At 44.3% G+C, this 58,227-nt stretch overlaps 5 protein-coding genes, 1 long non-coding RNA gene and 1 pseudogene across 10 annotated transcripts; 6 read left to right on the forward strand and 1 right to left on the reverse strand.

Moving 5' to 3' along the window:
* Window positions 1-1,620: 1,620 nt before the first annotated feature.
* Window positions 1,621-25,364, forward strand: ACKR1 (atypical chemokine receptor 1 (Duffy blood group)). Of its 3 annotated transcripts, none has more exons than XM_089483454.1 (2): window positions 1,621-1,641; window positions 23,842-25,364. In XM_089483454.1, exon 2 carries the CDS (start codon window positions 23,890-23,892, stop codon window positions 24,760-24,762), a length of 873 nt encoding a protein of 290 aa, XP_089339580.1. In that variant the 5' UTR covers window positions 1,621-1,641; window positions 23,842-23,889; the 3' UTR covers window positions 24,763-25,364. The 3 variants fall into 3 exon arrangements, with proteins under 3 accessions (XP_089339580.1, XP_089339577.1, XP_089339578.1); XM_089483451.1 differs by lacking the exon at window positions 1,621-1,641 and adding an exon at window positions 17,378-17,448; XM_089483452.1 differs by lacking the exon at window positions 1,621-1,641 and adding an exon at window positions 20,524-20,768.
* On the forward strand, window positions 17,388-46,373 carry LOC149302056 (mucosal pentraxin-like). The gene is made up of 3 exons (XM_089483455.1): window positions 17,388-17,448; window positions 43,075-43,216; window positions 44,882-46,373. The coding sequence occupies exons 1-3, from the start codon at window positions 17,428-17,430 to the stop codon at window positions 45,511-45,513; spliced, it is 795 nt and encodes a 264-aa protein (XP_089339581.1). The 5' UTR covers window positions 17,388-17,427; the 3' UTR covers window positions 45,514-46,373.
* LOC149302057 (serum amyloid P-component-like) lies at window positions 33,905-36,953 on the forward strand. Its single transcript, XM_089483459.1, has 2 exons — window positions 33,905-34,167; window positions 35,684-36,953. Exons 1-2 carry the CDS (start codon window positions 34,104-34,106, stop codon window positions 36,286-36,288), a joined length of 669 nt encoding a protein of 222 aa, XP_089339585.1. The 5' UTR covers window positions 33,905-34,103; the 3' UTR covers window positions 36,289-36,953.
* On the reverse strand, window positions 34,068-44,910 carry LOC149302058 (uncharacterized). 2 transcript variants are annotated; one of them, XR_016272157.1, is made up of 3 exons: window positions 44,821-44,910; window positions 43,093-43,233; window positions 34,068-34,155 (listed from the first exon to the last, which is right to left on the reverse strand). It is a non-coding gene; the product is annotated as an uncharacterized LOC149302058 (long non-coding RNA). The 2 variants fall into 2 exon arrangements; XR_016272156.1 differs by having other exon boundaries at window positions 44,710-44,909.
* Window positions 46,374-48,280: 1,907 nt separating the features above from the next.
* Window positions 48,281-48,905, forward strand: LOC149302059 (serum amyloid P-component pseudogene; annotated as a pseudogene).
* On the forward strand, window positions 48,547-50,963 carry LOC149302060 (mucosal pentraxin-like). 2 transcript variants are annotated; one of them, XM_089483456.1, is made up of 3 exons: window positions 48,547-48,564; window positions 49,578-49,663; window positions 50,164-50,963. In XM_089483456.1, exons 2-3 carry the CDS (start codon window positions 49,594-49,596, stop codon window positions 50,769-50,771), a joined length of 678 nt encoding a protein of 225 aa, XP_089339582.1. In that variant the 5' UTR covers window positions 48,547-48,564; window positions 49,578-49,593; the 3' UTR covers window positions 50,772-50,963. The 2 variants fall into 2 exon arrangements, with proteins under 2 accessions (XP_089339582.1, XP_089339583.1); XM_089483457.1 differs by lacking the exon at window positions 48,547-48,564 and adding an exon at window positions 49,140-49,246.
* A 1,938-nt stretch (window positions 50,964-52,901) lies between these two features.
* LOC149302061 (C-reactive protein-like) lies at window positions 52,902-56,168 on the forward strand. The gene is made up of 2 exons (XM_089483458.1): window positions 52,902-53,160; window positions 55,384-56,168. Exons 1-2 carry the CDS (start codon window positions 53,097-53,099, stop codon window positions 56,046-56,048), a joined length of 729 nt encoding a protein of 242 aa, XP_089339584.1. The 5' UTR covers window positions 52,902-53,096; the 3' UTR covers window positions 56,049-56,168.
* The last annotated feature ends 2,059 nt before the right edge of the window (window positions 56,169-58,227 follow it).

Genomic DNA, 58,227 nt, shown 5'->3' on the forward strand with positions numbered 1-58,227 from the left:
AAAGGTTTAGTTATTCATTTTCATATCACAATTTGTTCCTGACCTTTCTCCAAGGAACTCGGAAGCAGGGTTGGGGGGCTGGCGCATGCCAAACAGTCCTGGCCCCAGCACCATCTTGGCATCGGGTGCCACCTTTCTAGCGAAATGGGCTATCAATGCTTCCTGGTTGGAGTCAGACTCTCCCAACATTTACACGAAAGCCATATTTGTACTGAGTGAAACGTTACAACGCAAAACACATGCATAAGACGCACGTACACACGCACGCAAAAGAGGAAAACCTCTGGGTTGGCAGTGGGGACAAGAGAGGAAAGGCGGCCTTGGATTGTTGTGCTGTATTCTTGTATGTACATAAAACTTTCAGGGGTGTTGGGGGTAAAAACAAAACCGAAAAATTACAACGAAATGTCAATGTTACTTTATAACCTTTCTAAATATCCTGTGCTAATCTCAGAAGATAACCCTATAAATATATCTGGATTATACATGTTACTTTACTGGCGTCTTTCTTGCTTTCCCGGCTTCTGGGCGCACGAAAGGTTGGCTCTGTTTTGAAACGACGCGGAAACACAAGAAGGCAAAGGGACTCTTGTTGCAAGGCATGAAACTGGGAAGTTCTTGATCCAGAAGGTAAATCCATTGTGGATTAAAAAATGGATAAAACCAATGTGGACACAGTCCCTTACTTAATAGTGTCAGGATGCCGAGGCAAAACCCGAAGGCAAAATGAAAAATCCAGGTCTTCTTGCAAAGCCACCTTAATTTTATTCCCAGATTTAGAAAACACAAATAATAGTCTTTTCTCCTTGTTTCCAGGATTTGAGTCCATCAAGTTTAGAACCATCTGTGTCATCCTGAAGTCGAAGGCTTTCATGGCTGGCATCCATAGTTTTTTGTGGGTTTTGGGGGGCTATGTGGCCATGTTCTAGAAGAATTTGTTCCTGACATTTTGCCAGCATCTGTGGCTGGCATCATCAGAGAATGCTGGCATGGAAGAACGTGGGGTATATATACTGTGTGAGCCTTCCTCTCAACCCAGGGTCTTCCTCTCAACCAAGGGTCACACAGTATATATACCCCACTCTCTTCCATGCCAGCATTCTCTGAAGATGGGAGTGCGGAGATAGATAGACAGACAGACAGACAGACGGATGGACGGACAGATGGACAGACAGACAGACAGACTGTGTGACCCCCCACTCTCTTCCATGCCAGCATTCTCTGAAGATGCCAGCCACAGATACTGGCGAAACGTCAGGAATAAACTCTTCTAGAGCATGGCCACAGAGCCCGAAAAACCCACACAAGACTATGGATGCTGGCCACGAAAGCCTTCAAATTCTCACTAGACACTATTGGACTACAACATCAGTCAGCCCCAGCCAGCCACTAGTGAAGGATGCTGTGAGTTGCAGTCTAACATTTGGGAAGCCACAGTTGTCCACTTGTTCTCTTTTGACTCTACAATGCAGACAGCTAGGTTTGGTTTAATATTGTTTTAAGCATCCCAGTACACAAACTGCAGTGCACTTTGTCAATGGTGTCCCCCCAAATGCAAACTGTCCCAGATTCCCTGACATTATGCTAATATTTCAGGGGAAGAAAAAGAGGCGGAAAGAAGGTGCACCGTTTTGCCAAGAGGTAAGTCCGGCGTGGAAGGAACAACAAATCCCAATGTGCCAAGCCAGCCACCAAATGACACTTGTAGGCTATTATATTCAAAGAAAGAAGGAGAGACGATATCTCTCCGCCGCTGGATCGCACCTGGGAGTGTGCGTTTGTGTGTTGCGTCTGTGTGTATTTACTTCTGGGTCTCTCATTATAGTCCAAACTCTGACAGACTGGAAGCAGTTCAAAGACAGAAGGAAAAAAGAGAGATGGAGAACGGAAGGGGGGGGGGGGGACCCAGAAAAATAATAAGGAACCCAAAGGGACTGAGCTGCACAGAGAAGATTAAAAGGGCTAAATCTGGCTTAGCGGAGCGAAGGGAGCCAATGCTGGGAAAAGCTCTGAAACAGAGGACCAGTTCCAAACACTGGGAAAGCCACAGGCTAAACTGGGATTAAAGAGGAGAAACATTTGGAAGCTGAGGAAGAGAGAAAGAGGGGGAATTTGTGATTTAGGCTTCCCTTAAGGCAGAGCTGAAGGACCTTAAACCCTGCCGATATTTTTGGAATAGTATTCCCATAATCCCCCCAGAAATGGTTGCGCCAACGTCAACTGCATCACTAGGGTTGCCATTTTATATAAGGGGTACCATTTTACTATCTACTGTATTTAATGGGACCTGAGCATCTGTGGATTTGGGTACCTACGGCGGGTCCTGGAACCAAACCCTAGCGGATACCAAGGGCCCACTTAATGGATTACAACTCCTATCATTCTCAGATAGCATAACCGGAGATCATGGGGTTGTATTCCAGGACATTATATAGGGGAGACTGTTATAAATGGACAGGCATCCAAGGATAATCCCCTTAAAACATTGATGGTTATGCTAAAATGGTCAAAGGTGTGTCCATTTTCCCTCCAGTTCACTTACCTGCTTTTGGATCCATTCCTTAATCTCTTGAAGTCATGCTTTGGGTGACACCACTGACCCTGACACATGTCCCCTGGCTCTGATATATATATATATATATATATATATATATATATATATATATTCCTTTTGTGTTTGAATATCTGGCTCTGGTGGCGCCTAGCTTTGAGCGTGTGCATGCGCGCGTGTGAAAGGAGAGGAGGACTTCTTTGCAAAAGTAATTTCCCTCCGGGACCTTGAGGAACCTATTCGCAGCTGACAAAAGAGAAGCTGGGGTGCTCTATTAAACTCCAGACCTCTATCAATCTCCACCGCACGGCATTAGTGGCTGGCGTGCTCCGGCTGCGCTCTTGGCTCCGCTCGGCTGCTCAACATGAATTTCAATAGTGCCCATAATAAAACGCTGGCTCAGGGAAGCCTAGGCCAACGCGGAGGAGATGTGCTGGCGCTGCTGCCGATGTGGGGAAAGCCCCATGTTGCCAGGCAAGGGTGGGGAAACTCTTTCCGACACAAAAACATCGAGGATAGGGGAATATTTACCTCCTATGAAGAGCCATCAAGATGGAGGGAGTTACATCCAATAGTTGTTGGAGCTAGATCAGATGGTGAGCTGAACCAGAGACCAACGTAAGCCATGTTTGCATCCTTGGGTGGCATTCCCACTTACAAATCAATCGCTTTGCAATCGTTTCGGCAGCGGAGAGCATGGTTCGCACCACATTTGCCCCGAACGCATTTTCTCGCTGCAAAATAAAATAACCCACTTGTGGTTCATGTTGATGAATGAATCGATTCAAGATGAACCCACTCCGGCCGGCCGAAGGGCACATTTAAATCAATTTCGATACGCGTCTTGTTCACACTTGGCGTGGAATCGATTTATCCAAAAACATCGGCATCAAAAAGATGTGGGTTAAATGGGTCTAGCGCATGGCCCTCTTCTCCGAATTGCTTCAAGTATGAACCATGGTCATTTAAACCCCTTCAAACCGATTTGCGAACCAGTTTAAACCGTAGTGAGAACGAAGCCCCTGTATGATCACCTGCATTTTCTGAGGCTGCTGCCACATTACAGAATTAGTCCAGTTTGGCCCTGCTTTGTCAAGGCTCCATCATACAGAATCCTGGGTTTTGTTGCTTGTGCGCACACCAGAGCTATCTGACCAGAGGTTTCTGACGAACCTACAAAATCCCAGAATCCCATAGCAGTGAGCCATGGCAGTTAAAGTGGTGTCAAACCACATTCATTTTGCACTACAGATGCAGTCTGAGCCTCTGCAACTCCATCGCAGCTTTCTCTAACCCAAATTTGGTCCTTTGGGTATTTTGGAGTTCATCTGCCAGAATCCCCAGCTAACTTGGCCAACGTTCTGGAATTATGAGAGCTGATGTACAAAACATCTGGAAGACCAAAGTTTGGGAATCACTCCTCTAACTCATCCCAAATCACTGATCAGAGATAACAGAAGACACCGATCAGTGAGATGAAGATTTCTCTGGGCTGGAGGCACCTGGACAAAAGTAAGCGCATGCATGTTCCAGATTTTCCAGATATAGGCTGAGATGATGATCATCATCATCATCGTCATCATCATCATCATTCTCATCAATGTTTATTATGACCTTTTCAACAAAGGGCAGAAAATCAAAAAACAAATGAGAAAACCCAGCACTATAAAATACGAAAATGCTAAAATAATATACTGATAGACTAAAACCAAAATCCTCACAGTCATATCTCAGCCCCCTTAGGCACACTTAGAAACATACTCTGGTGAACTGAAGAGGAAGCTCTTCAACCTTTTACAAAAGTGGGTAAGGTCTTCTTCTAGCTGAGCTGCAAAGGAAGACTGTTCCATAAAAGATGCTCAGCAATGGTTCCACTTCTTCATCCTGGAGAGAAGTGACAGGAGAGGACAGGACAGGATAGACAAGGTAGGAAAAGACAAGATAAGACAGGATAGGATAGGATAGCATTAGAACTAGACATTCATGCTAAGGGACTACCAATAATAACAATAACAATAACAATAATAATAATAGTCCCACTATCCCCTCTCTCCTTTACCTTTAGTAGTGTATTATATGGCCCTTGGGGTCCCTTACCTATGCATCCCTGGAGCTTATGCCATGGCTTACTAAATCGATTTACTTCTATCCATCTTAAAGCTTAATCCGGGCAGCATCCCAATGTTATCAGAAGGCTTTTGCCACCTGAATACATGCCGGGTGCATCCCCGCTTCCTGACGGCAAATTCGGTGGCAAAAACCTTCTGCTAACATCAGGATGCCGCCCGGATTAAGCTTTTAGCTGGATAGAGGTAATTCAATTTAGTAAGCGATGCGATATAAGCTCCTCTGAATGGGGCTGCGAAACATCTGGAGGGCATTGCAATATTTGGAAAGTCGGTCCCCTTTATTTCTGAAGCCCAGGAACATGTCGGCTTGTTGGATATAGGCTTCAAATGAGCCTAGTCCAGGAATGCTCTGTCCTGGGCCCAGTGCTATTCAACAACTTTATCCATAACTTAGATGACAGAATTGGGGTCATACTTAACAAATTTGCAGATGACACCAAATTAGGAGGAGTAGCAAATACCCCAGAGGCCAGGATCAAAATTCAAAATGACCTGAATAGACTTGAAAGCTGGGCCAAAGCTAACAAAATGAATTTCAACACGGAGAAATGTAAGATACTGTACTTAGGCAGAAAAAAAGAAAAATGCACAGATATAGGATGATGGGGGACACCTGGCTGAATGAAAGTACATGTGAAAGGGATCTAGGAGTCCTAGTAGACCACAAGTTGAACATGAGTCAACAGTGTGATGCGGCAGCTAACAAGGCCAATGCGATTTTAGGCTGCATCAATAGAAGTATAGTGTCTAGATCAAGGGAATTAATAGTGCCTCACCTGGAACACTGTGTCCAGTTCTGGTACCACAATTTCAAGAAGGATGTTTAGAAACTGGAGCCATGTGTCCAAAGGAGGGCAACCAAAATGGTGAATGGTCTGGGAACTATGCCTTATGAGGAAAGACTTAGGGAGCTGGGTATGTTTAGCCTGGAGAAGAGATGCTTAAGAGGTGATAGGATAACCCTGTTTAAATGTTTGAAGGAGTGTCAAGTTGAGGATGGAGCAAGCTTGTTTTTCTCGGCTCCAGAGACTAAGACAAGGAGCAATGGATGCAAAGCACAGGAGAAGAGATTCCATCTAAACATTAGGAGCAGCTTCTGTTTGAGAGAGCAATGTGGAGCATGGTGGAGTCTCCTTCTTTGGAGGTTTTCAAACAGAGGCTGGATGGCCATCTGCAGGAGTGCTTTGATGGTGAATTCCTGCATGGCAGAATGGGGTTGGACTGGATGACCCTTGGGGGTCTCTTCCAACTCTATGCTTCTATGATACCTCTCAGACTTTAATGCCTCTTTCTTGGGCAGAACAGTTGGGTGCTACCTCTTAAGATGTGGCTGAATGGAGACATACATTATAATACTGTAATTGCTTGCCGGCAGAATGCAGCACATCTGCATACACACCCAAGAACGAAAATGACACAGAGAGATTGGATTAATTTTTTAAAGGGACAGACACTGCATGATGCCTAGGATAACTAATGCACTCACACAGGCCCATATATTTTCAGCTTATTGATATTTAGTGCGCCCGATCCAACCGGAAGAAATTGCCAAGTAAAAACAAAGAAGACCATAACAGTGAGGAAACGCCACCAGAGGAATTTTGCCGTCAGGAATGGACCGCGCATAAGAGATTCAGGACTACGTAATTGCTTCCTACATCTTCGTGAAGATAGCGGCAGTAAAGATGCTCCAACAGAAAACGCGCAGCAAGGATACTGCGTGCCAAAGGAGGCATCAACGTAACTGTCAGCGGTGGCAAGGAGGAAAGAAAGATGCTGGTGGTTGGACAGACGTCGCTCAGGGGTACGGAGGCACCCGTTTGCCATCTTGACAAGATAGATTGGGACATGCGCTGTCTTGCTGGTGCACAGATCCGGGATGTCGCTTGACAACTTGGCAAAACTCATGAAGGACACACAGATCAGCAGCCTTTCTCCTTATCCATGTGGGCACCACCAATGCTGCCAAGGACACCCTGGAGCAGATAACGTCAGACGATGAAGCTTCGGATGATGGAACTCTGGTGAAAGCTTCATCACTATCAGGAAGCCTTCACTAGACAGGAAAGGAGATTCCAGTTAAACATTAGGAAGAATTAGATTGTGAGTTCCTGCATGGCAGAATGGTGTTGGATTGGATGACCCTTGTCATTTGAGCCGCTTCAAATCAATTCATGATCCCATTTAAAAGATAGTGGGAACAAGGCCTATGTGACCAACACTGCTACCCCCGGCTACGCCTCCTTTGACAGAGAGGTTTTGGAGGGCCATGCGTACAGCCAGACATGGGGGCTGTTGCTTTGTGTGGCCTCTGCCCTTCCCTCCTGCATCCATCTCCTCCTTCCATCATCCGCTTCTTCTCCCACTCATGGACTCCATGCTGAGGAAACAGCCTTGCACCCGCTTGCTGTGTGATGCGGTTCTGAATGAGCCCCAAACCCGCCAGAAGCAGCCTTCCCTCCCTAAAAGCAGCTCTTTTGATCTCGCCTGAATTAGCACTCGCCTCCAAATGGGCTGCAATTGTTTTTTAATTAAGTTCCATTCCAACAGCTGCCACCGAAGCCGTTAGTATTCCGGGGGAGAAAAGCAAGCTGCAGCAACATTCTGGGATTATAAATCAGCCCCAGGGGTCCCTGATGCACCTCCTGACTGCAAACAGAGACCACATGCCACCCATGACTACGCCAATGTGGCACAGCGCACGTCTTTCCCCGGACTGAAGAAAGGAGGCGAGCAGATTTGCAAACGCCGCACCCAAGAGGCCTTGCCGAAGCAGGGTTTGGAAGGGTTGGATGCAATGGCATCCTTAGGGTTGGCGTCACCCGGTGCGGTCACTCATGTGGAAGTAAATCTGAAGCCCATTGACCCATTCTTTGGCAAATGTTTTCAGCTTCATCAAACACCTTCTTTTGTTCCCCCTCTCTAACAACTTCACTTGGCCTCCATGATACAAGTAGGTGGCCAGATCCTGACTGCAAATGATGTATTTTTGCTATATTGTCTGATTCTCCAAGTGTTCCTTCGAAATAGCTGGGATCCCCCATATGACTAATGCAAAATTAGATTCATTGCTAGCATAGCTGGAACTGCATTTGGTTTTGCTATGGTCTTGGTGACCCCTGTGAAAGGGTCGTTCGACCCCCAAAAGGGCCGGGACCCACAGGTTGGGAAGCGCTGGAATAGTAGTTTGGGTGTTGGACTACAACTCTGGAGTCGGTGTTGTTGTTGTGTGCCTTTGAACTGTTTCTGACGTATGGCGACCGTAAGGCAAACCTATCCTGGAATTTTCTTGGCAAGTATCTTCAGAGCGGGTTTGCCGTTGTCGTTCTCTGAGGCTGAGAGAGTGGGACTTGGTCACCCAGTGGGTTTCGTGGCCGAGCTGGGAATCGAATCCAGATCTCCAGAGTCTCAGTCCAAAGCTCAAACACTGCGCCACGTTGGCAACTCTGGAGACCAGGGTTCAAATCCCTGCTTAGCCATGAAACCCAGTGGGTGACTTTGGGCAAGTCTCAGTGGAAGCCAATGGCAAACCTCCTCTGAACAAACCTTGCCAAGAAACTCCATGGGTCGCCGTAAGACGGAAACAACTTGATGGCACGCAATGCACAACATGACCAGGGTTCAATTCCCCGCTTGGCCATGAGACCCATTGGGTAATCTTCTCAGCTTCAGAGGAAGGCACTGGCAAACCTCTTCTGAACTAATCTTGCAAGTAAACCCCATGATACCTTTGCCTTAGGGTTGCTATAAGTCGGAGATGACTTGAAAGCACAAACAACAATCATGCAAACTCCAAATCCCTTTATAGAAGAGCGTGACTGCATGGAGCTGACGGATAACTTTCCCCGTCCCCCGAAATAATATACACATCATCAACACACACACACACACACACACTCATCATCTTGGCAGCTCAAATATACACATATCAAATGAACTTCATTTTCGAGCCACAGGATAGGAAGCAATACAAAACAAAACCTATGGCTTCCAGTCCCCCAGAGGCGAGCCTGAACTTTCAAGAGGCACATAGGAATAACCTGTTGCATAAATCACAGCCAATATTTCAGACTCCGGCATACATGTTAAGACATATTGTCCCTTTGACTTTCATCCGGGATAAGGTCAGAGGGAGGACATATTTCTTGTAGATCGACGGCCTGGACACTGGGACATGACCGCGCATGCAGCGCCCTGCTAGATCGAACCAAACATCTATCTAGTCCAACGGAGGAGACTATCAGCAATACAACTATACACTCCTCCAAAACAGACATGTGTTCCCCAATAAGGGATATCCAGTGATGCCCAAACTTTGGTCCTCCAGATGTTTTGGACTACAGCTCCCAATATCTCTAAGTGTTGGCCAAGCTGGCTAAAGCTTCTGGGAGTTGAAGTCCAAAACACCTGGAGGACCAAAGTTTGGGAATCATTGATCTAGAGCAGTGGTTCCCAAACTCTGGGTCCCCCAACATCTTGGACTTCATCTCCAAGAATGCCTGACTTTTGACCAAACTGGCTAAGGTTTCTGGGAGTTGAGGTCCAAACCACCTGATAGACCAAAGTTTGGGAACCATTGATCTGGAGGAACAATCCTACTAGCAATGGAGCAAGTATATATCCACAGTGTTGAGTAGCGACTGATGGTTCATCCCCTTATGAACTGGTCTAGGTATGAGTTGGTCCATATATGATGGTTGGTCTATACATGATGGCCAACTAGTCCATATTCCTATTCCAACGTTCATGGGAAGATCTCCAACTTGAGGTCCATCATCATATCTCAATCCACCATTCCTCTATATGCACTGAGAAGGACGACTTGCTTTCCTTTGTCTTACATCTCCCAATGTTCATCTTCAGAAGATGGCATCTCTGGGTTGCTGTATGACGACAGAAGGAGAAAGGCTCCCTAGTCTCTTTCTCCACAATATGAATAATTATATACATATATATTATATACTTATATATAATTATAATTAAAGGATGATTAAAGTGGTGCCAAACTGGATTACTGATGCCGTACGGATGCAGCCTCAGATGGCTAGTGGTTGGGAATCCTTGGATTCATCTGCTGCTTATTTTGACTTCGTTCTATACTAGTTAGTATTATTTTAGAGATGTTTTAAACATGTAACATTGCTGTTTTGGATGCTATGCAAAGCCCTGTGCATACTTTACAGTGCTCTAGAAATAAACATTAATAATAATAATAATAATAATAATAAATGTTATTTATATGCTGCTCTCCCTTACATCAGATAAAATACAGTATAAAATACAATATATATATTAAGCATATAAAAGGAGGCATTGCTGGAGCATACTTTGGGGTTGTCAGCTTATTGGAGGAAGGAAAAGAAACCAGAGCCAAGATGCTGAGGTTAAAGCGGTGTCAAAGTGGATTATCTCCGCAGTGCAGATGCAACCTTTGTGGTTTGGTCCCATTCTGAAAGCTTGTCATGCAACCTGGTTCCTCATCACAGGTTTAATGTTTCCCAGGGAAGCATCCCTGGGAAGCGGAACGAACCCCTTGTTTTCCCATTATTGTTACTTTTTAAAACCATCATCATAAAGTCAACCCATAAACAGCCGCATCCCCACAGGTGATTCTGTGTTACCTGGAAGATTGATGCTCCCCCTTTGCTCCCTCTGGACCGCTGTGCGCAGTTACCCATCCGTCAATGCGCTCGAAATGCTTAGCGTTTCCCTGACCTGCAGGGGGGCCATCTGTCACTCTCCATAATAAAAGCGGGAACAAGAGTTTAATAAAGGAATAAATAGCAGCGGATCACCTGGTAAAGATGCCATAACTTTTATTTCTCCCCATAAAACCCAACCAAAGGAGGAAAGGGACTTAGGTAAACAAAGAAGGAGGCAGCCAAGGTGGCGTAGCAGTTTCAGCGTTCGACTCTGGAGACCAGGGTTCGAGTCTCAGCTCGGCTGTTAAACCCACTTGGGCAAGTCACACTCTCTCAGCCTCAAGGCAAAGCAACAACAAACCTCTCAAGAAACCCTGCCTTAGGGTCGCCATAAGTCAGGAATGACTTAAAGGCAAACAACACACACATGCGCGCACATTGCTTTGCAGTTTCTGGAATGAAAAAGCGGCCTATGAATTACACATAAATAAACAGTCACATAGGGACCCAAACATGCGCCACGCATTGCTTTGCAGTTTTTGCAGTGGCATATAAAAGTTTTTACCCTCGACTAATCCATGGGTCACATCAAAATCCATAATTTGGGCCCCAAAGCTTCCCCTCGACTTATACATGAGGTCGACTTATAGTTGGGTATTCGATTTGGGCGCTTTTTAATGCCGCAGTAATGCGCTTCATGCATCCGGATCACCCAGTTTTTGGATAATATACCAATAACACCCCGAAGGAGCAGTTTGCCTTGTGTTCTCATTCCAACATAGCAGTTTTTGGTCTGGAAATAAGTAAAGGTTTGGAAATGCATCTCCAGTGCCCAGGGAAGGAAAGGTAGGGTTGTATGTGTGCCAGGGCACTGTGGCACTGGATGAGCCAGACCAAACAGGAGAGTTTAACATAGTGTTTCGAATGCACCGACACATATCTTTGCACATTTTTATTTTTCTCGCTAGCTTTAAAAACAGAGGCAGAAAGACAAAGAAACTCCCTTCCTCCATATTTTCTGGGCATTAAGAAAATGGGAAGATGCTTCTAGGGAGTGCCTTTGCATGACTGCTGGCTCCGCAGTGCCATCTAGTGGCAGGTGCCCACTGTGCAATTTTGGTACTTGCTTGAGAATTTGGAAAGAGAAGCACATTATTCATGCAAAGCATGTATGCACTCTTTAAAATCTAGGACCATAGAAGCTTTTGCCTTTTGCAGAGCCGAACTAGGAGCTGGCATGTATGTATCGGCATACAGTGTGCAGTGGACCCTTGGTATCTGCTGGATACCAAAACCTATGGATGCTCCAGTCCCATTAAATACAATGACATAGTAAAATGGTGTCCCTTATATAAGATGGGCAGAAAGAGCCAAGACAGGTGGTATTCCTCCTTTATCGCCCGACCGCTTTGCTTTGCATGCTTTTTGTGTTTTCACAGCACGCTTAATTTTTTGGATCTCGTAATCGGTCTTAATAGCCGCTTGCAGAGGCGATAAAGCGGTGAATAATTTAGTGCGCGCATGTTTACAAATGTGCACGCACAAGACGCATACGCACATGCGCCAACCCTTCCCGGCTCTAATTAAAGAAGGTGAAACTTTGTTTGTCATCCCAAATTATTGCTGAATAATTCAGGCCCTCGGTAATTACTAAACAGGGCAGGAATCCTCCGGCGGAAAAGGCGCCCCTCCGGGGAACATTCGCCGCACGGGATTTGCGATGGAGCCAATTACCTCGCAACCGTGGCTGTGATTTAAGACCCGGTTAACCTGGGGATTTAAAAACAATTTCAGCTCAATATGTTTTTGGGGGGGAGGCGTTTTAATCAAATTATCTATTTCTCCTAATACATTGCAGTGAAATGATCTTAAGCGGATGGCTTGTGGACTATAGGATCATAGAGTTGGAAGAGACCCGAAAGGCCATCCAGTCCAACCCCATTCTGCCATGCAGGAACTCTCCATCAAAGCATCCCCTTTGACAGATGGCCATCCAGCCTCTGTTTAAAGACCTCCAAAGAAGGAGACTCCACTCCACTCCTAGGCCATATATTCCAATGTCCAAAAGCCCTTACTCTCAGGAGGTTCCTCCTAATGTTGAGCTGAAATCTCTTTTCCTGGATCTTGCATCCATTGCTCCGGGATTTTCTTAATATTGCAATGCCCTCCAGATGTTTCACAGCCCCATTCAGAGGAGCTTATATTGCAACCAATTCACCTCTATCCAGCTTAAAGCTTAATCCGGGCGGCATCCTGATGTTAGCAGAAGGTTTCTGCCACCGAATTTGCCGGCCAGAAGTGGGATGCACCTGGCATGTGTTCAGGCGGCAAAAACCTTCGGATAACATTGGGATGCTGCCCGGATTAAGCTTTAACACAGACAGAAGTAAATCAATTTAGTAAATCATGGCATAAGCTCCAGAGAGGCATAGGTAAGGCCAAGCGCCATATAATACACTACTAAAGGTAAAGGTGAGAGGGGATAGTGGGACTTATTTTATTATATTGTATGGATTTTAATTGTTGTAAGCCGCCTCAATCTTATTGCAGAGGTGGGGCAGAAATCAATATTATTATTATTATTATTATTATTATTATTATTATTATTATTATTATTACTGTCAGTAGTCCCTTGACATGAATGTCTAGTCATAATCCTATCCTATCCTGTCTTATCCAGTCCTGTCCTATCCTATTTTTGGAAAGCCCACTGGCCACTGCTGCTTCTTATCCTTCTTTCCCCTTGGGAACCCAAAGGGCTCTTCTGGAACTACAACTCCCAAACTACAACTCCTAGAATCCACAGATTCGAGCACCATGGGCCCAAAAGTATCCCCAAAACTATAAATCCCAAAAAGCAAACTTTTATTTATTTATTGCCATTTCATATAAAGGGACATCACACTCTGCCATTGTGTTTCATGGGACTTGAGCCTCCATGGATTTTGGGGCCCATGGAGGGAGAGTCCTGGAACCAAACCCCAGCAGACACCAAGGTCCTCTGGAACTGGAAGGGACTTTCTCAAGCTCTCTTCTCCAATGACAACCAATCAATCAATGAAGTAAGATGCCAGGGATTCCTCCATCGGGAAAGGAGATAGCCTCTGGAGCCCCTTTGCCCACTTTGCAGCCTTCCTAGGGAACCTGGGTCCCAGAGACCCCTTTCTGCCCATGGAAGTGCCAACCGCAGAGGCATCCCTCGCTTGGCAAAGCCAAGGGCCATTTCTTTCCTCCTCCTCTGTCCAGCTGCAAGGCTTTCTAGCAGTATTGGCATCAATGGAGGATGGAGAGACCCTGGGAAAGCCAAGGGCCATCTCTTTCCTCCTCCTCCGTCCAGCTGTAAGGCTTTCTAGCAGCATTGGCATCAATGGAGGATGGAGGCACCCTGGGAAAGAGTCGCTGTCTGAAGCAATGGACTTTCTGGGAGCCTCCTTTTGTCAAGCCCACTGACCACTGCTTCTTGGGAACTCAGAGGCAGAAGTCCACATTGCTCTTGAATGTTTTCCCAATAATAATAATAATAATAATAATAATAATAAATCATTCACCTTTTAAATGATGATGCTCCACGTGCAAATAGGGAGGCCACGCCCCTTGGAAAAAGGCAGCCAATGGGAGCTGAGGAAGGTCCAGGTAAAGGGAAGGAGGCCACGCCCCCCTCAGGAATGGGAAGCCAATGGGACAATAGCATGGGTCCCCATAGACTTCGGTTTTATCAGGAGGTGGTTAATGAATAACATTCCTAATACCAGGGCGCCCTCTTGTGGAGACTCAGGGCACTGCAGTGTAAATGGGAAGATTCTTCCAGATCGATTGATCGATTCAGTGGGATCAATCCCTGCCTCCCTCCCCTCCCAGGGCTCACCTGAAAGGCCCATTGTGCAGCAAAACCTATTAAAAATACATATACATATACATACACACACACACACACACACACACACACACATATATATATATATATGCTGGCTTTGCAGCAGCAGCAACTGTACATGACCTCTGAGCATGTCCAGAGTTCTTTCTTCTCCTTTGCAGAAGCAGCACCCTGCAGCCCATACAAAATCCACCCCTTTCCTGTATTGTGATGCAGTATTTATATGTATTATGCTATTGTTTCTTAGATGGTACACCTTGGGCAGGTTTACTATTATCTGTTTTATTGTTTGCATGTGCAGCACTGTGCAAATCTACAGTGCTATATAAATAAAGCATAATAATAACAACAACAACAACAACAACAACAACAACCTCCCTGGGTCTCGGCCTTGGCTCTATTTCCTGGTGGAGTTTTATTCCGTTCCCAACAGAAATAAAGAAAGAAATAGGGGAGAAAATGCCTGAACAGAGGAGCAAAGGGCCCGGCAGTGGCACTTCTACCAGGGACAAATGGGCCTTTGTAGGCCAAGCCTCCATGCAGCAGCCATAGAACCCACTGCTGCGATGGGTCATCTTTATCAATGACTCGAATAACGGAATTGGGGGTATGCTTATCAAATTTGCAGATGACCCCAAATTCAGATGAGTAGCTGATACCTCTGAGGACAGGATCAAAATCCAGAATGACCTGAATGGACTGGAAAGCTGGGCCAAAGCTAACAAAATGAACTTCAACAGGGAGAAATGTAAAGTACTGCACTTAGAGCGGAAAAATGAAATGCACAGATATAGGATGGGGGACACCTGGCTGAATGAAAGTACATGTAAAAGGGATCTGGGAGTCCAAGTAGACCACAAGTTGAACGTGAGTCAACAGTGTGATGCGGCAGCTAACAAGGCCAATGCGATTTTAGGCTGCATCAACAGAAGTATAGTGTCTAGATCAAGGGAAGTCATAGTCCCACTGTATTCTGCGCTGGTTAGGCCTCACCTGGAATACTGTGTCCAGTTCTGGGCCCCACAATTAAAAAAGGATGCTGAGAAACTGGAGCGTGTTCAAAGGAGGGAGACCAAAATGGTGAAGGGTCTGGAAACCATGCCCTATGAGGAACAACTTAAGGAGCTGGGGATGTTTAGCCTGGAGAAAAGAAGGTTAAGGGGTAATATGATAGCCCTGTTTAAATATTTGAAGGGATGTCATATTGAGGAGGGAGGAAGCTTGTTTTCTGCTGCTCCAGAGAACAGGAACCGGAGCAATGGGTGCAAACTGCAGGAAAAGAGATTCCACCTCAACATTAGGAGGAACTAACTGAGAGTAAGGGCTGTTTGACAGTGGAACATACTCCTTCCTTGGAGTGTAGTGGAGTCTCCTTCCTTGGAGGCCTTTAAGCAGAGGCTGGATGGCCATCTGTCAATGGGGATGCTTTGATTTGGATTTCCTGCATGGCAGAATGGGGTTGGACTGGATGGCCCTTGCGGTCTCTTCCAACTCTATAATTCTATGATTCAGGACAGGCATTGGGTGCGATCCCATTGGATGCCAGTGAGGTTGTGGATCCACTCGAGGTTCAAGCCAGCCAAAACCTGGAGCGGATTCATAGCCCCACTGGCTTGGGTCCAAAGGAGGAGACCCTTGGCCTAGTTTGCCTCCAAAGGGATGAATGCCCCCCTTTCCGTGGGCATGGCCCGGCTAACCATTAGGTTTAGATACCTCTGTGGGTTTTATTTCCAAGGTTTAATACCCTGTGCATCCCTTGGGTATTAGAAATCATTCAATTATTATTTTCCCCCAATCAACCAATAAATATACAAGCAAATTATTATATTATGAAGCATGGGGCTATAAAAGAAATCAATGGAAAGATATTATAATAGAATCCATGGGGTGGGTTGAATGTCTGATTTAAAATAAGGTAAGCCGCTCTGATAGCTTTTTGGCTGTAGAGTGGGGTATAAATACTATTAATTAATTAATAGTTAATTAATTAATTAATTAATAACAACAACCCATTTTGGTCTCAGCTGTTACGGAGGCTATGGTTAAATGCAGAGTGCAAAGAAGTTACTGGTTTGGACCAGAGTTCCCAGAATCCCCCAGCCAGCTTGCTGGGAGTTGTAGTCCAAAAGAGTAACGATGGTGCAGTGGTTTGAATGTTGGACTAGGACTCCAGAGAGCAGGGTTCGAATCCTGGCTCAGCCATGGAAACCCGCTCTCTCGGCCTCAGAGGGAGGCATCTTTGGCAAAGCCTCTCTGAATGAACCACAGATAATCCTGTGACAGGCTTGCCTTCGGGTCGCCATGAATCGGAAATGATGCGAAGGCACATGACATGCTCCCCTACAGATGTGGCAGACCTTCTTGGTGAGATGAGAAACAGCCCTGTCCAGGTCAAGCCTGGAGAAGCAGAGTGGCGCAAGTGGTGCCATTGAGCGTTGGTGGGAACGTTGCACATGGAGGCCATGTGACATGCATTGGGCACAGATGCCAAGGCCTATATATTCAAGCAACTCAGGAATGAGGATAGGACAGGGCAGGACAGGACAGGATAGGGATAGGGATAGGGATAGGGATGGGATAGGATAGGATAGGATAGGATAGGATAGGATAGGATAGGATAGGATAGGATAGGATAGGATAGGATAGGATAGGATAGGATAGGACGGGACAGGCTATCATGTCCTATCTTATCCTATACTATCCTGTCCTGTCCTGTCCTGTCCTATTCTATCCTATCCTATCTTATCCTGTCCTGTCCTATCCTATCCTATCCTATCCTATCCTATCCTATCCTAACCTATCCTATCTTAACCTATCCTATCCTATCCTGTCCTGTGCTGTTCTGTCCTGTCTTAGGGAAAGACCTAGACCCTTTCCATGATGAGACATGAATCTCTGAACATGGTTGAGGATGTGAATGAAATGCACATCTCTCCCATAGGGTTCAACAGCAGGATATCCACACTATGGTTGCCCCTCTTCTGCTCCTTTTCCTGTAAGGGAGCACTGCATATTTTCTGGTATGACAGGGCATCCGACTTTCCGTATCGGAAAGGACGGCGCGTGTGTGCATTTCTTGTTTTTCTTTCCACTTTTGATTTTCAAAAAACCCCATCCACTCCACCCGGCCGCTTCTCTTATCTTATAACAACACACAGCACTTATTGCAGGGAATTGGTTCGGCAAGCGCACACTTCAAGCAACACCATCGCCACGCCTGGCACTAAAACTATGGGCAACTGCGTTCATGGGGTGAGTCTTACAAGATTTTTCTTCCTTCGGTTTCTCCAAAAGAGGCATCTGGAGCTGGTTTGGGGTCAGTACCAATCAATCAATCAATCAATCAATCAATATTTATTGACTAGCCCTAGGGATGTCTCAAAGCATCGGTACCAAAGCCTCTTCTTTCATGCTCACAAAACAGTGTCATCCTCCACATCCTAAATATGTTATTATTTGTGATGTCGAAGGCTTTCATGGCCGGCATCCATAGATTTTTGTGGGTTGTTCAGGCTCTGTGGTCATGTTCTGGAAGAGTTTATTCCTGACGTTTCGCCAGCATCTGTGGCTGGCATCTTCAGAGAATGCTGGCATGGAAGGGTATGATGTATATACAGTGCGGGTATGATGCACTGCAGTCTGAAAAAGTAACTTTTGTGAGCTCCTGCCTTCGTTTTTGCTTTCATTCGATACAGAGACCGACTGCAGCGGAGAAAAGGAAACGCTGAGTCTTTTCTGAGAGGGAACTTTGGTCTGACCCAGCTTGCCTTATGCTCCTGAGCGCTCCTTTTTAAGCCTTTCTTGCAAAGCTGTTTGTTATTTTATGCTGCCTTCTGCGTTTTGCTGATTTTTATCGGGTTTGTAATTCAGCAATTTTATTGTCTGTTAATGACGGTTGGGGAAACGTTCCCAATTCCCCCCTTCCCTCCCTTTGGAAGCCAGCTTGAGATCTTCTTAAATTAAAAGATGGGATATCAAATGTTTTATCTGCCATGGGAATGAATGGCTAGGTTAAGCCGACTCGATATAAGTTTCTCTAAATGAATAAACAAAGAGAAAGAAGGGGAAAATGGAACGCAATGAAGGTTTCAGAGAGGAGGAGGAAAAGGGAAATCATGAGATCGAGGGAAAGAGAAAAGAGGAAAAGAGGAGTGAAATAAAGGAAAAGAAAAATGAAAGGATGAGAGGAGAGAAAGAAAGAGGGGAAAGAGAAAGGGAAGGGGGGAGGAATTAATAATAATAATAATGATAATGATAACGATGACAACGATGATGATGATGCCTATGGCCACACCATCCTGAGGTTTGTCTGGAAACAAAGAGCCCCGAATCTGGAAGTCTTTTTAGATCAAACAATTCCGCACAAGTGTGTGAACCAGATATGGATCAGAATCGATTTAAATTTGCCCTTCAGCCGGCCGGAGCGGGTCCGTTTTGAACCGATTCGTTTGTGAATGTGAGCCACAAGTGGGTTATTTTACAGGGAAACAATGCGATCGGGGCAAATATAGCGTGAACCACACTCCGCTGTCGGATTGCAAACCGATTTATTTGTAGGTGGGAATGAGGCTCTGTAAACCTGAGATAACCATCCTGTGAACTCTCTCTCCATACAATAAATATAGCATTTAAAACCAAAATAAATAAATCAGTGTGCAAAGGGATCTCGGCGCACCTCGGAGACGAACTGAAAGGACGGCGTTGGGCGCATGAGCTTTCATGCTACAAAAGCTCATGCTCCCAATGCCTTTCTTTCATTTCATCTCCAAGGTGCACCAAGTTCCTTTTGCAGACTGATTTTCCTGACTAACACGGCTAGGCCTTTGAATAAATAAACGTCACCATCGTGCCACATTAAATGTGATTGATGTGCTAGAAAATAAGGAATTCCCCGCTAAGGAAGGGCCTTTCATGAGAACGCGGCTTATTAGGACAGAACAAGACTGGCATCTTTCCCGGAGATAATCAGAGGAGTTTGCTTTTATGACACAAGGAATAGTTGGGGAAGTCTGTCCATTGTTCTCGCTTCTTCCGATTGCAATGAAGGCGCTTTCCTGGAAAGGATAAGGCAGATTTGGAGGATGGTTTGTGGAAGAAGCCTTTCTTACATAAACCTACCATATATACTCGACTATAAGTCAACCTCGTATATAAGTCGAGGGCAGGTTTTGGGGCCAAAGTTATGGATTTCTATATGATCCATGGATAAGTCGGGGTAAAAGGGACACGTAATGAAGGATGTAAAGGACGAAGCAAAGGAAAACAAATGCCAACGAACTTATAAAATTCCAACAGACTTAACTATTTATGCTCTTACTAAAAGCTGGATGGATGAGAGAATAGAAGGGGGTCAGTACTTCCAGGGCAGATTAAACTCTTGGCTTTCACCAGGTGATGGTATGTATGTGTATACATACACACACACACACACACACACACACACACCCTAGAATCATAGAATCGTAGAGTTGGAAGAGACCCCAATGGCCCTCCAGACCAACCCCTTTATTCTGCCATGCAGGAACTCTCAATCAAAGCATCCGCATTGACAGATGGCCATCCAGCCTCTGCTTAAAGACCTCCAAAGAATGAGACTCCACCACACTATATAATATATATTATAATGAAAGATCTAAATGAAATGGAAATGAAAAATTTGGTTGGATTACGGAAAGAAATTGGGGGGGAAAGGGTCGAATATAAGGAAATCAAACTATCATGGTTTGGAAGAATCCTTCCCTGGTGAAAGGCAAGAGTGCAATCTGTCCTGGAAGCATTTTAGCGTGAGCCAAAACAGTTATGCCTGCCATTGTTTTGTAGATTCTTTTGCGTTGTTTTCCTTTGCTTCCTCCATTAGATCTTTTGTTGCATGTCCCTAAGTTTTACCCTCGTCTTATCCAAAGGTCATCTCCAAATCCATCATTTTGCCCCCAAAACCTGCCCTCGACTTATACATGAGGTCGACTTATAGTTGGGTATATACGGTAGTTAAAATTAAAATCTTACCAAAATTATTTTTTTTATTTAGAATGATACCAGATATATATATATCCATTGATGCAAACTTTGGGGGGAAAAGATCATACAAAAATACATACTTTTGTATGCATTTTTGCATGTAGGCCAATCCCAATTTTTGTATGTAGGCTAATCTTAGGAATTGATGGAAGTACAGTGGACCCTTGTTATCCGCTGGGGTTTGGTTCCAGGATAACAAAATCTATGGATGCTCAAGTCCCATTAAATATAATGGCATAGCAAAATGGTGTTCCTTATAACAAATGGAAAACCAAGGTTTGATCTTTGAAATTTATACTTCCTTTGAACATTTTCAAACCGTGGATGCTCAAATAAGAAATCCATTATAAGAAGGGCCGACTCTATGTGGAAAGAAGATGAACCATTCTGTTGACTTTTATGGTGCGCATCATGTTCTCCTTCTTCCAAAACCAGGTTTCTCCTCTCCGAGCCGGATTCTGTCATCCTCAAAGCCCTGGCCTTTTTTTCCTGAGCCGTTCGGCACGTAACAAACATAACTCCCAGACAATAAAGTTGCTTAAGAAAAGGCGAAGGTGAGAAATAAATTTCCATTAATCCAGAGCAGCCGCCTGACAGGGGAGGCATAAAGTTATCAAAGCGACAGAGACGGAGGGAGGCTCATTCGTATGCTGGGGCCGTGTGTCCTTCAGCGCCTTCTTCTTGGGCCAAATGCATCTTGCGTTCCTCTGGTTTTAAACCTACACACACACATATACACACGCGCGCACCCTCCCACACCTTTCCCATATATTAAGGAACACAAAAAGTGTTTCAGCACTTCAAGGCACACCTAATCCGTCCATCAGCAGCTCGGCGTATTCAAAGCATTGCGAGCAACTGTGTCACAAGCATCACACCACTTAACCCTCTTCCCACAGCTATGAAAATCTCTCCAAGAAATAGTGTACATTTTTTATTTGCCAATAGTCTTTTAAACAAAAACAGGGGAGAAAAGAGAGACAGATATCACTTTAATTAATTAATTAACTAATAATAATAATGTTATATTTATATGCCGCATTTCCCATAAGATCAAGGCGGCTCATAATGTCAGACAAAACACAACATACAGTTAAAGTACATCTGGGTAATTCCCTCCCGCCCACAAACTTACCACACTAAAATATTATTAAACAATTAATAATCAAAACAATCAGTAATGAGTTACAGTTACAGGACTAAATCCAATGTGTGAAAGGGAGCCAGGAGTCCAAGTAGACCATAAGTTGAACATGAGTCAACAGCGCGATGCGGCGGCTAACAAGACCAATTCGATTCTAGACTGCATCAATAGAAGTATAGTGTCTAGATCAAGGGAAGTAACAGTGCTACTCTATTCTGCTCCGGGCAGGTCTCACCTGGAATATTGCATCCAGTTCTGGGCACCACAATTCAAAAAGGACATTGAGAAACTGGAGCCATGTGTCCAAAGGAGAGCAACTAAAATGGTGAAGGGTCTGGAAACCATGAAGCCCTATGAGGAACGCCTGAGGGAGCTGGGGATGTTTAGCCTGGAGAAGAGAAGGTTAAGAGGTGATATGACAGCCCTGTTTAACTACTTGAAGGGATGTCATATTGAGGAGGGAACAAGCTTGTTTTCTGCTGCTCCAGAGAACAGGACCCAGAAAAGAGATTCCAGCTCAACATTAGGAGGAACTTCCTGACAGTAAGAGCTGTTCGACAGTGGAATATATTGCTTTGGAGTGAAGTGAAGTCTCCTTCTTTGGAGGTCTTTAAACAGAGGCTGGATGGCCATCTGTCAATGGGGATGCTTTGACTGAGAGTTCCTGCATGGCAGAATGGGGCTGGACTGAATGGCCCTTGGGATCTCTTCCAACTCTATGATTCTATGATTCTATGTTGGCCCCAAGTAGAGTAGATAAGTTTTGATTTCATAAATTCCAGTCCTAGATAGGTCTAGTCTAGTTGGAACTAATAATTGCATTTGGTAAAGATGCCCTTTCGTTGAGGGTTGGAAAAGCCTTTACCGTTGTTGTTGTTGTTGTTGTTGTTGTGCGTCTTCAAATAGTTTCCAACTCATGGCGACCCTAAGGCCTATCATGGGGTTTTCTTGGCAAGGTTTGTTCAAAGGAGGTTTGCCATTGCCTTCCCCGGAGGCTGAGAGAGTGCAACTTCCCCAAAAGAGGTAGAATTCAAAGAATTGCAAAGCCGTGTCAGTCTGTAGAGTCAGTATGTAGAGAGATCTTGGAGCACATTTGAGACTCACAGAAAGAAAGAAGTTGGCAGCAGGAGCTTTCCTAGACTTCAATGTACTTCCTCAGATGCATATCATCATCATCATCATCATCATCATCATCATCATCATCATCATCATCATCAGTCTGGAACCTGAAATGATAATTTAAAATTGCTGCTAACCTGAGGTAGGGTCACCTTAAGTCAGAAATGACTTGAAGGCACACAACGGCAAACTTCTGTAGGACCTAAATCTGCTGTTTTGTCGTCTTAGTTATCATCATCATCATCATAATCATCATCATCATCATCATCATCATCATTTTAATAATGGTTTGCAAACAAAAGGCAATACTTTAATCCGTACATGAATGTTTAAGGAACGCCAGCTTCTAGTTAGCAAGGGTTGTATACTGGGGAGGTCAACCCCATCCGAAGGTGAAGCAAAGAGGAGCTAAATCACAAGCCACAAGCGGAGAAATTTGTGGCGCTGTCTTTCAAACCCAAGCAGTGGATGCACCTTTCCAAACACAATTACTTCGGGTGGATCTGACAAGGGAAAAAATGGATGCAGCGCTTGACGTAAACAGTCCATAAATCCACCTCCGGGTGGTTTATGTCTTATCCTTCCAAGCTATCCGACAGAAATTGACCCCCGGTGTTTATGGATCTAGAGTTCGAAGAAACTGGGTTGAATTCAGATTAGTGGGGGAAAGAGGCAAAGCAAACCATCTTTTGCACATATGTGGAGAAATTGCACCAATGGTTTATTTATGTATCCAGTCTTCTTTCAGAGCCAACGTGGTGCATTGGTTTGAGCGTTGGGCCATGGTTCGAATCGTGGTTCGGCCATGGAAACCCACTGGGTGATCTTGGGCCTGATTCCCACCACCTTTTAAACTGGATTGCAAATCGGTTTGAACTGGTTCAAATGACCCTGGTTCCCACTTGAAACGAATTGCTGAAGTGATTTGGAGAGAGGGATCATGCGCCAGACCCATTTAACTGACATCTTTTTGACACTGATGTTTTCTGTGTCTTTCTGGATAAATGCATTTTGCCTTCCCTACCCAGGGTCACACAGTGTGTGTGTGTGTGTGTGTGTGTGTAGATAGATAGCTAGATAGTTACACACCCCGTTCACTTTCATGCCAGCATTCTCTGAAGATGCCAGGCACAGATGCATACAAAACATCAGGAATAAACTCTTCTACAGCATGGCCACATAGCCCAAAAGACCCATATAAAACCATTGATTTATTTCTATCTATCCCACCTTGAATCATGAAAACTTGGGGAAACTTACAACAAAAACAATATAAACTGTTGAAAACAATATTAAGATAAAACGAGACACAAAAAAGTCAGACTGCGCATCTCATGCTTTTGTCGTGTCTCTCCTCTTTTTAGGGTAGGAGTCCGGGTGCCAGCCTGAAATTTGAAGACTTTGAAGGCCTGATGTCCAACTTTACTGAGAATTATACCTACGAAGAGTATCCGTACGTTGACGACCTCCTTCCTCAGCCGTGCCAGTTCACATTCTGCCTCAACTTCATCCACAGCATCTTAGCCTTGCTGGTGGTGGCCGTCATCCTGGGCTTCCTCTGCAGTGTGGCCCTTGGCGTCACCTTGGCCAAGTGTCCACACTTGTGGGACCGACGCCATCCAAGAAAGCACAAGCTCTTCCTAATGTCAGCCGCCACCGCCATCTTCGCCACCATCTTGGCATTCTTTGCAGTGGAAGTCAAGCAAGGGTGGGTCTTCGGTTACCACTTCTGCCAAGTGACCCGTGGCTTGAAGCACGGATGCCTCTTTGCCCAAGGGTTGGTGGTGGCTGGTAGCGCATGTCCCATTTCTTGGGACCATCTCCGTTCACTTTTGCTCACTACGCTCTGGATCGTGGGGTTCCTATGCGCAACACCCGCAGCCATGATAAGCACCCCTGGCAACGTCTGTGCCCCGAGCCTGAAACCAGAGCTTCATCCATGGTCTCTGGCTCACACCTTGGTCTTTCTGGCTATCTTTGCCATCCTCCCGCTGATGATGCTTTTGGCCAAGGTGGCACTGACATGGCATGGAAAGAATAAGTGCCTACAGATGGACCTAACCTGGTTGCTTTACATTTTCTGGTCACCGTATGCCATAGCTTTGCTCCTGGACAAACTGCTGCAGGAGAACTTGCTAACGTCTACCTGTCATTTCCAAGAATGTCTTGACTACTTCCTTGGGATCTCCGAGGGATTTGGCATCCTTCATTGCTTCGCCTTGCCCCTGTTATTTCTGGGGTTGGGCCTCCGTCGCCAAAGAACCAGCAAAGCGGGAAGGCCCTAAATAGTCACTGCCGTAAATGATCATCATAAATAAATAAATAGCCATCAAAAATAGTCATTGGGAGATGGCATCGACGTGGCTGCTTCTGCAGTAAGATGCTGGCATTGGCTTAGGATACTATGAAAGCCAAGATGTCTCTCTGCAAATATAAGTTGAAATAAAATGTATTCTTGCATTCAGATCAGCCAAATTTTGCAATCCTGATAGGATGAATTCTGCAATCTGGATAAGTCAGGATAGAAAAATCATCATATTGCAATAGTAAAATAATGAGGATTACCGTTGCTTTTATAGTTATAGGAAATGTTTGGTGCAGTGCCAAAGGCAAATCGGTGTATTACTGTAATTCTGATGACTTTTAAAAGGTATTTTAGTTACTTTTGAATCAGAAGAAAAAGAAAGGAAGCCATTTTAAATGTAGCTTTAATAGAACCTGAGACTTTGATACTGGGGGATATCTGCAATTGTTACTTCCAACTAGACTAGACCTATTAGGACTTTCTTAAATCAAAACTTATCTACTCCGCTTGGGGCTAACAACTGGATTTAGTCCTGTAATTGTAACTCATTACTGTTTTAAAGTGATATTGTTCTTTCTTTTATTCCCTGTTTTTGTTTATTGCCTTTCTGCCAAAACACTCAAAACTGTCCGCAGTTGAAAATAATGGCTTATAATTTAATAGACATGATGCACAATTTATTAGGGTCAGGAAGAGGAAAGTGCAGTAAATAGTGGTTTGGAGCATCAGAGTATGACTCTAGAGACAAGGGTTCAAATTGTGGCTCGGCCATGGAAACCCATTGGGTGATCTTGTGCATGTCACACTCTCTCAGCCTCAGAGAATGGCAGTGGCAAACCCCCTCTGAAGACACTTGCCAAGAAAACCCTATGATAGGTTCGTCTTAGGTCACCATAAATCAAAAATGACTTGGCGGCATACAACAGCAACAAACCAATGGTCTTACAAAGGTAGTCAGAGCTTGGAAATGCAACCCTTTTTGGACCATATCCAACTTGAAAAGGGGATTCTGGGAGCAGCAGTCCTAAAGATAACTTCCAAGCCTTAGCCATAGCTTAGCTGTGGAGCAGCTGCTTTAGTATATCCAGATTATTTTACTCATGTTCCGTCTATCAAAGCTTTGAGGACAATTGGACATTTTAGGAAGCTCTCGTCATAAAAATGAACCACACACACATATATTTTTCCACACAGCTGTAAATATTATTGAGATTGTGACGTCAAAGGCTTTCATGGCTGGGATCCATAGCTTTTTGTGGGTTTGGGGGGCTCTGGGGCCATGTTCTAGAAGAGTTTATTGCTGACGTTTCTCCTGCATCTGTGGCTGGCATCTTCAGAGGCATGGAAGAGAGTGGGATATATATATATATATATATACACACACACACACACACACACACACACACACACCCATATATACAGTGTGCCCACGTCATATGCGGACGCACTATACGCGGCTTTCAGCATACACTGAAAGCTGTGCAGAAGCGCATGGGATAGTGCGTCCCATTTAGAGTAATGGGGCTCGCGTGCCACCGTGCTGCTGCGCCGCCGCTGCATGCACAAGCCCCATTACTTTCAACGGGGCTCAAGCATACGCGGGTTTTTTTACGTGCTGAGTCTGGAATGGATCCCCCACATAAAAAAGGGCACACTGTATATACATACACCCCACTCTCTTCCATGCCAGCATTCTCTGAAGATGCCAAAGATGCAGGAGAAACGTCAGGAAGAAACTCTTCTAGAACATGGCCCCATAGCCCCAAAAACCCACCAAAAACCCTATTATTGAGATTGATATAAAAGAAGGGGATCCTTTAGGCCGCTAACAGCAACATACCATCAACCCAGCTCCAGTGACTCTACATTTTGCAGGCATGCCAGTCCATCCTCCCCGGGTTTCTCTCTTGACGCAGCAAAACACTTAGGAACATTTTCAATCGATGCTTTCTGCACATCACCTAAAAAAGAAAAAGAAACATTAAAAAACAAAACCTTGCTCTCTTCCTAAGTCAAGGATTGATCTGCCCACTCTAAAACATTTTTATGAGCCTTGTTATTAATCCCGCCGCATTAAAAAAGGAGACGCTCTAACGGGAATGGGAGCTCTGGAACGTTCTGTACCCCTTCGCTCCCTGCCTGCTTTTATTAACTATTATTGCTCAGTGGACTTAAATACATGCCAAATTAAAATGCACTTATTAAAATTGGGACGGAAGGAGCGTTGTCTGTCTCCGGCTGGCAGCAGAACGATCTTGGATTCATGCTGCTCTCTGCTGCCTTTGGTGTGCATTGCAAGGTCCCTAAACCAGAATGAACTGGGGACATCGCTACATGCGGCTTTTAAACCATGGCTTCGTTCTCACTACCTTTTAAAGCAGATCGCCATTCGGTTTGAACAGGTTTAAACGACCCTGGTTCCCACTTAATCCGAATCGTTGAAGCAATTTGGAGAAGGGGGTCCATGCGCCAGACCTATTTAACCCACGTCTTTTTGATGCTGATTTTTTCCACATCTTTTTGGATAAATCGATTCTGCGCAAGTGTGAACCACTCTCCGCTGTCGAGTAGATCCATCGATTCGGATTGCACACCGATTTATTTGTAAGTGGGAATGAGGCCCATCTTAGAAGTAACTTACACTTCTGAAGTTACTACTGGAGCAAAGGAGAAGGTGTTAAGAAGGGACATGAAGGGCAACCCAAGTATGATCTTGATGCTCTGGACATCTGACAGTTGAGGCACGGGATCATAATAATACTATCCCCCGAGTCGTCCATCTTTGTAGCCTATCTTTGCACCTTTATCCTTAAAAACCAGACAGGGAAGAAGCGAGAGCGGTGACTGATCACAGCTCAGCCATTTATCTCTCCAGATGAAGTCAAAAGGGAGAGGAGGATTATGCACATTCTCTCTCTCTCTCTCTCTTTTCTGACAAGTAGATATCAACGTCACGTCAATGGCTCAGCCAGGGAGGATTATGGACAATACATGCGTGTGTCGTTTCCTCTTCCCCGGGGACTGAGTCTACCTTTCCTGACAGGTGACTGAAAAGTGCGGGCAATGAGGGCTCCGAACGGGCGGGCAACATGCCTCCTCTTTTAACAACTTGTCAGCTGCCTTGTCAGGCATGAAAGAGCAAATGGTGCCGAGATGGGGAGGGGAGGGAGATAGATAGATAGATAGATAGATAGATAGATAGATAGATAGATAGATAGACAGACAGACAGACAGACAGACAGACAGACAGACAGACAGACAGAAGAAGGACCCAACAATGGCGAAGGAAAATCTCTGGCCGATTGGTAGCAAGGACCAAATGGATGCAACCAGGAAAGATGTTAGGGAAGGGTGACCAGACGTCCTGCTATTCCAGGACATGTCCGATGATGATGATGATGATGATGATGATGATGATGATGACGACGACGACGTCAAAGGCTTTCATGGCCGGCATCCATAGATTTTACTGGGTTTTTTGGGTTATGTGGCTATGTTCCAGAAGAGTTTATTTCTGACGTTTCACCTGCATCTGTGGCTGGCATTTTCAGAGAATGCTGGCATGGAAGAGAGTGGTGTGTGTGTGTGTGTGTGTGTGTGTGTGTGTGTGTGTGTGTGTGTAAACACACACACACACACACACACACACATACTGTGTGACCCTGGGTAGGGAGGAGTGTGTGTGTGAGTGTGTGTGTGTATTATTAATAATATATACCCAACTCTCTTCCATGCCAGCATTCTCTGAAGATGCCAAAGCCACAGATGCTGGCGAAACGTCAGGAATAAACTCTTCTAGAACATGGCCTATAGTCCAAAAAACCACAAAAATCTATTATTATTATTATTATTATTATTATTTCTTTAGAAATGCTCTCTGTGCAGCTGAGTCCTACATTGCAACCTCCTGTCCGGGAGGATCTCCAAAACGGCCTCCATTTGGAGCATGACTTAAGAAGCATGCATTTACATTCATAGGAGTTTCTCACACGAAAGAAATCGAGCATTTATCCCGTGAACATCCCAGGAAAATATCGTAATCATGTGCAACGATTTCACACGGCGTCGCACAAAACCCACCATTAAAGTGGTCACAAAGAAGCATTAACACACATCGTTTGACTTTCGGGATTTCAGCAACAATGCATTTCCTCATTCCTTCCTCCGCAGCACTTCTTACTTCACTTCAGCCATTTAGAGGTGAACTTTTCTTTCCAGGATGGCAGCAGCTTTGGTTAAAATCCAATATTTTGTAGGGCTGAAGATTGGAGAGCTGAAGGCATTGCTAAAGTTCAATGTGTTTTACAAGCTGAACTGATACAGCTAAAGCAAGCGCCATTGTGCGCAATGGAGCATCCTTCCTGCAAAACTGTGTACAGGATTGCGATCATGGTCCATAAACCTAATTGAGAGATGTTGTCAAGTGTTTGTTTATGTTGCTTCGGCTCTCTATGTATTGTAATGGCTTTTCCAACCGGAATATTAGCTCCTATTAATATAAATAATAGGAAAACATCTATCTGTCTATCTCTCTCTCTCTCTATTCATCTATAGATCCATCAAAACTTTAAAGGTTATAGTTCCAAGCATCCCAAAGCAATCAGTATATATAGTTTTAATTTGTAAGGATTTCTTTGACTTGGATTCTACAGAATAAAGCTACTTGCAATGGTGTGTGTATATATATATATATATATATATATATATATATATATATATAATATATATCCATTAATGCAAGACGGTATCCAGAACTTATTATTTTTATCATTATTTTATTTACTTATATCCCAATGTTTCCCCAGTATAGGGACTCAAGATGGAAGAACCCCAAATGGAAATTGCTATGTCTCCCATAGCAAGCCATTGCAAAATCTGCATTACTACAAAACATCCAAGGCTTTCTGCTCCGTTGACGTTTAATAGGATCTGAGCCTTTTCCTCCCAGGGTCTCAAAAGTAACTAGTTACTGTTAGTTACCTTTACAGACATATAAGCATTTTCAATTTATCAGCATGACGCACAGCATGCTCCAGCTCTTGAAGCAGCAGTGTTCCTCCGAAGCTAGATTTCGGAGCTGTGGTTCCCAAGCTTTCATCCTCCAGATGTTTCGGACTTCAGCTCCCAGAAATCCTAGCTAATAACCAGGAGTTCTGGGACCCGAAGTCCAAAACATCTGGAGGACCAAACCATTGTTTTGGAGGAAAGAACTGGCAAAACCATGTCTGAGTATTGCTTAAGAAGACCCTGTGAAATCCATGGAGCCACCCTAAGTCCGCAAGCAAACTGGAAGGCACACACAAACACATATATACACATCTATGCAACTGCAATTATTCTAAGCCGCAAAGGAATGTAGTTATATGTCAGTTATAAATTTATTCCATGCAATTAGCTATTTGAAACCAGTTGCTTGCAAGCTCTGATCTCTGTCTCTCTTGTATATGTGGGTATCTTTGCTTCGTATCTATGTCCAAAGATAGAGATATATCGCCTCTGCGTGTCACTTTGCGTTCACCCGACGGACGTGGCTAGAGTGGCTGTCATGTTTATTTTAATTCACCTTTTAAAAAAAGGATTTATAATTCATGGAGAGTAAATAATTCAGTCGCATTCATAATTCATGGAGAGTAAAGCCTGGCATAGAAGTGTTAGAAGAGACCCCTAAGGGCCAATCCAACCTCCACCAATGCAGGAGTACACAAAGCCGATCCATCCTGAGTCCCACTCCTGGAAAAAGAGCGGGATACAAATACATATCATCATCATCATCATCATCATCATCATCATCATCATCATCATCATCCTCTGTTTCAAAACCTCCAAAAAAGAAGGCTCCACCATTCTCCAAGCCAACATCTTCCACTGTCCAACAACTCTTGCCATCAAAAACGTCTTCCTAACGTTTAGGTGGAATCTCTTTTCAATCCATTGCTCCATGCTCATTGTCAATCCATTGTCAATCCAATCCAAGTTTGAATCCATTGCTCTGTGTCCAAGTCTCTGGAGCAGCAGAAAACAAGCTTGATCCTTGTATGACATCCCTTCAAATATTTAAACAGGGCTATCATATCACCTCTTCACCTTCTCTTCTCATAGAATCATAGAGTTGGAAGAGACCACAAGGGCCATCCAGTCCAACCCCATTATGCCATGCAGGAATTCTCGGTCAATGCATCCCCGACAGATGGCCATCCAGCCTCTGCTTAAAGACCTCCAAGGAGGCCTTCCTCCCTAAGCCGCTATTAATAGTGTGATGCGGCAGCTAAAAAAGCCAACGTGATTCTAGGCTGCATCAATAGAAGTATAGTGTCTACATCAAGGGAAGTCATGGTGCCACTCTGTCCTGCTTTGGTCAGGCCTCACCTGGAATATAGTGTCCAGTTGTGGGCACCACAATTCAAGAAGGATGTTGAGAAGCTGGAGCATGTCCAGAGGAGGGCAGCTAAAATGGTGAAGGGTCTGGAAACTGAGGAAAGACGCAGGGAGGTGGGTATGTTTAGCCTGGAGAAGAGAAGGATGGAGGTGATATGATAAATTGGTTAGCAAAGACTCAGGGTTGTAAAGGGGATAATAGTCATCCCTCCATATATGCGGACTTGGAGTCCACAGTCTCACTCTTAAAGGAGCGATGAGCTGCTATCTTTAAAATGGGTGTGCACACCTATGCACAACCCCACACAGCCCCATGTGCGCACCATGGGGGCGCACTTCATTATTCCCTATGGCACTCACATTTGTGTGAGTCGCCATTTTCACGCTGGGGGGGGGGGGGTCCGTTAAGGATCCTCACGAATTGGGAGGGGTGACTGTATGTATCTATCCCAAAGCTATATTTCTCAGGGGTTTGTTATCCAGGGTAACAAAATCAATGGAGGCTCAAGGCCCATTAAATACAACAGCACAGCAAAATGGTTACCCTTATCAGCTGGCATTTGGTTCCAGAATCCCCAGTGGATAACAAAATCCGTGGATGCTCAAGTCCCATTAAACACAATGGAGGTCAAATGGTGTCCCTTATATAAAATGGCCAAATCAAGCTTTGCTTTTTGGAAGTTTTATACATTTTTTGACTACGTTCAAGCCGTGGAGGCTTGAATCCGTGAATAAAGAATCCATGGGTGCGGAGGGCTGACTGTATATAAATATCTTTAAACCCTGGATACTCGAATTGGTGGATAAAGCATCCGTGGACCAACTGTATTTGTTGTTTTCACCTCCAGATGTGATAACAGTTTTTGCCTTTCTTTGCACATGCAACGCATGACCCGGAGAGGGACCGCTGATGATGCCAAGCGGACGCCTTGTTGCAAAAGCCGCTTGGAAGTGCAACCTGAGGGCATTGCCGCCATCATCCCTCGGCCCAACGCTCCCTGAACAAGCATCTTCTACCACTCCGGAGCCCAGGGAACTCATTTGCAAGGTTTCCAATCCATCCCCTACTGTCATGGAGGCGATTAAAGCTCCCCGAGGGCCCATTGATGGGAAATGGGAACCATAAGCTCCTCTGGCTTCCAAATTAGAGAGGAAAGTTAATAACACGGGAGAAGCTCTCCAAGCTATTAGCGCGGGGGGGGGGGGGGATATATATATATACCACAACTTAAATCAAGCACCGGAGGACTCTGAGCAGTCCTCCTCATTTATTCAGAGAGGTGGGTGGCATTTGAGTCCTCATCTGGAAGATGCGCGCACTCAGGAGGTGTTGCTGGGAGTGCAGAATAAGCAGGACAAGCGCAAACGGAAAGCTGTTATTACCCATAAAAGAAAGGGGGGATGAAAGCATAGAGACAGAGTGGGTTGCTTATGCGCCAGCCTTGAACAGGTAAGGGGAGAAATGACAAGTCTCATGCGCAAGACTCTCATTATCGCAGCAAGGATTATTGTCTGGTCTTCTCCATCACTACCACAACCGCCACCCGCCTCAATCGCCGAACTTCTTCTCCTGCCTCATAGATGCTAAATGGATCATAACCGTATACTTTCTAAACCAAAAAGCCATTCATCAGAATCCTATTAAAGTCACTCCATGCTCTCAGGGGCTCTTCCAGGTCTTTGAGCGTCCAAACCAAGGCATACTCTGCATCTATAGATATCATATACAGTCAGCCCTCCTCATCCACGGATTATTTCATCCAGAGATTCAAGCATCCAGGGCTTGTAAACACTTTAAGAATATACAAATCCCCAAAGGCAAAGCTTGGTTTTGCCCTTTTATCTAAGGGATACCGTTTTACTATGCCATTATGTTTAATGGGACTCGAGCATCCACGGATTTTGGTATCTACAGGAATGTCCTGGAACCAAACCCCAGTGGATACCAAGGCCCCATTGTAATATATAATACAACACGCACATGGTGTTGTTGTGCGCCAGGGCAATGCAGTCCAAGACGCATCTTTTCAGACATCGCACTTACGGTTGGAAGCGTCAGAATCTGGATGTTGGACTATGAGTCTGGAGACCAGGGTTCGAGTCCCAGCAAGGTCACCATTGGGTGACCTTAGGCAAGTCGCATTCTCTCAGCCTCAGGGTGCTATAGATTATTAATTATTGATCATTTTAAAACCAGAATTGTAACCAGAAACCAGCAGAGAGACCAAGAAGTCGATTGGAAAGAAACATAGTTTATTTAGCTGCAGCAGAGGAAATTCACATTCCAAATTCTGGGACCACGATTCTAAAACAAACCAAGTTTCTATGGTATTTTGAACAAAGGAAACTACAAATCACGTTTTCATGGGTTACATCGAATTAAACATTGACACACCTGTATACTCATTGGATATCCTAGCATAGGTCTCTATCTATATCCTTTATCAATATGTTTTGCTTTACTGTCCTTAAACTGTTTATGCAGCGCTTCCTTTTATTTGGGCGAGCAACTTAAAATCTGGAGCCATTTCCAAACGGTTTCCATCCCAAAGCAGAGACTTTGGCATGACCTGAAGCCGTCATCCTGACAAACTTTGCCCTTGATTCATTTCAGTACTATAACTTTCAACTCCTGAACATAAGTGAAACATAAGTGAAAATGGAGCAAGATCCCCAAGTTTTGCAAGTCTGTGCAAAGCTGAACTTTGCAACTGATCCTATAGAGAGGAAGGCGTTAAAAAATCTTCTCTCCTCTGCGATGTTTTGAAATTTGAGAAGCGATCGCCCAACAGCAAATGAGGGCAGGCTGGTTTTCTTTTCTTGCTGCGAGGATAAATTTAGACACAGCCCAAGAGTTGGTGTTTGTTTGAGAAGTAGCTCTAGAACCAGCTTTGCTTCTTCTTCTCCTTCCCAGGATCTATACTTCCTTCTAAACTTTGCTTGAAGATGGAGCTGGTCTGGATTTGTCTCCTCATCTTCGCCAGTCTATCAGAGACCTCTAGCCAAGAAGGTTAGTAATGTACAGTTATCTTATGCTCAAAGGGGCAGAGAAGGCGAGATTGCATTACATTCTTAATCTGGGATTATAACCTCAGAATTCACCTGTGTTTAGGAAGCTATGAAATCGCACGAAAGGGCATCTCTGCACATGCACAGAGTATATATACCTTTCATCACTTAGACTTATTTCTAGACTTATACATGAGTATATACAGTAATACAGTCCCAGGGGAAATCGCAGGGTATGAGCCCTTTGAATTAATTTCTTGCTTGGGGCAGAAGAGAGGACCCTTCACTATCTTGGTAAGGAATCAATTCTACTGTTAAGAAACTGGTCCTAACGGTCAACCAAAATCTACCCTCCTATAACTTAAGTCCAGTGCTATCTCCCCGAACGGTAGCAAAAAACAGACGAGTTCCCTCACTGGTAGCCATGTATGAGAAATTGTCCTTATCGCTGTGATCCCGACACATGCATCGGGTCATCATCATCATAATAATAATTAAAATCATGACCTCCACACATGCCCCATGCTAGATATTAACTATGAAATCTCATGTCCAGCAGAAAGGGGTGTAGGGTATCCCCAAGAAGAAATGCAGACAGCTGTGTAGACCCAGATCAACCAACTTGTTCTAGTTATTTCCATCTTAAGTGGGATGCAATGCGCATGCAGCCATAGATCCCAGCACAGTGCCTTGCAATGAGAAATTTTGTGGCCGGATTGCCGTAAATGATAAAGCTGGGTGGAAAGCAGAGCAGCCTTCCCAGGGAATGAAACATGGGGTTTGGAAACCATGAGTTATGAGGACAGACTTAGGGAACTGGGTACGTTCAGCCTGGAGCAGAGATGGTTATGAGAGATACGACAGCCCTCTTTAAGTATTTGAGGGGGTGTCTCACTGAGGATGGAGCAAGCTTGTTTTCTGCTGCTCCCGAAAACAGGACATGGAGCAATGCATGCAACCTCCAGGAAAAGCGATTCCACCTCAAAATTAGGAGGAAATTCCTGACAGTAAGAGCTGTTTGACAGTGGAATACACTCCCTTGGAGGATGGTGAAGTCTCCTTCTTTGGAGGCCTTTAAACAGAGGCTGGATGGCTGTCTTTCAGGGGGTGCTTTGATTGAGAGTTCCTACATGGCAGAATGGGGTTGGACTGGTTGGCCCTTGTGGTCTCTTCCAACTATTGCCCCATACAGACAGGCCAAAATAAAGCTGCTTTGAGTCACTTTGGAAGTATGCTGTTTCAATGATGCATGCGTCCTAAGAGTTTGGAAGCCATGCCAAAGCCACGATCTGGACTGGAGTGCAGCTTTGGCGCAGCTTCCGGACTCTTAGGATGCATGCATCCTTTAAACAGCATACCTCCAAAGTGACCTGAAGGCAGCTTTATTTTGGCCTGTCTGTATGGGGCCTTTGATTCTATGATGGTAACATCCTCTTTTACTTCCCCCCTTCCTTCCTTCCTTCCTTCCTTCCTTCCTTCCTTCCTTCCTTCCCTACCTCCCCCTGGTCTCCTCACAGATCTTTCTAGGAAGGTTTTCGTGTTCCATAATGAACCTAGTGACGCCTACGTCGTCCTCAAACCGCTACCTAAGGAGCCACTTCACAACTTCACGGTGTGCCTGAGATCCTACACCGACCTGACTCGGCCCTACGGCCTCTTCTCCTACGCCACCAAATCCGAAGACAACGAGATCCTGATTTTCAAGCCCAAGCCAGGAGAGTATCGCGTCTACGTTGGCGGTGAACACCTGTCCTTCAAAGTCCCGGAAGATACCCTCGACTGGGAACACGTCTGTTTTGGGTGGGAATCAGCCACCGGTATTGCCGAGTTCTGGCTGAACGGGAAGCCTTGGCCAAGGAAAGGGTTGAAGAAAGGGTACACCGTTGACGCCGGAGCATTCATTGTCCTGGGTCAAGAGCAAGACCATTACGGGGGGGGCTATGACTCGTACAACTCCTTCTCCGGAGAGATGACCGATGTGTACATGTGGGAATTCCTCCTCTCGCCACACAAGATGAGGTCAGCCTACCAGGATTTGCAACTTCCCCGTTGCGCTTTGGGTTGGAAGAATCTGGAGTACGAAATCAAGGGCGACGTAGTAGTGAAGGGCAGGCTGAGATAAATAGAATTTGTAGTCTGAAGATCCAGCCTTGCAAATAGAGTTACTGGCTTCTCCGGCTCCGTCCTTGCTGTCTTTCCGGCAACAAGTTAAAAACATTTTGCAGAAACTGGAAAGATCAAAATCCTTTGCTGAGATTCTGTAATGTAGATGTTTGCCTATGGATTACCAGGCCTTTACAAATGGTTGAGTTTGAAGTTGTTACGGGTCTGTATATAGTTTTAGTTTTTATTGGCCTCATTCCCACTTACACATAAATCAGTTTGCGATCCGAATCAATGGATTGATTCGATAGCGGAGTGTGGTTCATACTACATTTGCCCCCGTTGCATTTCCCCCCCTGTAAAATAACCCACTTTTGCTTCACATTCACGAATGAATTGATTCAAAATGGAGCCGCTCCAGCTGGTCAAAAGGCAAATTTCAATCGATTCTGATCTGCATCTGGTTCACACTTGAGTGGAATCGATTTATCCAAAAAGATGCGGGTTAAATGGGTCTAATGCATTGCCTCCCTCTCCAAATCACTTAAGCAATTCGGTTCAAATGAAAACCATGGTCATTTAAACCGGTTCAAACCAATTTGCAATCCAGTTTAAAAGGTCATTGTTTTAATGTCTTTTCATATTTTTAATTGTTTTAATATACACCGTTTTTAGTCACCTTTATCTTCCTCGTTGTATTTTATTCTTTGCGTGAGCAGTGTGCTTTAATGCTGGGTTACTTTAATTTTATTTTACTTGCTCACTTTTGTAAAAATCAAATCAAATCAGCATTTGTTGCACTAGCCGACGGCCATGAAAACACACCCAGCCTTTAAAACAAAAGACACAAGAGTAGAAAGGTGAAAAAGATATATAGGCCCGTTACAAACGGGCCATATAGTATGTGCAGAGCGCGTACTAGGGTTAGGAAGGGGTGGTGCTTCCGCATCCCCCTAATCCTAGTACGCACTCTGCGTGCACAAAATGGCAGCGGCCGTTCCATTCAAGACACTTTTATTAGGCGTGCCCAAAAAGTGCAATAATTTTTGTGCAAGGTTTAAAGACCAAAGTCAAGAAAAGATGATTCTGTTGAGGGCATGACGATGACCTTAAAATCCTCTAGCCGGCTTGTTGCATCAGTGTCTTTGGGAAGGAAAGGTTGGCACACTATTGAATCAGGCACATCGGGTTACAGCCTTATGATCTTGCTGGCCATAGGAAAGTCCAAAGGCACTGGACTTTAATGCACAATCCATTTCAGTGCACAAAATCTATGCTGATGATACTGAGGATGCGTGACAGTGTTAAATTGTCCACAACTGTAGCAATTTCACCATGCGCCTATTTTTTCAACTCACTTGGTTTTTGCATTTATGTGGATATCTGCATCTGTAGCTATACTGCATAAACTCATGCATACATCTAGAAATGTAGGTTAAAAATAGACCCCAAAACCCTGAGTCGACTTATCCATGGGTCAATGTAAGAACTGTATTTTAACTCAATTGTGTGTGTGTGGCTGTATGTATGTATGTATGTATGTATGTATATGGGGTGAAAGGTAAGAGTTTAATCTGCCCTGGAAGTACTGACCCCCCCTTCCACTCCCTCATCTATCCAGCCTTTAGTATGAGAACAAATACCATTAAAGTAGTCACAAAGAAACATTAATGCACATTGTTTTACTTTCTGGATTTCATCAACAATGCATTTTCGATAGCACTTCATTTGCGCAACTGCATGTGATAATTTTCGCACAAGTACTTGTCATTTGTGCTTTATTTGCAGGATGATTTAAATGTGCTTTAATCTCTCTTTAATGCTGAAATTGGTTCTGGTGTGATAAACTCCTATGTCTCTGGAAACCTGGGTTTGAATCCCAGCTCTGCCATGGAAACCCACTGGGTGACCTTAGGCAATAGCAATAGCATTTACATTTCTATGGGGTTTATAATCTGCAAACCAATTGCCCCCAACCAGCTGGGGACTCATTTTACCAACCTACGAAATGGTGGAAGGCTGAGTCAACCTTGGAGCCCTGGGATCGAACTCACAACCTTGTGGTTGCATTTAACCACTGTGCCACCGGTGCTTCTTGGGCAAGTCACACTCTCTCAGCCTCAGAGGATGGCAATGGCAAACCCCCTCTGAAGAAACGTGCCAAGAAAACCCCAGTATAGGGCCAGCTTAGGGTCTCCATAAACTCAGAAACAACTTAAAGGCACACAAGAACCACAACAAAGCAATGGAAAGAGAGTGAGTCTATTCAGCCTGTACAGCACTGCCATCTCCTGTCCAGATTAACAGAGGAAAAACAAGACCCGACTTCGTTAAAAGGCAAGCAAGAACGGCCATAGGTTGTTGCTTTTCCGCTTATGATGCTCTCTCTTTATCGAAACAGACCCATTTGTCTGGCCTTGAAGGACACTTTGACTCTGAGATGGCTTGTATTCCAGGTTGCTGAAGGCTGCATCCATGGCTTTCTCTTTTCTCATTTTATTGTCTTAACAATAAAATGCGTAGAAGAAAGAGCAACAAGCCCATAGTCAGATTCAGGGCCAGGTAGAAACTTGAAACTTGTTGTTATTATTAATATTATTATTATTATTATTTTCTTATATCCCACCTTTCTCCCAATATAGAGACTCAAGGCTGTTGTTGTGAACCTTCAAGTTGTTTCTGACTCATGGCGACCCTAAAGTGAACCTACAATAGGGTTTCCTTGGCAAGGTTTGTTCAGAGGAAGTTTGCCATTGCCTTCCCCTGAGGCTGAGAGAGTGCAACTTGCCCAACGTCTCCCAGTAGGCTTCATGGCCAAACTGGGAATCGAACCCCCATTTCCAGAGCCGTAGTCCAACACTCAAACCACTACACAACACTGTCCCCTGATTCTCCACCTTTATTCTCCATCGCCATGATATAGGACTATTCTATCTGGAGCTGTATTCTTTGGAGAAAGAGAAGATGACCCTTGATGCCCATGGATGATAGTCCATACATTCAGATTTCTTATAACTTATTTGCTTCCTGTTCAAAAATCGGGTTTCCCAATGGTCCGACCCGATCGAGTCAAAGAACAGAGCGGCATTTTTTCCTCCTGCTATTTGAATATCCCAAAGCGTCACAAAGGGATTTCTCAGCACAATAATTCCTCTCCAACGCTTCGGCCTCTTCGCATCTATGCCTTCCGCGGAAGACACATTTTCTGTAGGGACACATGTGCTTTTCTCGACACAATAAATCTCCTGCGATGCTTTGAGAGGTTCAAATGCAGAGGGAATTACTGTATGTGGGAAAATATTCATATCCTCCTACAACAGAGAGACAAATTTGTCTTGGCGATAGTTGAGGGTTTCCATACAGATCTCCGCTTGGAAGCGTCTTTCTATAAAGTTGCCGTTTGGATATTCTCACTTTTCCTTTTCCTGGTTATTCTTGGCTTTGTCTCACTCTTTCCATTGACTCAAACACATGTTTGTTCGGCCGCACAAGTCAACATTTCAGCTTGGCTGCACCCAATTTTTGGTAGCAACTCAATAGGACACCCGGCTTCTTGGACGTCCAACTCGGAAGAGGAGACGGAGGAAAGGATTTCTAGATTGTTCACTGGAGAACAAACTGAAATAGAGGAGAGAATGGATCCCGGAACCGAATGGGGAATTCCTTCCTTGATGAAATTAATGCTCCGTTGCCACAACGTCTCTGCATTTTCAAACTTTGGGCAAATCGATCCCCTGCGGAGTTCCACAGTATATAAATATACTGTTTTATTACCTTCCTTTCTGCTGATAATCGCTGCCGGTTTTATTATTTTAACCTTTTTGCAGTATTCCCTGCTAAAACGGGAGGAAAAAATATGCATGCGTAAAGGCATGCATTAGAGGAAATGAAAAATGAAAAGCTGGGTAGGGTAGAGAGAGATGCATAGCTGCATATGAAACACGCATAATTGCGCATGAAAAACTGCATGCATTAGGCGGGGAAAGTGTGCACAAAAGAATAAGCGGGCACATATTAGGGAAAGACAGTGCAAATATATGATTTGGGGAAAGCCAGCATGGCTTAGTGGTTTGAGAGTTGGGCTGAGACTCTGCGATCCCCACATGGCCATGAAACCCTAGTCTTCTTCTGATATCTTGACTTCAGTTTCCTTCCTGATCGATGATTGATCCAAGTATGGGAACACTTTTACTCTTTCAATCTCCTCATTGCCTAGGTTGAGTTTGTATAGATCCCCTGTGGTTATTAAAACACAAACACAAGGCGATAGGGAAAACCTCCACGTTTCGTTGGTGATCTTCGATTTCAGACACATTTAAGATGGATTAGGAGAAGAAAGAGAGCTTTGTTACAGATAACAGCCACCCTTTCTTTCAGGTAAATCTACTTTGGAGGCCAGCACAAGCTCAGTGGATATAACATCCAGTCTAGGCATCGTGTTTCTTAGTCTTGAAACCAAGGGCATGTCATGGGTTGCCACACATTGTCTTCTCCCATCTAGTGTTGATCAGAGCCATCCCAAGGTGTTTTGCTGCCTGTAGCAAAGGATAGCAGTTATCTCCTTCCCTGTTCCATTAACAAATGCCAATAGGACGGTCATAGAATTGTAGAATCATAGAGTTGGAAGAGACCTCAAGGGCCATCCAGTCCAACCTCCTGCCATGCAGGAATACAGAATCAAAGCATGCCTGACAGATGGCCGTCTAGTCTCCAAAGAAGGAGACTCCACCACTCTCCAAGGGAGTGTCTTCCACTGTTGAACAGCTCTTTCCATCAGGACGTTCTTCCTAATGTTGAGGTGGAATCTCTTTCCCTGCAGTTTGCATCCATTGCTTCATGTCCTGTTCTCTGGAGCAGCAGAAAGCAAGCTTGCTCCATCCTCAATAGGGCATCCGTGCAAATATTTAAGCAGGGCTATCATATCACCTCTCAACCGTCTTTTCCCCAGGCTAAACTCCCCAGTTCCCTAAGCCTCTCCTCATAGGGCTTTATGGTTTCCAGACCTTTCACCATTTTGGTCACCCTCCTTTGGACACGCTCCAGCTTCTCAACATCCTTCTCGAACTGTGGTGCTCAGAACTGGACACAATATTCCAGGTGAGGCCTTGATCTACCAGTAGTTCCCAAACTTTGGCCTTCCAAACATTTTGGACTTCACTTCCCAGAATTCCTGACTGTTGACCAAGCTGGCTAGGGCTCCTGGGAGTTGAAGTCCAAGGTATCTGGAAGGCCAAAGTTTGGGAATCACTTAGATGCTATACACCTATTGAAGCCAATAAAGAAGTTTCCTCCATCGCATCTGAGGCGACAGGCTAGTTTAGGTACAAGAGTCTCTGAAGGAAAACACTGGGGATGATGTGAAGTCGAAGGCTTTCATGGCTGGCATCCATAGTTTTTTGTGGGATTTTCAGGCTATCATGGGAATCATTCCTCCTTACCCAGGGTCACACAGTATATATATCCAACTCCCTTCCATACCAGCATTCTCTGAAGATGGAAGTGAGTGGGATACATACATACATATATATATATATATATATATATATATATATAGTGACCCCACTCTCTTCCATGCCATCATTCTCTGAAGATGCCAGCCACAAATGCTGGCGAAACGTCCGGAATAAACCCTTCTAGAACATGGCCACATAGACCGAAAACCCACAAAAGACTATCAGGGATGATGTTTGCACTGCTGCCTTGTCTTACATGAGGCTGTTGCTTGCCCTAGTAATAATAATAATAATAATAATAATAATAATAATAATAATATTTTTTTATTTATATGCCACCTTTCCCGTAGGATCAAGGCGGCTCACCACGTTAGATAAAACACAACAGTTAGGATAGACTATGGACATGGGGCTTGTTACAGGTATGTTGGCCAGATGGATTAAAAACACAGCTTTAATGGTTGAGTAGAAGAAGGAATTCCAGCAAAGGTCTTTATGGGCAAGTTACACCTGCTGGAATTCCCTCTTCTAGACAGTTAGTAAGGTATCTACATGAAAAAGGTGATACTGCTTGCCCTAGTAGTAAGGTGTCCACATGAAAAAGAGAACAAGACCCCTATGCCTTAAATAAAGGTCTAGAAGAGGGAATGCCAGCAGGTGTAACTTGCCCATAAAGTAACGTTTGCTGAAATTCCTTGTACTACACAACTATTAAAGTTACATTTTTTAAATCCATCTAGCCAACATATGTAAAACAATCCCCGTATCCATAGTCTATTCTAACTGAAGCCATTTGTGCACAGATCTTGGCAAAACCATTTCTCTTATACAAATGACGGAGCATATCATTTCTTCAATTGCTAGCAGACTAAAAGAGCCCAAGAAGCCAAGGTTCCTCTTAAAATGGGGTTTTTAAAACAAATAAAATTCAACATTTCTTTTTCTGCAAGTTAATAGATTAATAATGGGCTCCCAGACATGTCTACTTAGAAGTAGTTCAGCGGAGCTTACTCCCAGATGCGTAGTATAGCATTGCGGCATAAAACCATAAGCTACTTCCAACTACAGCTTTTTAGAACGGAAAGTTACCCGCTCTTTATTTTTGTCTTTGAAGTGGATATATTGAGTTTTTCAGACAATGTCCCTTTATCTTCATATTCTTTATTCATTAAAATCAACCTAGGAAGTCCCTCAATTCAGAACTTGAGAAAGATCACTTTTGCGCTTTAACAGATCAACAGGTAGATGATACAACTCTTGATACTACTAATCTACTTTAAGGATTATTTCCCTGGGGGTGGACTGGATGGAAATCCCTTGTTTATCCCTCCAAGTGTGAATATAAATTTCAGGAGAAGGTTTTCGCTCACCCACATCTGGAGATTCGGTGCATCCAGGAAAGACGTTTCCAGCCAAAGACATTTCGGATCATGGAGATGCTTCATATCTTCCTCCTCATTCTGGCTATCCTTTTGCAGTCTTTGGCCCAAGAAGGTGGGTACCATGTTGAGCTGTTGAAAGAAAATGAGATGTAACTGTGTTGCATGAGCAGAAAGACTGTCCATATAGCTTGAAAGGGGAGTTAGGTAATTTTGTGATCTATATATCTTCCATTAGGATTTCATGGCCAGCATCTATAGTTTTTTGTGGGTTTTTCGGGCTCTGTGGCCATGTTCTAAAAGAGTTTATTCCTGACGTTTTGCCAGCATCAGTGACTGGCATCTTCAGAGAATGCTGGCATGGAAGAGAGTCGTGTGTGTGTGTGTGTGTGTGTGTGTGTGTGTGTGTACACACACGTACACACACACACACACACACACACACATATACAGTCCTCCCTACCCAAGGTCAAACAGTGTGTGTGTGTGTGTGTGTGTGTGTGTGTGTGTGTGTGTATATATCCCACTCTCTTCCATGCCAGCATTCTCTGAAGATGGAAGTGAGTGGGATATATACATACATACAGTGTGACCCGCACTCTCTTCCATGCCAGCATTCTCTAAAGATGCCAGCCACAGATGCCATGAAACATCAGGAATAAACTCTTCTAGAACATGGACACATTGGCTGAAAACCCCCAAACACTGAAGAGGTATTCTTTCCAACCTGCGTTAGCCAAATTCAACAGGTACAATTCATGTTGTACCTATCTGCCAGTAAAGTAGAGCATAGGATGGTGTCCTAACATCACTTCTGGGGTAAGATTTAGCAACCAACTGTAAGTGGATGGAACAGGTTGAAAGAGGCATCATTTCATTTCTTAAATCAGGCATTTTAAAATATATGTTTATTTATCTTTGGCGACTTGCATGTAGGTGACCTGGCTGCAATGTCTGTCACACCATTGATCGCCAGGGTTTGTTGATCTGGCAGGTGTACCCTTCTTCCCTCACTGCCTTTACCCTCTCCTGGGCTGCATCCACACTGCGGAAATAATCCAGTTTGATACCACTTTAAACTGCCATGGCTCAATGTTGTGGGATTTTAAGAAGTGTAGTTTGGAGAAACGTTTAGCCTTCTCTGTCATAGGACTTTATCACACGGGGAAAATCGGAGGTTTAAACAGCCGATTATCCCGTGCAAAACGCGATATCGTATTTAAGATTTTCAGACACACTGTTATTAAAGAGGCAATAAACAGCAAAAAGTCATATTTGGGATTTCCCCATGAATATTTTCTGCTGTTTATTGCCTCTCTATTGCCTCTTTAATAGCGACGTGGCGTGAAAATCTTAAATGCAACATCGCGTTTCGCATGGGATAATCAGCTGTTTAAACCCCGATGTTGCCCTATTTCCCCTGTGTGATAAAGTCCATAGCGGCACAACAAACTACAGTTCCCAGACTGCCATGGCACTGAGCCAGGGCAGTTAAAGCGGTGTTAAACTGGACTATTTCTGCAGTGCGTATGCAGCCCATTCAGCCAGTTATCCAACCAGTAATTTGTCACGGTCCAAAAACATATGAAGAAGGAGAAGGATGCTCACCATTTTGCACACTTGGCAGAAGAGGAGGACCATCCCATATAGAAGAAGTGCACCGTTCTTCAGCCAAGAGTATACAATAGCATTAAAATGGCTCAGTAACATTGCACTCACAAACAGGAAGACTTCTTCTTTGTTGTTTTCCCTCCTTTTTCCTCCTCCTCTCCATCTCCAGATCTTGAAAACAAGGTGTTCATCTTCCCAGAATCATCCAACGTCAGCCACGTGGTTCTGAAGCCCTCGCCGCAACGTCCATTGACCGGCTTCACCATCTGCCTGCGATCCTACACAGACATGACCCGGGCGCACACCCTTTTCTCTTACGCCACCAAGACCAACGACAATGAGATTGTGCTCTTCAAGTCCAAACCCAACGAATACAGCCTCTACGTGGGAACCTCAGATGTACTGTTCATCCTTCCCGAAAACCTGGTTTCGAAACCTAGATGGGAGCATATATGCATGAGTTGGGAGTCAGACACCGGGCTGGTAGAGTTCTGGTTGGATGGGGAAGCTTTGCCCCGAAATGGCATGATGAAAGGGCACAATATCAGCCCCGAGGCATCCATTGTCCTTGGGCAAGATCAGGATTCCTTTGGAAGCGGGTTTGATATCAACCAATCCTTTGTAGGGGAGCTGAGGGATGTCTACATGTGGGACCGAGTGCTGTCGGATCATGAAATGTGCCTTGTCTGGGGAAATTATGTTCCTCCCAGACCTGTCATTAACTGGAGGGCACTCAATTATGTGATCAAGGATTATGTTGTCCTTAAACCTTCCCTGTCTTCTGTCTGCAGAGATGGGTAGGCTTTGCAAACGAATGGTCTAAACCAGGAATGAGAACATATAGGCTTCCAGATGTTGGTGCACTGTACACACATTATTGTTCTGGCAATGGCCATAGGTGGATCCAGGTGGTGATGGATGATAGGAGTTGCAGTCCAACAACATCTGCAGGGCCACATATTCCCCTTCTCTGGTCTAAACCTGGAATAAGCAACCTGGTCTCCCTCGGAGGTTTTGGACTTCAAGGCCTCTTAGCCTCCATCAATGGTCAATGATGTCAAAGATATAGCCATGTTAGTCTGTAGAGTCAGTATGTGGAGAGATCTTTGAGACTAAATGCATTTGGAACAACTAGACCTAAGCCTACGAAAGCTCATGCTGCCAACTTCTTTCTCTCAGTTAATAATAATGCTGATCGAATTCAAAGATATAGCCATGTTAGTCTGTAGAATCAGTATGCGGAGAGATCTTGTAGCACCTTTGGCACTCACTGAAAGAAAGAAGTTGGCAGCAGGAGCTTTCCTAGACTTAAGCCTTCTTCCTCAGATGCATTAAGTAGACTGAAGTCTATGTAAGCTAACGCTGCCAACTTCTTTCAGTGAGTCTCAAAGTGGCTACCAGATCTCTCTACATACCAATTCTACATACTAACACGGCTATATCTTCGACATCATTGACCATTGATCTCTCTAGATCAATGGTCAATGTTTGTTTGGGGTTAGAGGGACTGCAAACCAAAGCATTTGCAGGGAACCAGGTTGCTTATCTCTAATCTAAACGAAGGCAACTAAAATAATTAAATAGCTTTTGCATGATATATTACTAGATAGTGTTTTTCTCCGCCAAAATGAGAAATTCTAATTTTTCCAAAATCCATCCAAGTGGACGCTGCTATATGACAATCTACATCTAATAAAAATTGCATCTTTCATACGTTGTATTCTTGCGTTGTTGATCATTCCAAACAAAGCAATAAAAAGCTTCTTCATGCGTATCTTATCATTCTTGATCAACCAAGTTTGACTGAAAATAATAACTACTATTGGTATCAAAGAGCAATAAATTGTAGCATTTGGGGGCTTTGGGATTTGTTTGCAAGGAAGGCTACAGAAAGAAAAGCATGTAGGTTTTACTCCAACTAATTCAGGAAACTCTAATCCTGTCCTTTGCTGATTTACTTTTCAAGAAGAGGTAGCTCCCTGCTCTTGTACTTTATCTGAAGATCTATATATTAAGAATATCAACATGCATGAAGGTCAAGATCACTGCTTTATCCTGGCTTTATCTATAAGAAAGGTTTGGGGCATTATCTAGTACGAAAGCTTGGAAATCTGATTTCAAAGCCTGAAATTCTTTTTACATCTCATATTCTTCCCATCCTGAATACAAACAAATGGGGAAATGCTGGCAGCATCTTGTCCAAAGCAAACTTGGGCAAAAGCCCCGTCTGCCAGGGATGTTTGTAGTTGAGTCCGCATTCGGTGGGAATGTTGCCATCTTATCATGCCTTACCATGGCAATACATTCCCTTTCATTTAGCAACTTTTAAAGCTAGTTATTCTTTAACCCCTTTCCAGGCTTTGAAGGTCTTCTGCTAAACCCATCGTGAAACATCTTCTATCAATTGCATGTGGCTTACTTATTAACCCAGTTTTGCAGAGTTCATAACAGGGTCTTACTTATGGTCAAGAACCCACATACTATAGAGAAAGATGAGAATGATTTGAAGCTACCGCAATTCTGTTGCTCTCCTTTTTTGCGGAGTTTTGGAGACTAAAATGGAGACGCCAACGTCGGCCCTTTTGCTTCTTGTACTCATTTCCCTCTCAGGAGTCCTGTCACAGGAAAGTAAGTATTGGGGAATACACACACACACACACACACACACACACACTATTGTTGTTGTTGTTGTTGTTATTGTGTGCCTCCAGGTTAGTTTCAACTTGCGGTGGCTCTAAGGCAAACCTATCACAGGTGACCCTAAGGCAAATCTATTGCAGACATCGCTGTGTTAGTCTTTATCAGTATGCAAAGGGATCTTGTGGCACTCTTGAGACAGCGCAAAAGAAGTTGGTAGCGCAAGCTTTCCTAGACTTAGGTTTATGTCATCAGATGCGCCTAGGAGTGGAGTTGCTATTGTTCCAAACTACCCTTGAGTAAACCTTGGCTCATGACAACTGTGTGGATGAGACATCTCTAAGACCCCTTGTCCTCCATTGCTCTGCTTGGGTCCTGCAAATTCATGCTCATGGCCTCCCATATTGAGTCCATCCATCTATAATGCCATCTTCCTCTCCTTTTCCTACCCTCTACTTTTCCTGGCATTATTGTATTTTCTATTAAGTCATGCCTTCTCATGATGTGGCCAAAGTACGACAGCCTCAGCTTGATCTGTTCAAGGACCCTTCCGTTTGTCTTTTTGGTTGTCCATGGGATCCTCAGCACTCTTCTCCAGCATCACATCTCAACTGAGATGACTTTCCTTCTGTCTGCTTTCTTTACTCTCCAGCTCTCAAACCCGTACATGGTGACGGGGAGTAGTGCCATCACTTAGGAACATATCTTTGTGAGAAGGCTGTATAGCATTTCTATTACTATTCACAAAGACAGCCTGCTCCTAAGGTTCTGTTCCTAGGCACTTCACTACATGGATTTGATGAAGCAGAAAAGCTTTATGCTACCAACTTTCCCATGGATCCTGCACTCCTAATCCAACAAATGTGGAAAAGCAATAGATTCAGCGTGGTAAATATTTGCGGGTTATAGCAAATGGGTTTACTAACCTTCCCTTCCTTGCGCAGGCTTGGACGGCAAAGTGTTTGTCTTCCCCACCGTTTCGAGTGATACATTCTCCTTCATCCCGCCCGGAAGCAGCAGCTTCAGCATTTCACCCTCTGCCTCCGTTTCTTCACTGACTTGACCTGCACTTTCACCTTTGTCTCTGTGGCTTCTCAGCAACATGACAATGAGATCCTCCTGCACAAAAAAACCAATGAATATGAGCTCCGTGTGGGTGGCCAATGCATTGCCTTCCATGTCCCTGGAAACATGGATAGCACCACTAACCATTGGGTAAATATCTGTACAACCTGGGATTCAACAACGGGGATAGTTCAGCTTTGGCTTGATGGTCAACCTTTACCTAGAAAAGGGATTGCCAAAGGTCACAGGATCCCAAGGGATGTGGTGATGATGCTGGGGCAAGATCAAGATTCCTACGGGGGTTCCCTCGATGCTGGGCAGTCCTTTGTTGGCGAAATGGCCGAAGTCTACATGTGGGACACAGTGTTGCCTCCAGAACAACTCAGGAACATCAGGAGGGACACAGTACCTACTCCTTTAGTGGACTGGACAGCGCTTGATTTTGAAATCAAAGGCTACGTGTTGACGGAGCCCACCTTATAATGAAGCCTCAAGGAAGAAAAGAAGTTGCCTTTGAATTGGCCACGTCTCCAGGTTTTTGGATCCGGATAAATTGAACACAGCTCAACCAAGTCAATGGGGACAGCATGTAACCTGTTCTCATTGCCAGTCTGGGATATATGTGTGTGTATACATGGCATTTCCTATAGGCAATAAAAATGGCTTCATACACGGCTGTTGGGTGACGTTGCTTTACTAAGTGTTTTGGATTACTGTATCGTTCTGCTGTCTTCTTGCTGCCAATCGGTGTATTGGTCTCCGCTTCTTCTGCCAAATGAGAAGTTCTAATTTTTCCAGAAATCCATCCAAGTGGATGCTGCTATATGACAATGTATGTCTAATTTAAAAAATGCATCTTTCATATGTTGTATTCTGTGGGAAGGTTGCCATCTTATCATGCCTTACCATGCCAATACGATCCCCTTAATTTAGCAACTTTTAAAGCTAGTTATTCTTTAACCCCTTTCGGGACTCTGAAGGTCTTCTGCTAAATGCATCATGAAACATCTTCTATCAATTGCATGTTGCTTACTTATTAACCCAGGTTTGAAGAGTTAATAACAGGATCTTACTTATGGTCAAGAACCTACCTTCCAAAGGCTGTCGAGAAAGAAGAGAGTGATTTGAAGCTACTCCAATTCTGTCGCTCCCATTTCTTGCAGGGTTTCAGAGACTAAAATGGAGACGCCAACGTCGGCCCTTTTGCTTCTTGTACTCATTTCCCTCTCAGGAGTCCTGTCACGGCCAAGTAAGTATTGGGAAACATATATACATACACAATGTTGTTGTTGTTGTGTGCCTCCAAGTTATTTTCAACTTGTGGTGACCCCAAGGCAAACCTATCACAGGCTTTTCTCGGCAATTTCCTTCCCGTTTGCCATTGCCATCCTCGGAGGCTGAGAGAGTGTGACTTGCCCAGGGCAACCCAGTGAGTTCCGTGGCTCGGCGGATATCCAAACCCTGATCTCCAGAGTCACAGTCCAACGCTCAAATCGCTACGCCAGCTCTCAAAGTTATAGACAATATGATATATTCAATATATTAATCTGATTTTAACTGTTTTATAATGTTGTTGTTGTTTTTCTTTTTGTAATGATGCGGATTAGTCTAAGGATGGGGAAGAAGGGAATTTATGCATTGATTTATGTATGTATTTATGCATTTTATTTATGCAGCTTATGTTGTATGGTATTATTATCATCATCGCCTATAGCAAGTGGTTTTACGAACCTTCCCTTCCTTGCACAGGCTTGGATGGCAAAGTGTTTGTCTTCCCCACCGTTTCGAGCAACGCCTACGTCGTCCTTCATCCCGCCCTGAAGGAGCAGCTCCAGCACTTCACCCTCTGCCTCCGTTTCTTCACGGACCTGACGCGCTCTTTCTCCTTCATCTCGGTGGCTTCTCAGCAACACGACAACGAGATCCTCCTCTTCAAAAAACCCAGGGAATACGAGGTCTGTGTGGGCGGCCAATGCATCGACTTCCACGCACCAAGAAACACGGACAGCACTAGTAGCCATTGGGAAAACATCTGCGCAACCTGGGATTCGACGACGGGGATAGTTCAGCTTTGGCTCGATGGTCAACCTTTACCTAGGAAAGGGGTGGCCAAAGGATACAAGGTCCAAAAAGATGTGGTGATGATGCTGGGGCAAGAACAAGATTCCTATGGGGGTTCCCTCAATGCTGGGCAGTCCTTTGTTGGCGAAATGGCCGAAGTCTACATGTGGGACACGGTGTTGCCTCCAGAGCAACTCAGGAACATCAGGAGGGACACAGTACCTACTCCTTTAGTGGACTGGACAGCGCTTGATTTTGAAATCAAAGGCTACGTGTTGACGGAGCCCACCTTATAATGAAGCCTCAAGGAAGAAAAGAAGTTGCCTTTGAATTGGCCACGTCTCCAGGTTTTTGGATCCAGATAAATTGAACACAGCTCAACCAAGTCAATGGGGACAGCATGTAACCTGTTCTCATTGCCAGTCTGGGATATGTGTGTGTGTATACATGGCATTTCCTATAGGCAATAAAAATGGCTTCACACACAACTGTTGGGTGACGTTGCTTTACTATATGGATTGTTGTAACGTTCTGCTGTCTTCTGCTGCCAATGTTGTGATTGGGTTTGTGGTGCCTAGCAATAGCAACCTAAGAAGTTGTCACTGTTGTAGTGGCAAGTCTCTTCAGAGGGGCTTTGCCATTCCCATCCTCTGAGGCTGAGAAAGTGTGTGAGAAACTCTCTCTATGTACCTAGCCCTCTCTATCAGAGAGCTTTGGTGCCACAACAAGCTGCAACCCCCATCATTTCACAGCATTGAGCCATAGCAGTTAAAGTGGTGTTGAACTGGATTATTTCTGCAGTGTGGATGCAGCCAAACAAGCAAACAAGCATTTTTCCCAAGCCCTGACCTTTCCAAGCAGCTGCTACCCAAGAATCCTTTTAACTTGAGCATTAAACACTGATGATTAAAAGCATGAGATTTAACAAGAGTTACATTGGATTAAACCAGACTCCAGCTATATCTATGCACAGCTCTGTGAGTTCACACACGATTATGGCACTCGAAGAATGCTGGAGTCCATGATGCGAAGGTACTCAAAACACCTTCAATTACTATTCTTAGTCTTATTATTATTATTATTAATATGAAATGAAATGAAATGAAATTTTATTTATATACCGCCGTTCCCATGATCACGGCGGTTTACAGCAAAAAATACAATACAATACAAATTACAAACAGCATATTTACAAGCAGCATAACAAGTTCAATATAAGCATAGCAGTAATACAAATCCAATATTACAAAAGTACAATAGAATATAAATCACAGAACAAATTACAACAGCCCTATAAATATACGCGCATCAGTACAAGCATAACAATAATACAAAATCCCAGGTTACAGTAATACAGATTAAATTACAGTTAACAAAATAAAAAGGAGAAAAAACCATTTATGCTAGCTGATACATGCATACACTTCCAGTCCATATCCAGCTCTCCCCCCCTCAACATACAACACAGTAACAGAGAAAGATACAAACAATCGATCGCTGTAACTGTACAGCTAGCAGGAAACCAAACCGTCTTCCTCTGAGATGTCACACAGGTGCGCAGTTGCGCAGACGCCGAGATGTTACTGTCCGTAGGCGGCATCTCTGGGACGGTGCGCAGCTGCGCAGACAAACCCGAGCCCAGAGAGCCGCCCGGCCGAAGCAGCGGCCCCAAACCACACAGTCCTTGGAGGGAAAAGGGGGCAGGACGGAGGAGGAGGCCAAGCTAGCTGGCTTTATGCGCTCCGCTGCCACCGGAACGCCCTCCCTCCGCCTTCCCCCCAGCTGTGGCAAACACTCCTTGGTCCTGGCACCAAAGCTGGGGCTCAGGGCGGCTGACAACATTAAAAAACACCATCCAGTTAAAAACATGCAAAAATATTATATTGAAATAGAATTAAATTGCAACAATAATTAAAACTAATGCAAGCCGTGCGGAGTTTAATCCCGGTTTATCCCGAGTCTGTTCCCGTCGGCAATTCACACAACGAGAATCTGAATCTTTTAGAAAAACCCCGACGTCGATTATCCTGGTTTAAGTGGGTTTTCAGCCCAGATTCTACCGGGATTATTTTCAGTGTCTGAACCAACCCTATGATCCTACTAAAGGAGGAAACAACTCTTAGTTCAATGAACCCCTGGATAAACCTCAGCGGCCGCTGAACTTGACTCTGACAACACAAAACCTTTAACGTTTCCAAAACTTGTGGAGCTGGTCTCTCCCATCGCCACGGGAGAACAACATTTGCATGTTACACAAACACTGAAGGACATCAGCACATTCCTTCTCCAAAGCCAAATGATCTGCCAAAAAAGCAAACAAACCCAATCCTGTTTTGATCTGATCTTTAAGGGGGGTGGTTGTGTTTTACAGCAACTGATGCTCCAAGCTTGCTAAGGAGGAGGGAAAGGAATGTAACCAAATGTCATCTTTGCTGGGAAAGCCCCAGAGAAGTAGACTTTCAGGAAATGTGGTCTTGTGGCTGTCAGTTCAAGGATAAATTCAGAGAAACAGTCAAAAGTTTCACAATCGGGGGATCGGTTTGACTTGGGAAAGAAGTCGCCAATAGAAATAAAAGGCAGAGCCTGTTTTTACCTTCCAGCTTGTTCTGTCTAGAAGCAGAATGGCAACCCTTTATCCGTTCCTTCTCATCCTTGCCAGTCTATTGGGGTCCCTTGGCCAAGAAGGTGAGTACGGTAAAGAGATGCGGAAGCAAACCAGGTATAGTCTTGCGCTTGAGCTGGATGGCTGGGCTGTGCCTAAAAATGAATCGAGAGGTGATCATATCTACTATAGCATTTGAAGTAGACTTGGGTGGAAACTGATCAGCATACTGTATATATATATATACTCATGTATAAGTCTAGAAATGTAGGTTAAAAAATTGACCCCAAAAACCTGAGCCAACTTACTCATGGGTCAATGTAAGTACAGTATTTTAAGTGAGATAGATGATAGATAGATAGATAGATAGATAGATAGATAGATAGATAGATAGATAGATAGATATCCATATGCCCTGGAAGCATTGACCCCCTTCTACTCTCTCGTCCATCCAGTTCTCTGACATTGTTTTCCTTTCCTTCGTCCTTTACATCCTTCATTACATGCCCCTATGTTTTACCCTTGACTTATCCATGGATCATATCAAAATCCATCATTATAGCCACAAAACCTGCCCTTGATTAATACGTGAGGTCAACTTATAGTCGAGTATATACAGTAAATCTTCATCTCAGAATATGTTGTAACCAGCTTCTATATTGTGGTCCACAGTGAACATTGGAAGGTTAACTGGACACAGGGAGAGACTGCTCACAACTGACTTTTTCAGTGTTTCAGTTACGGGATACACAACCCGGGTCTAAATCTATATTATGTACTAAGGATGCCCTTTATATTTCAAGGGAATGGGTAAAGGGAGGAATTGGGATTACAAGAAGTTCGGATGCCAAAAGGACTGAAATCGAAACAAAAGGATCTTGTAGCACCTTTCAGAACAGAAAGAAGTTGGCAGCATCAGCCTTTGTAGACTTGAGTCTACTTCCTCAGATGCAAAAAGCACATGAGAAAGTAGACTTAAGTCTAAGAAAGCATATGCTACCAACGTCTTTATTCCAGTGCACCTTTATGGTCAAATTCAGATGGACGTCAATCATGCTGGAGGACCTACGAATGTGTACAGATGTATTTTCTCTAGGAATCTCTAGGTCCTCCAGTGCAACTCTGTGGTCAACATCTGCCAGAAGTTGATCCTAGAAATATGCTGGAGGGCGTTCAAATTCCTAGAGAAGTGCTTTCTCTACGGACCTCTAGGCACAACTCTATGGTCAACTTCGTGCAGAATTACGCTGGAGGATTTACAGATTCCTAGAGAGAACATATTAAGCAAAACTGCAAATAATCATATTTGCAAAAATGTAAGTTGCAAATGTGGAGGGCCGACTGCATTTAGCTCCATAATATGTACTTCACTTGCATATTATATGTATTTCTACTAGATGAAAACTAGACTAACTAGATGTTAAGTTGAAGGCTTTCATGGCCAGCACCCATAGTTTTTTGTGGGTTTTAGGGCTATGTAGCCATGTTCTAGAAGAGTTCTTCCTGACATTTTGCCAGCATCTGTGGCTGGCATCTTCAGAGAATGCTGGCATGGAAGAGAATGGGGTACATATATTCCGTGTGACCCTGGGTAGGGAGAAGTGTGTATATCTATAGATATATAGATATACCCCACTCTCTTCCATGCCAGCATTCTCTGAAGATGCCAACCACAGAAGCTGGCAAAACATCAGGAATAAACTCTTCTAGAACATGGCCACAGAGCCCCAAAAACCCACAAAAAACTAAGGATACTGGCCATACACACACGTGCACACACACACATACTGTGTGACTCTGGGTAGGGAGGAGTGTGTGTGTGTGTGTATACACAGTGCACCCTTGACTTACACGGGGGATCCGTTCTGTAACCCCCCCCCCCGTAAGCCAAATACCGCATATGCTTGAGCCCCATTCACTTGAATGGGGCTTGTGCATGCAGTGGCGCAACGGTGCAGCAGCACACACATGCCACGGGCATGCACCCCATTCATTAGAATGGGACGCGCCACCCCACACGCTCCCACGCAGTTCTACACAGGTTTGACGTATGCTCAAACCCATGTATGATGCATGTGTACTGTATATCCCACACTCTCCTCCATGCCAGCATTCTCTGAAGATGCCAGAATAAACTTTTCTAGAACATGGCCAGAGCCCAAAAAGCCCACAAAAAACTTGACTAACTAGATTCGGGGAGGAAATATGACAGCCAACACAGAGAACATATGGGTGAAATCCGGCCCAAGTGACTTCCATCTGGAGTCCTAAACAAGACAAGTATCGCATGTCTTACCTTTTCACAGATCTCCAGAAGAAGGCGTTCGTCTTCCCCGTAGAAACAAATAGCGCCAGTGTGGTCTTGAAGGCTCCTCTCCAACAGCAACTGACCAGCTTCACCATATGCCTGAGATACTACACGCTCCTGACCCGCGAATATGGACTCTTCTCCTACGCCACAAAGACACGAGACAATGAGCTCCTACTCTTCAAGCCCAAACCCAACCAATACAGGCTTTATCTTGGGCCGGGCTCTGTAACCTTCGTCCTCCCAGAAAAGAAAAACTCAAAGCCTGCTTGGGAGCACATCTGCGTGAGCTGGGAGTCTGCCACGGGAATAGTGGAACTGTGGTTAGATGGGGAACCATTGCCCCGAATGGGGCTTCAGAAAGGTTACTCCATCAGTCCCGAGGCATCTATTGTACTTGGGCAAGATCAGGACTCCTTTGGGGGTGGCTTTGCTATCAACCAATCGCTTGTAGGGGAGATGAAGGATGTGTATATGTGGGATAGGGTTCTGACTGCGGACGAAGTGCAGCTAGTCTTGCAAGATCGCAGTCTTTCCAACTATCTGATCAATTGGAGATCCTTAAACTATGAAATCAAGGGCTATGTTGTTCTTAAGCCCCACTTGATTTCTTCTAGAGTTATGTACTTCCCTTCTCCTTTACCTGGCCCGTTTGGCATATAAGTTCAGACTAAGACAATGATGCACAAGAAGAGAGCAGTCTTTAATGCAAGATGTTTTTATTATTATTTGCTGTATATATACACAATCCAAGCTATTAAAAAAATTTTAATCTGCGGTATATACACAACTCGAGCTATTAAAATTATACAGTATTTACATACAATTAAATAATCATCCCTAAACTTCCTTCACCTCCGCAGACGCAGCTTGAACGGTAGCCGTAAAGAGCGTTCGAGGCCGACAGCCTTGTTCGGCCGCAGCGCCTCGGACTTCGGTTATTAACTCCGAAACCAACCAAGTTTGAGGGGTTTTTTCTTTCTTAAAAAAGGAAAGAAGTTAGAACCAAAGTCACAGATTGCTGCCCTCAAAGTTCTGTTATCCCTGCAGATAAATGTTGAAAACAGACTAAGTATCAGTTCAGCGCATAACTAAAAGAAAATGCATCTTTGGGTGAGATTGTTTCCAGAATACCTTTTTCCCTCTTTCATACCAAAGTGTTAAGTTCGATGGGACTGGGATAGGGGAGCTTTGCTTAAAGCGAAATCCTTTAAACAAAGGAGTGGGAACAAATAGATGCCCACATTAAAACAACCGCAAACAGGTGGTTGCTTTTGCTTATCTAGGCGTGTTAGACATCAATACACTTTAAGCCAGTATCGCCAAATAGTGCAATATGGAAGTCCAAAATATCTGACAGCCCATAGGTTCCCTCGCTCCTGAATTACAGCTTTAGCAATGGGTTGAAAACAGTGGCCAAGAAAGGAATACATACTGCCAAGATGTTTGGACACACTGATCCAGATTTCTTCCAGTTAAAGGTCTTGCTCCTCACATGTCTTAGTTCCCTTCTTCTTCAGTCCTCTACACTTTTCCTTTCATAGGGTTTCAATGGGGGGGGGGGGAAATGAAGCAAGCGAGCAACATTACTGTCTGAAAACCAAGCAAAGAGGACTACCTAGCTTCAGAGTGATACGAAAGGCATTGACTTTGCACCTGAGATTTAATTCCTAGCTCTCAGCAACTCCACACAACGCACTATGATACCGCAACAGCCGTATTTGATCATTAGCATCTGCAGACTTGAGTCAGGTTTGAGTTTTCTATATGCAGCAAAAGGTCTGGCACCAGTTCTGCCTCCGAGAAGGGATCCAGTACTGAGACGCAACATGCCCACCCCCCAAACTATGGAGTATGTATCCCTGGGAGAGGGAAATAAACACAGAGGGAACCAGGCCACAATATTGTCTATAGAATGGAATTCTTATTGGGATGTGGAGACTAAAAGAAACAGAGCTGGTGAGAGACAGTTGAGGGAGGAATACCAAAGATGTTGGTTATACCCATTGCTAAAGGGGGCTATATCGCATCTATTAAAAGCGTCATCTCTTTAGAATTACTATCGTCATAGTGGAAGTCATTTGGATGCCAAGTCATCTATTCCAAGATGGTGATAATTCCTTGATAGAAGTGGAACTAGGTCATAATTTAGTTTCATGGGCCTGTTACAGACTGCCAAAATAAAGCTGCTTCGGGTCTCTTTGGAGGTATGCTATTTAAATGATGCAGAGTCCGGAGGTCGCGCCAAAGCCACACTCCATTCCTAAGCACTGGAGTGCAGATTTGGTGCAACTTCTGGATTCTTAGGACGCATGCATAATTTAAACAGCATACCTCCAAAGAGACCCAAAGCAGCTTTATTTTGGCAGTCTGTAACAGACCATAGATGTACAACTTTCTGAAATCTTTCAAGCATGGATAGAATACACTGGCCTTCTTGGTGATGCTGGACTAGTCCCCATTGCCTCTCATTGTTGGCTATAATGGCTAGAGCTGATGGGATCCGAAGCCCGATGCATACTTCACTCCCGTTCTAGAGGATTTTCGCCCACGCGCTACCAAATGAACTAAGCACTCCATGCTGAAAATGGACCATCAAAATCATTACGGTTTCCTCTCTTTTTCCATTCAGATTTAAATATCCCATTAGAAAATATGACAACCTGACAATCGTCTCTCTCAACTTTATTATGACATATCATCGGGAGGGAGAGAAGAAACATGAACGAAAGAGACACACGCACTGAAGTCTTTCTGAACATAGGAAGAATGACCTTAACCAAAACCTTGACCAATACCCCTTTTACCAAACAAATACTTGAAACCCCTTCTCTGCTGCCCC

Source organism: Sceloporus occidentalis, unplaced genomic scaffold (assembly GCF_023333645.1).
Source record: "Sceloporus occidentalis isolate IW3139 unplaced genomic scaffold, rSceOcc1.0.p SCAF_20, whole genome shotgun sequence".
In the NCBI taxonomy this organism is placed as follows: Eukaryota; Metazoa; Chordata; class Lepidosauria; order Squamata; family Phrynosomatidae; genus Sceloporus; species Sceloporus occidentalis.

Bases quoted from the DNA above. Each gene is read 5' to 3' on its own strand.
- ACKR1 (XM_089483451.1), top strand. From the start codon at position 17,428: ATGGGCAACTGCGTTCATGGG. The intron at 17,449-23,841 runs GTGAGTCTTACA...TCCTCTTTTTAG, and splicing joins TGGGCAACTGCGTTCATGGG to GGTAGGAGTCCGGGTGCCAG.
- LOC149302056 (XM_089483455.1), top strand. From the start codon at position 17,428: ATGGGCAACTGCGTTCATGGG. The intron at 17,449-43,074 runs GTGAGTCTTACA...TATAAATTTCAG, and splicing joins TGGGCAACTGCGTTCATGGG to GAGAAGGTTTTCGCTCACCC. The intron at 43,217-44,881 runs GTGGGTACCATG...CTCCATCTCCAG, and splicing joins GCAGTCTTTGGCCCAAGAAG to ATCTTGAAAACAAGGTGTTC.
- LOC149302057 (XM_089483459.1), top strand. From the start codon at position 34,104: ATGGAGCTGGTCTGGATTTGTCTCCTCATCTTCGCCAGTCTATCAGAG. The intron at 34,168-35,683 runs GTTAGTAATGTA...GTCTCCTCACAG, and splicing joins AGAGACCTCTAGCCAAGAAG to ATCTTTCTAGGAAGGTTTTC.
- LOC149302060 (XM_089483457.1), top strand. The intron at 49,664-50,163 runs GTAAGTATTGGG...TTCCTTGCACAG, and splicing joins AGGAGTCCTGTCACGGCCAA to GCTTGGATGGCAAAGTGTTT.
- LOC149302061 (XM_089483458.1), top strand. From the start codon at position 53,097: ATGGCAACCCTTTATCCGTTCCTTCTCATCCTTGCCAGTCTATTGGGG. The intron at 53,161-55,383 runs GTGAGTACGGTA...ACCTTTTCACAG, and splicing joins GGGGTCCCTTGGCCAAGAAG to ATCTCCAGAAGAAGGCGTTC.